The sequence below is a fragment of the Clinocottus analis genome, unplaced genomic scaffold, assembly GCF_023055335.1.
Source record: "Clinocottus analis isolate CAN_PGR_092001 unplaced genomic scaffold, fCliAna1.0.p SCAF_1, whole genome shotgun sequence".
NCBI classification, from domain to species: domain Eukaryota; kingdom Metazoa; phylum Chordata; class Actinopteri; order Perciformes; family Cottidae; genus Clinocottus; species Clinocottus analis.
In genome coordinates, this window is record NW_027175820.1 from 7,369,823 (window position 1) to 7,441,911 (window position 72,089).

Sequence of the window (72,089 nt, forward strand, 5' to 3'; positions counted from 1 at the left end):
CTCGCGGGACCTCGGGAAGGCAGTTTTTGAAATCGGCCATTTTGTTTTTGCTTCTGCGGCTCGTGCAGCTTTCGCGAAAAGTCGGAAGCACTCGAGTTTGCCGCACTCCAACTAATACGGCCGTCACGGTTCCGACGAACCCGTCGCCGTGCTCGCGGGACCTCGGGAAGGCAGTTTTTGAAATCGGCCATTTTGTTTTCGCTTCTTCGGCTCGTGTAGCTTTTACAGATAGTCGGAAGGACTTGAATTTTCTCCCTCCCACTAACACGGCCGTCGCGGTTCCAACGGTCCCGTCCACGAGCTCTTTGGACCTTGGGAAGTCACTTTTCTAAATCCGCCATTTTTTATTTTTTTTGCTTCTTCGGCTAGTGTAGCTTTAAAAGAAGGTCGGAGGCACTCGAGATTGCAACCTCCCGCTAATATGGCCGTTGCAATTCAAACGGTACCATCCGCTAGCTTGTAGGACCAAAAGACACACCTTGATCCGAGGACAAGGGGAGGATGTGGAATTACATGAAATTGTGTTTGTGTGTGCCATTGCTTGTAACACTGGGGGTTATAACTATACAAAATAAAACAATATACTACAACTGTCAGGTATTCATGAAAACATCATACAATTTATAGTTCTGATGTTCTGAGACACTTTCTTGATGGAAAAGTTAAAAAAAAAAGAATTCCTTATGAAAATCTAGTCTTCAACTCGGTTTGGTCTTAAACGTCGTTTAAGAGCATAATAATGAGTAAATGCAGCTTACGGGCAGTATAGTGATGAAAGCTTCAGGTATTCATGAAAACGTCATACAATTAATAGTTCCGATGTTCTAAGACACTTTCTTGATGGAAAAGTTAAAAAAAAAGAATTCCTTATGAAACTCTAGTTTTCAACTCTGTTCAGTCTGAATCTGCGTAATCCCGCGGTAGGCTTCGTTGGTGCGCTCGCGCTGATCGAAGGCTCTTTAGCCAAGACGCGTGACGTCATTTCGTACGTGTCCAGATTGTAAAGCCCTCTGAGGCGTTTACAAAAAAAAGAAAATAATTATAATAATGTGTATTTGTTATTCTGAGCTATTCAAAATAACCTGAATTGATTCAAATTGAAATGAGGTGTCACAAGTTATTATGTGCGAATAAGGACACTATGAAAGGCCCTCTGAGGCGTTTACAAAAAAAAGAAAATAATAATAATAGAAATAAAGAAAATCTAGTTTTCAACTCTGTTCAGTCTGAAACGTCGTTTAAGAGCATAAAAATGAGTTACTGCAAATCACGGGCAGTATAGTGATGAAAGCTTCACTTATTCATGAACATATCATACAATTTGAAGTTCAGATGGTCTGAGACACTTTCTTGATGGAATTTATTTTTTTTAAATAATTATTTTAGAAAATCTTGTTTTCAACTCTGTTCAGTCTGAATCGTCGTTTAAGAGCATAAAAATGAGTAAATGCAGCTTACGGGAAGTATAGTGATGAACGCTTCAGGTATTGATGAACATATCATATAATTTGAATTTCTGATGTTCTCAGAGGCTTTCTTGATGGAAAATATAGAAAAATGAATTCTTTAAGAAAATCAGGTTTTCAACTCTGTTCAGTCTGAAACGTCGTTTAAGAGCATAAAAATGGATAACTGCAGCTTACGGGCAGTCTAGTGATGAAAGCTTCATGTTTCATGAACATATTACACAATTTGATGTTCCGATGTTCTGAGACACTTTCTTGATGGAAAATATAAAATAAAATGAATTCTTTAAGAAAATCTAGTTTTCAACTCTGTTCAGTCTGAAACGTCGTTTAAGAGCATAAAAATGAGTTACTGCACATCACGGGCAGTATAGTGATGAAAGCTTCACTAATTCATGAACATATCATACAATTTGAAGTTCAGATGTTCTGAGACACTTTCTTGATGGAAATTTGTTTTTTTAAAAGAATTCTTTTAGAAAATCTTGTTTTCAACTCTGTTTAGTCTGAATCGTCGTTTAAGAGCATAAAATTGAGTAAATGCAGCTTACGGGAAGTATAGTGATGAAAGCTTCAGGTATTCATGAACATATCATATAATTTGAATTTCTGATGTTCTCAGAGGCTTTCTTGATTAATGTCTTTAAATTTAAATTTAAAAATGAATTCTTTAAGAAAATCAACTTTTCAACTCTGTTCAGTCTGAAACGTCGTTTAAGAGCATAAAAATGGGTAACTGCAGTTTACGGGCAGCATTAAAGCTTCAGGTATTCAGGAAAATATCAACAATTCGTAATTCCGATGTGCTGAGACACTTTCTTGATGGAAAATTAAAATAAAATAGTTCTTTAAGAAAATTCAGTTTTCAACTCTGTTCAGTCTGAAACGTCGTTTAAGAGCATACAAATGGGTAACTGCAGCTTACGGGCAGTATAGTGATGAAAGCTTCAGGTTTCATAAACATATTACACAATTTGATGTTCCGATGTTCTGAAACACTTTCTTGATGGAAAATATTTTTAAAAAATGAATTCTTTTAGAAAATCTCGTTTTCAACTCTGTTCAGTCTGAAACGTCGTTTAAAAGCATAAAAATGAGTTACTGCAGCTCACGGGCAGTATAGTGATGAAAGCTTCAGGTATTCATGAACATATCATACAATTTGAAGTTCCGATGTCCTGAGACACTTTCTTGATGGAAATTTTTTTTTAAAAGAATTCTTTTAGAAAATCTTGTTTTCAACTCTGTTCAGTCTGAATCGTCGTTTAAGAGCATAAAAAATGAGTGAATGCAGCTTACGGAACGTATAGTAATGAAAGCTTCAGGTATTCATGAACATATCATATAATTTGAAGTTCCGATGTTCTAAGAGGCTTTCTTGATGGAAAATATAAAAAAATGAATTCTTTAAGAAAATCAAGTTTTCAACTCTGTTCAGTCTAAAACGTCGGTTTACAGTATAAAAACGAGTAAATGCAACTTACCGACAGTATAGTGACGAAAGCTTCAGGTATTCATGAACATATCATACAATATTTAAGTTCCGATGTTCTAAGATGGAAAACATAAAAAAAAATGAATTCTTTAAGAAAATCTAGTTTTCAACACTGTTCAGTGTGAAACGTCGATTAAGAACATACAAACGAGTAAATGCAGATTACAGGCAGAGGTGTCAAGTAACGAAGTACAAATACTTCGTTACTTTACTTAAGTAGGAATTTTGAGTATCTATACTTTACTGGAGTATTTTTTTTCAGACTACTTTTTACTTCTACTCCTTACTTTTTCAGGCAAATATCTGTACTTTCTACTCCCTACTTTTTAAAAAATAGCCTCGTTACTATTTCATTTTGGTTTGTTTTTCATTCCGGTTAGCCAGATAAATCGCGCCATCCGAATAGAGTGAATTTGATTGTGGTTGGAAGAGAAGTATATACCTTTCCGACACCCTATTGTTGTTTTACGCGCTGCACCTGAACATGACACGAATCAACCGTTACAATCACGTCACTCTCAAGCAAGGACAGCAGAGAAGCCGATTGCAAATATGTCCGTCTCGGAGGACGCGCGATGAGAAATACGCGCCGCCGAATATCTGTTATGCCGGGAGGGACAGTCACGTTCAATGCGTGAGACTTGAGAGCCCCGATACTTCCGTCTCTCTGCTCCTCTCTCTGCCGGCGGTTGAAGTTCCGATGTTCTAAGATGGAAAATATTTAAAAAAATGAATTCTTTAAGAAAATCTAGTTTTCAACACTGTTCAGTGTGAAACGTCGATTAAGAACATACAAATGAGTAAATGCAGATTACGGGCAGAGGTGTCAAGTAACGAAGTACAAATACTTCGTTACTTTACTTAAGTAGGAATTTTGAGTATCTATACTTTACTGGAGTATTTTTTTTCAGACTACTTTTTACTTCTACTCCTTACTTTTTCACGCAAATATCTGTACTTTCTACTCCCTACTTTTTAAAAAATAGCCTCGTTACTATTTCATTTTAGTTTGTTTTTCATTCCGGTTAGCCAGATAAATCGCGCTATCCGAATAGAGTGAATTTGATTGTGGTTGGAAGAGAAGTATATACCTTTCCGACACCCTATTGTTTTTTTACGCGATGCACCTGAACATGACACGAATCAACCGTTACAATCACGTCACTCTCAAGCAAGGACAGCAGAGAAGCCGATTGCAAATATGTCCGTCTCGGAGAACGCGCGATGAGAAATACGCGCCGCCGAATATCTGTTATGCCGGGAGGGACAGTCACGTTCAATGCGTGAGACTTGAGAGCCCCGATACTTCCGTCTCTCTGCTCCTCTCTGCCGGCGGTTCCCCGGTCGCGCGAGTTTCTCCAGCGACTGTCTGTTTGGGTTAAATAGGATGTCTATACAGCTGATAGGTTTACAGATGCGCTCCATAGCGGGGAGTTTAAAAAGGAACCAACGCGCCTATGACTTTTTTTTTTGCCGTGAGATATGGCTGGTATGGACTTTTTTCAACATACATATTACAATACTTATAACTAGTTATTATCATGTCTTCCGCTCCATGAAATGCATGTTAATGCTCAGTAGTACACATATGGTACTTTAATGTATTGCATTGTAATAAAATGTGATCATTTTCAATGGGCATATATATGCAGCTGAAACAGGTAGCCTAGTGCATCCCACATTTTTCAATATACCATTTTAATACAACATTATGGCCTTGAGAAAAATGATTGTTTTGGGGGGAAGTGGGGTAGTGCACTATAGGCCCCTGAGACGCGGCTTAAGAAATCGTACTGAATGGGAAAAAGAAATTCCCCTTACATTACTTTTACTGTTTTACTTTTAAATAGTTTTGAAACCCAGTACTTTTATACTTTTACTTAAGTAAAAAGCTTGAGTTGATACTTCTACTTTTACCAAAGTATTTCTATATCCTAGTATCTATACTTCTACTTAACTCTCCTGTTGCCTTCTGGGTCAAAAAGACCCACGTTCGAGTGTTTATGTATTTGTGTGTATCGCTGTCTAAGGGTCACAAAATGATCCACGACCAGTGTATACGTATGCATGCATGCATGCATGCATGTACGTATGAATCACTCAAGCCCGTCGTCCTCGGGTTAAAACGACTCGCGTCTTTCCACCGAGCCCTCGCCGTCGCCCTGGGGTCTGTTCGACCCTCGAGTTTGAGCGAGCCCTCGGCCTAGTCCCCCGGGTCAAACTGACCCGTGTTTATCGCCGAGCTCCCGGCCCCGTCCCCAGGGTCAGAATGACCCGCATATATTGCCGAGCTCCCGGCCCTCGTCCCCGGGGTCCGAATGACCCGCGTTTATCGCCGAGCTCCCGGCCTCGTCCCCTGGGGTCAGACTGACCCGCGTATATCGCTGAGCTCCCGGCCTCGTCACCGGGGTCAGAATGACCCGCGTTTATCGCCGAACTCCTGGCCCCGTCCCTGGGGTCTAAATGACCCGCGTTTATCGCCGAGCTCCCGGCCTCGTCCCGGCCCGTATGCTAAATGTAAAAAATAAATAAATAAATGATACAAATAAAGACATGACAAGACAGTTGCATTGTATTGTTTTTTTCTTACATTTGTTTAGTCATCACCAGTGTTACAAGCAACGACACAGAACAAACACACACACACACACACACACACACACACACACACACACACACACACACACACACACACACACACACACACACACAAACACAAACACACACGCGCACAAATGTGTCCGCCACAGGATCACGGTTCGAAACGCAGACGACCGGCGTAGCGTTCGAGTTCCCCCGAGAGCTCTTTCGTTCTCCGGTAGCACTGCGAGCACTGCGCACACGTAACACCACGCACCCGGCTCGAGACGCTCGGGGTCACGCTCGGCGGACCGGGTAGCTTCCCCGGGCCCCGTGCGATCCACAGAGCCTGGCTTGCCCGCCAAACAGGCGAACCGACGTTCGGATTCGGTCGCGGCGGCGGCGGCCCACCCCTCGGGCAAACGCGGAATCGTCAAAGGCCCGGTCCCGGTCCCGGTCGCGGTCCCTCTCTCGATCGAGGCTGTCGGACGCGACTCTCCACGCTCTCAACAGCGGCGGCGGCGCTTGGTCCGCCCTCTGCAGAAACATCACCCGTCGCCTGGCTTCTCGAGCGGGAGCGGAATCGTCCCAGGCCGGCACGGTCGCGGCCAGAGCCCATTCGATCGGCCTTGACGGGATCGCGTTCCAGCCGTTCGACCCGCCCCGCGCTTCTCGTTCTATGAAAGGGGTGTACTTATAAGCTGTATTTATACACAATTTATTCACATCTGCGTAATCCCGCGGTCGGCTTCGTTGGTGCGCTCGCCCTGATCGAAGGCTCTTTAGCCAAGACGCGTGACGTCATTTCGTACGTGTCCAGATTGTAAAGCCCTCTGAGGCGTTTACACAAAAAAAAAGAAAATAATAATGTGTATTTGTTATTCTGAGCTATTCAAAATAAACTGAATTGATTCAAATTGAAATGAGGTGTCACAAGTTATTATGTGCGAATAAGGACACTATGAAAGGGGTGTACTTATACGCTGTATTTATACACAATTTATTCACATCTGCGTAATCGCGCGGTCGGCTTCGTTGGTGCGCTCGCGCTGATCGAAGGTTCTTTAGCCAAGACGCCAGACGTCATTTCGTACGTGTCCAGAGTGTAAAGCCCTCTGAGAAGTTTACAAAAAAAGCAAATAATAATGTGTATTTGTTATTCTGAGCTATTCAAAATAAACTGAATTGATTCAAATTGAAATGAGGTGTCACAAGTTGTTATGTGCGAATAAGGACACTATGAAAGGGGTGTACTTATACGCTGTATTTATACACAATTTATTGACATCTGCGTAATCCCGTGGTCAGCCTCGTTGGTGTGCTCGCGCTGATCGAAGGCTCTAGTTTTCAACTTTGTTCGGTCTGAAACGTAGTTTTAGAGAATAAAAATGAGTAAATGCAGCTTACGGGCAATGATGAAAGCTTCAGGTATTCATGAAAACGTCATACAATTTATAGTTCCGATGTTCTGAGACACTTTCTTGATGGAAAAGTTAAAAAAAAGAATTCCTTCTGAAAATCTAGTTTTCAACTCTGATCGGTCTGAAACGTTGTTTTAGAGCATAAAAATGAGTAAATGCAGCTTACGGGCAGTATAGTGATGAAAGCCTCAGGTATTCATGAAAACGTCATACAATTTATTGTTCAAATGTTCTAAGACACTTTCTTGATGGCAAAGTTAAAAAAAAAAGAATTCCTTATGAAAATCTAGTTTTCAACTCTGTCCGGTCTGAAACGTAGTTTTAGAGAATAAAAATGAGTAAATGCACCTTACGGGCAATGATGAAAGCTTCAGGTATTCATGAAAACGTCATACAATTTATAGTTCCGATGTTCTGAGACACTTTCTTGATGGAAAAGTTAAAAAAAAAAGAATTCCTTATGAAAATCTAGTTTTCAACTCTGATCGGTCTGAAACGTTGTTTTAGAGCATAAAAATGAGTAAATGCAGCTTACGGGCAGTATAGTGATGAAAGCTTCCGGTATTCATGAAAACGTCATACAATTTATTGTTCCAATGTTCTAAGACACTTTCTTGATGGCAAAGTTAAAAAAAAAAGAATTCCTTATGAAAATCTAGTTTTCAACTCTGTCCGGTCTGAAACGTCGTTTTAGAGCATAAAAATGAGTAAATGCAGTTTACGGGCAGTATAGTGATGAAAGCCTCAGGTATTCATGAAAACGTCATACAATTTGTAGTTCCGATGTTCTCAGACAATTTCTTGATGGAAAATTAACCCTCGTGTGGCCTCACCGATCCGTACACACCCCGTGTCCTGCGGGTCAAACTGTCCAATTTCCTTTCATCTGGAGCCTTCGATGCGTGGGCGCTCACACCACTTGCAAACAGCAGAGTGTTGATAATGCACTCGGGTCATTTTGACCCAAGGAGAACGGCGGAGTGTTGATGATACACGAGGGTCATTTCGACCCGAGGACAACGGCAGGGGCATGGTGATACTAAAGGGTCATTTTGACCCAAGGACAACGGCAGGGGCATGGTGATACTCAAGGGTCATTTTGACCCAAGGACAACGGCAGGGGCTTGGTGATACTCAAGGGTCTTTTCGACCCCAGGACAACGGCAAAGCGGTTCCAACTGTAGCACCCCCGAGCACGAAGGACCTTGGGAAGGCACTTCTCTGAATCAGTTCGGGGAGACTTGAAAGTTTTCTGCAACCCGACTAATACGGCCCTTTCCAACAGTTCCGATGGTCCTATCCTCGTGCCCGCAGGACGTCGGGAAGGCACTTTTCTAAATCGGCCATTTTGTTTTCGCTTCTTCGGCTCGTGCAGCTTTCGCGAAAAGTCGAAAGCACTCGAGTTTGCCGCGCTCCCACTGATACGGCCGTCGCGGTTCCGACGATCCCGGCGCCGAGCTCGCGGGACCTCAGGAAGGCACTTTTCTAAATCGGCCATTTTTTTCTCACTTCTTTGGTTCCTGCAGCTTTCCCGAAAAGTCAGAAGCACTTGATTTTGCCGCGCTCCCACTAATACGGCGGTCGCGGTTCCGACGATCCCGTCGCCGAGCTCGAGGGACCTCGGGAAGGCACTTTTCTAAATCGGCCATTTTGTTTTCGCTTCTTCTGCTCGTGCAGCTTTCGCGAAAAGTCGGAAGCACTCGAGTTTGCCACCCTCCCACTGATACGGCCATCGGGGTTCCGACAGTCCCGTCGCCGAACTCGGGGGACCTCGGGAAGGCACTTTTCTAAATCGGCCATTTTGTTTTCGCTTCTTCGGCTTGTGTAGCTTTCGCGGAAAGTCGGAAAGACTCGAGTTTTCCGCGCTCCCACTGATACGGCCGTCGCGGTTCCGACGATCCCGTCGCCTAGCTCGAGGGACCTCGGGAAGGCACTTTTATAAATCGGCCATTTTTTTTTCGCTTCTTCAGCTCCTGCAGCTTTCGCGGAAACTCGGAAGCACTCGAGTTTGCCACCCTCCCACTGATACGGCCGTTGCGGTTCCGACGATCCCGTCGCCGAGCTCGCGGGACCTCGGAAAGGCAGTTTTCGAAATCGGCCATTTTGTTTTTTCTTCTTCGGCTCGTGTAGCTTTCACAGAAAGTCGGAAGCACTCGAGTTTGCCGTGCTCCCACTGATACGGCCGTCGCGGTTCCGACGACCCCGTCGCCGATCTCGCGCGACCTCGGGAAGGCAGTTTTTGAAATCGGCCATTTTGTTTTCGCTTCTTCGGCTCGTGTAGCTTTCGCAAAAAGTCGGAAGCACTCGAGTTTGCCGCGCTCCCACTAACACGGCCGTCGCGGTTCCGACGATCCCGTCGCCGTGCTCGCGGGACCTCGGGAAGGCAGTTTTTGAAATCGGCCATTTTGTTTTCGCTTCTTCGGCTCGTGCAGCTTTCGCGAAAAGTCGGGAGCACTCGAGTTTGCCGCACTCCCACTAATACGGCCGTCGTGGTTCCGACGACCCTGTCGCCGATCTCGCGCAACCTCGGGAAGGCACTTTTCTAAATCGGCCATTGTGTTTTCGCTTCTTCGGCTCCTGCAGCTTTCGCGGAAACTCGGAAGCACTCGAGTTTGCCACCCTCCCACTGATACGGCCGTTGCGGTTCCGACGATCCCGTCGCCGAGCTCGCGGGACCTCGGAAAGGCAGTTTTCGAAATCGGCCATTTTGTTTTTTCTTCTTCGGCTCGTGTAGCTTTCACAGAAAGTCGGAAGCACTCGAGTTTGCCGTGCTCCCACTGATACGGCCGTCGCGGTTCCGACGACCCCGTCGCCGATCTCGCGCGACCTCGGGAAGGCAGTTTTTGAAATCGGCCATTTTGTTTTCGCTTCTTCGGCTCGTGTAGCTTTCGCAAAAAGTCGGAAGCACTCGAGTTTGCCGCGCTCCCACTAACACGGCCGTCGCGGTTCCGACGATCCCGTCGCCGTGCTCGCGGGACCTCGGGAAGGCAGTTTTTGAAATCAGCCATTTTGTTTTCGCTTCTTCGGCTCGTGCAGCTTTCGCGAAAAGTCGGGAGCACTCGAGTTTGCCGCACTCCCACTAATACGGCCGTCGTGGTTCCGACGACCCCGTCGCCGATCTCGCGCAACCTCGGGAAGGCACTTTTCTAAATCGGCCATTGTGTTTTCGCTTCTTCGGCTCCTGCAGCTTTCGCGGAAACTCGGAAGCACTCGAGTTTGCCACCCTCCCACTGATACGGCCGTTGCGGTTCCGACGATCCCGTCGCCGAGCTCGCGGGACCTCGGAAAGGCAGTTTTCGAAATCGGCCATTTTGTTTTTTCTTCTTCGGCTCGTGTAGCTTTCACAGAAAGTCGGAAGCACTCGAGTTTGCCGTGCTCCCACTGATACGGCCGTCACGGTTCCGACGACCCCGTCGCCGATCTCGCGCGACCTCGGGAAGGCAGTTTTTGAAATCGGCCATTTTGTTTTCGCTTCTTCGGCTCGTGTAGCTTTCGCAAAAAGTCGGGAGCACTCGAGTTTGGCGCACTCCCACTAATACGGCCGTCGTGGTTCCGACGACCCCGTCGCCGATCTCGCGCAACCTCGGGAAGGCACTTTTCTAAATCGGCCATTTTGTTTTCGCTTCTTCGGCTCGTGCAGCTTTCTCGAAAAGTCGGAAGCACTCGAGTTTGCCGCTCTCCCACTAATACTGCTGTCGCGGTTCCGACGGTCCCGTCGCCGTGCTCGCGGGACCTCGGGAAGGCAGTTTTTGAAATCGGCCATTTTGTTTTTGCTTCTTCGGCTCGTTCAGCTTTCGCGAAAAGTCGGAAGCACTCGAGTTTGCCGCGCTCCCACTAATACGGCCGTCGCGGTTCCGACGGTCCCGTCGCCGAGCTCGTGCGACCTCGGATAGGCAGTTTTCGAAATCGGCCATTTTGTTTTTTCTTCTTCGGCTCGTGTAGCTTTCACAGAAAGTCGGAAGCACTCGAGTTTGCCGTGCTCCCACTGATACCGCCGTCGCGGTTCCGACGACCCCGTCGCCGATCTCGCGCGACCTCGGGAAGGCAGCTTTTGAAATCGGCCATTTTGTTTTCGCTTCTTCGGCTCGTGCAGCTTTTGCGAAAAGTCGGGAGCACTCGAGTTTGCCGCACTCCCACTAATCCGGCCGTCGCGGTTCCGACGACCCCGTCGCCGATCTCGCGCGACCTCGGGAAGGCAGTTTTTGAAATCGGCCATTTTGTTTTTGCTTCTGCGGCTCGTGCAGCTTTCGCGAAAAGTCGGAAGCACTCGAGTTTGCCGCACTCCAACTAATACGGCCGTCGCGGTTCCGACGACCCCGTCGCCGATCTCGCGCAACCTCGGGAAGGCACTTTTCTAAATCGGCCATTTTGTTTTCGCTTCTTCGGCTCGTGCAGCTTTCTCGAAAAGTCGGAAGCACTCGAGTTTGCCGCTCTCCCACTAATACTGCTGTCGCGGTTCCGACGGTCCCGTCGCCGTGCTCGCGGGACCTCGGGAAGGCAGTTTTTGAAATCGGCCATTTTGTTTTTGCTTCTGCGGCTCGTGCAGCTTTCGCGAAAAGTCGGAAGCACTCGAGTTTGCCGCACACCAACTAATACGGCCGTCACGGTTCCGACGAACCCGTCGCCGTGCTCGCGGGACCTCGGGAAGGCAGTTTTTGAAATCGGCCATTTTGTTTTCGCTTCTTCGGCTCGTGTAGCTTTTACAGATAGTCGGAAGGACTTGAATTTTCTCCCTCCCACTAACACGGCCGTCGCGGTTCCAACGGTCCCGTCCACGAGCTCTTTGGACCTTGGGAAGTCACTTTTCTAAATCCGCCATTTTTTATTTTTTTTGCTTCTTCGGCTAGTGTAGCTTTAAAAGAAGGTCGGAGGCACTCGAGATTGCAACCTCCCGCTAATATGGCCGTTGCAATTCAAACGGTACCATCCGCTAGCTTGTAGGACCAAAAGACACACCTTGATCCGAGGACAAGGGGAGGATGTGGAATTACATGAAATTGTGTTTGTGTGTGCCATTGCTTGTAACACTGGGGGTTATAACTATACAAAATAAAACAATATACTACAACTGTCAGGTATTCATGAAAACATCATACAATTTATAGTTCTGATGTTCTGAGACACTTTCTTGATGGAAAAGTTAAAAAAAAAGAATTCCTTATGAAAATCTAGTCTTCAACTCGGTTTGGTCTTAAACGTCGTTTAAGAGCATAATAATGAGTAAATGCAGCTTACGGGCAGTATAGTGATGAAAGCTTCAGGTATTCATGAAAACGTCATACAATTAATAGTTCCGATGTTCTAAGACACTTTCTTGATGGAAAAGTTAAAAAAAAAGAATTCCTTATGAAACTCTAGTTTTCAACTCTGTTCAGTCTGAATCTGCGTAATCCCGCGGTAGGCTTCGTTGGTGCGCTCGCGCTGATCGAAGGCTCTTTAGCCAAGACGCGTGACGTCATTTCGTACGTGTCCAGATTGTAAAGCCCTCTGAGGCGTTTACAAAAAAAAGAAAATAATTATAATAATGTGTATTTGTTATTCTGAGCTGTTCAAAATAAACTGAATTGATTCAAATTGAAATGAGCGGTCACAAGTTATTATGTGCGAAAAAGGACACTATGAAAGGGGTGTACTTATACGCTGTATTTATACACAATTTATTCACATCTGCGTAATCCGGCGGTCGGCTTCCTTGGTGCGCTCGCGCTGATCAAAGGCTCTTTAGCCAAGACCGTGACGTCATTTCGTACGTGTACAGATTGTAAAGCCCTCTGAGGCGTTTACAAAAAAAAAGAAAATAATAATGTGTATTTGTTATTCTGAGCTATTCAAAATAACCTGAATTGATTCAAATTGAAATGAGGTGTCACAAGTTATTATGTGCGAATAAGGACACTATGAAAGGCCCTCTGAGGCGTTTACAAAAAAAAGAAAATAATAATAATAGAAATAAAGAAAATCTAGTTTTCAACTCTGTTCAGTCTGAAACGTCGTTTAAGGGCATAAAAATGAGTTACTGCAAATCACGGTCAGTATAGTGATGAAAGCTTCACTTATTCATGAACATATCATACAATTTGAAGTTCAGATGGTCTGAGACACTTTCTTGATGGAATTTTTTTTTTAAATAATTATTTTAGAAAATCTTGTTTTCAACTCTGTTCAGTCTGAATCGTCGTTTAAGAGCATAAAAATGAGTAAATGCAGCTTACGGGAAGTATAGTGATGAAAGCTTCAGGTATTCATGAACATATCATATAATTTGAATTTCTGATGTTCTCAGAGGCTTTCTTGATGGAAAATATAGAAAAATGAATTCTTTAAGAAAATCAGGTTTTCAACTCTGTTCAGTCTGAAACGTCGTTTAAGAGCATAAAAATGGATAACTGCAGCTTACGGGCAGTATAGTGATGAAAGCTTCATGTTTCATGAACATATTACACAATTTGATGTTCCGATGTTCTGAGACACTTTCTTGATGGAAAATATAAAAAAAATGAATTCTTTAAGAAAATCTAGTTTTCAACTCTGTTCAGTCTGAAACGTCGTTTAAGAGCATAAAAATGAGTTACTGCAAATCACGGGCAGTATAGTGATGAAAGCTTCACTAATTCATGAACATATCATACAATTTGAAGTTCAGATGTTCTGAGACACTTTCTTGATGGAAATTTGTTTTTTTAAAAGAATTCTTTTAGAAAATCTTGTTTTCAACTCTGTTTAGTCTGAATCGTCGTTTAAGAGCATAAAATTGAGTAAATGCAGCTTACGGGAAGTATAGTGATGAAAGCTTCAGGTATTCATGAACATATCATATAATTTGAATTTCTGATGTTCTCAGAGGCTTTCTTGATGGAAAATATAGAAAAATGAATTCTTTAAGAAAATCAGGTTTTCAACTCTGTTCAGTCTGAAACGTCGTTTAAGAGCATAAAAATGGATAACTGCAGCTTACGGGCAGTATAGTGATGAAAGCTTCATGTTTCATGAACATATTACACAATTTGATGTTCCGATGTTCTGAGACACTTTCTTGATGGAAAATATAAAAAAAATGAATTCTTTAAGAAAATCTAGTTTTCAACTCTGTTCAGTCTGAAACGTCGTTTAAGAGCATAAAAATGAGTTACTGCAAATCACGGGCAGTATAGTGATGAAAGCTTCACTAATTCATGAACATATCATACAATTTGAAGTTCAGATGTTCCGAGACACTTTCTTGATGGAAATTTGTTTTTTTAAAAGAATTCTTTTAGAAAATCTTGTTTTCAACTCTGTTTAGTCTGAATCGTCGTTTAAGAGCATAAAATTGAGTAAATGCAGCTTACGGGAAGTATAGTGATGAAAGCTTCAGGTATTCATGAACATATCATATAATTTGAATTTCTGATGTTCTCAGAGGCTTTCTTGATGGAAAATATAGAAAAATGAATTCTTTAAGAAAATCAGGTTTTCAACTCTGTTCAGTCTGAAACGTCGTTTAAGAGCATAAAAATGGATAACTGCAGCTTACGGGCAGTATAGTGATGAAAGCTTCATGTTTCATGAACATATTACACAATTTGATGTTCCGATGTTCTGAGACACTTTCTTGATGGAAAATATAAAAAAAATGAATTCTTTAAGAAAATCTAGTTTTCAACTCTGTTCAGTCTGAAACGTCGTTTAAGAGCATAAAAATGAGTTACTGCAAATCACGGGCAGTATAGTGATGAAAGCTTCACTAATTCATGAACATATCATACAATTTGAAGTTCAGATGTTCTGAGACACTTTCTTGATGGAAATTTGTTTTTTTAAAAGAATTCTTTTAGAAAATCTTGTTTTCAACTCTGTTTAGTCTGAATCGTCGTTTAAGAGCATAAAATTGAGTAAATGCAGCTTACGGGAAGTATAGTGATGAAAGCTTCAGGTATTCATGAACATATCAGACAATATTTAAGTTCCGATGTTCTAAGATGGAAAACATAAAAAAAATGAATTCTTTAAGAAAATCAACTTTTCAACTCTGTTCAGTCTGAAACGTCGTTTAAGAGCATAAAAATGGGTCACTGCAGCTTACGGGAAGTATAGTGATGAAAGCTTCAGGTTTCATAAACATATTACACAATTTGATGTTCCGATGTTCTGAAACACTTTCTTGATGGAAAATATTAAAAAAAAATGAATTGTTTAAGAAAATCTAGTTTTCAACTCTGTTCAGTCTGAAACGTCGTTTAAGAGCATAAAAATGAGTTACTGCAAATCACGGGCAGTATAGTGATGAAAGCTTCACTTATTCATGAACATATCATACAATTTGAAGTTCAGATGTTCTGAGACACTTTCTTGATGGACATTTGTTTTTTTAAAAGAATTCTTTTAGAAAATCTTGTTTTCAACTCTGTTTAGTCTGAATCGTCGTTTAAGAGCATAAAATTGAGTAAATGCAGCTTACGGGAAGTATAGTGATGAAAGCTTCAGGTATTCATGAACATATCATATAATTTGAATTTCTGATGTTCTCAGAGGCTTTCTTGATGGAAAATATAGAAAAATGAATTCTTTAAGAAAATCAAGTTTTCAACTCTGTTCAGTCTGAAACGTCGTTTAAGAGCATAAAAATGGGTAACTGCAGTTTACGGGCAGCATTAAAGCTTCAGGTATTCAGGAAAATATCAACAATTCGTAATTCCGATGTGCTGAGACACTTTCTTGATGGAAAATTAAAATAAAATAGTTCTTTAAGAAAATTCAGTTTTCAACTCTGTTCAGTCTGAAACGTCGTTTAAGAGCATACAAATGGGTAACTGCAGCTTACGGGCAGTATAGTGATGAAAGCTTCAGGTTTCATAAACATATTACACAATTTGATGTTCCGATGTTCTGAAACACTTTCTTGATGGAAAATATTTTTAAAAAATGAATTCTTTTAGAAAATCTCGTTTTCAACTCTGTTCAGTCTGAAACGTCGTTTAAAAGCATAAAAATGAGTTACTGCAGCTCACGGGCAGTATAGTGATGAAAGCTTCAGGTATTCATGAACATATCATACAATTTGAAGTTCCGATGTCCTGAGACACTTTCTTGATGGAAATTTTTTTTTAAAAGAATTCTTTTAGAAAATCTTGTTTTCAACTCTGTTCAGTCTGAATCGTCGTTTAAGAGCATAAAAAATGAGTGAATGCAGCTTACGGAACGTATAGTAATGAAAGCTTCAGGTATTCATGAACATATCATATAATTTGAAGTTCCGATGTTCTAAGAGGCTTTCTTGATGGAAAATATAAAAAAAATGAATTCTTTAAGAAAATCAAGTTTTCAACTCTGTTCAGTCTAAAACGTCGGTTTACAGTATAAAAACGAGTAAATGCAACTTACCGACAGTATAGTGACGAAAGCTTCAGGTATTCATGAACATATCATACAATATTTAAGTTCCGATGTTCTAAGATGGAAAACATAAAAAAAAATGAATTCGTTAAGAAAATCTAGTTTTCAACACTGTTCAGTGTGAAACGTCGATTAAGAACATACAAACGAGTAAATGCAGATTACAGGCAGAGGTGTCAAGTAACGAAGTACAAATACTTCGTTACTTTACTTAAGTAGGAATTTTGAGTATCTATACTTTACTGGAGTATTTTTTTTCAGACTACTTTTTACTTCTACTCCTTACTTTTTCAGGCAAATATCTGTACTTTCTACTCCCTACTTTTTAAAAAATAGCCTCGTTACTATTTCATTTTGGTTTGTTTTTCATTCCGGTTAGCCAGATAAATCGCGCCATCCGAATAGAGTGAATTTGATTGTGGTTGGAAGAGAAGTATATACCTTTCCGACACCCTATTGTTGTTTTACGCGCTGCACCTGAACATGACACGAATCAACCGTTACAATCACATCACTCTCAAGCAAGGACAGCAGAGAAGCCGATTGCAAATATGTCCGTCTCGGAGAACGCGCGATGAGAAATACGCGCCGCCGAATATCTGTTATGCCGGGAGGGACAGTCACGTTCAATGCGTGAGACTTGAGAGCCCCGATACTTCCGTCTCTCTGCTCCTCTCTCTGCCGGCGGTTGAAGTTCCGATGTTCTAAGATGGAAAATATTAAAAAAAATGAATTCTTTAAGAAAATCTAGTTTTCAACACTGTTCAGTGTGAAACGTCAATTAAGAACATACAAATGAGTAAATGCAGATTACGGGCAGAGGTGTCAAGTAACGAAGTACAAATACTTCGTTACTTTACTTAAGTAGGAATTTTGAGTATCTATACTTTACTGGAGTATTTTTTTTCAGACTACTTTTTACTTCTACTCCTTACTTTTTCACGCAAATATCTGTACTTTCTACTCCCTACTTTTAAAAAAATAGCCTCGTTACTATTTCATTTTAGTTTGTTTTTCATTCCGGTTAGCCAGATAAATCGCGCTATCCGAATAGAGTGAATTTGATTGTGGTTGGAAGAGAAGTATATACCTTTCCGACACCCTATTGTTTTTTTACGCGATGCACCTGAACATGACACGAATCAACCGTTACAATCACGTCACTCTCAAGCAAGGACAGCAGAGAAGCCGATTGCAAATATGTCCGTCTCGGAGAACGCGCGACGAGAAATACGCGCCGCCGAATATCTGTTGTGCCGGGAGGGACAGTCACGTTCAATGCGTGAGACTTGAGAGCCCCGATACTTCCGTCTCTCTGCTCCTCTCTGCCGGCGGTTCCCCGGTCGCGCGAGTTTCTCCAGCGACTGTCTGTTTGGGTTAAATAGGATGTCTATACAGCTGATAGGTTTACAGATGCGCTCCATAGCGGGGAGTTTAAAAAGGAACCAACGCGCCCATGACTTTTTTTTTTGCCGTGAGATATGGCTGGTATGGACTTTTTTCAACATACATATTACAATACTTATAACTAGTTATTATCATGTCTTCCGCTCCATGAAATGCATGTTAATGCTCAGTAGTACACATATGGTACTTTAATGTATTGCATTGTAATAAAATGTGATCATTTTCAATGGGCATATATATGCAGCTGAAACAGGTAGCCTAGTGCATCCCACATTTTTCAATATACCATTTTAATACAACATTATGGCCTTGAGAAAAATGATTGTTTTGGGGGGAAGTGGGGTAGTGCACTATAGGCCCCTGAGACGCGGCTTAAGAAATCGTACTGAATGGGAAAAAGAAATTCCCCTTACATTACTTTTACTGTTTTACTTTTAAATAGTTTTGAAACCCAGTACTTTTATACTTTTACTTAAGTAAAAAGCTTGAGTTGATACTTCTACTTTTACCAAAGTATTTCTATATCCTAGTATCTATACTTCTACTTAACTCTCCTGTTGCCTTCTGGGTCAAAAAGACCCACGTTCGAGTGTTTATGTATTTGTGTGTATCGCTGTCTAAGGGTCACAAAATGATCCACGACCAGTGTATACGTATGCATGCATGCATGCATGCATGTACGTATGAATCACTCAAGCCCGTCGTCCTCGGGTTAAAACGACTCGCGTCTTTCCACCGAGCCCTAGCCGTCGCCCTGGGGTCTGTTCGACCCTCGAGTTTGAGCGAGCCCTCGGCCTAGTCCCCCGGGTCAAACTGACCCGTGTTTATCGCCGAGCTCCCGGCCCCGTCCCCAGGGTCAGAATGACCCGCATATATTGCCGAGCTCCCGGCCCTCGTCCCCGGGGTCCGAATGACCCGCGTTTATCGCCGAGCTCCCGGCCTCGTCCCCTGGGGTCAGACTGACCCGCGTATATCGCTGAGCTCCCGGCCTCGTCACCGGGGTCAGAATGACCCGCGTTTATCGCCGAACTCCTGGCCCCGTCCCTGGGGTCTAAATGACCCGCGTTTATCGCCGAGCTCCCGGCCTCGTCCCGGCCCGTATGCTAAATGTAAAAAATAAATAAATAAATGATACAAATAAAGACATGACAAGACAGTTGCATTGTATTGTTTTTTTCTTACATTTGTTTAGTCATCACCAGTGTTACAAGCAACGACACAGAACAAACACACACACACACACACACACACACACACACACACACACACACACACACACACACACACACACACACACACACACACAAACACAAACACACACGCGCACAAATGTGTCCGCCACAGGATCACGGTTCGAAACGCAGACGACCGGCGTAGCGTTCGAGTTCCCCCGAGAGCTCTTTCGTTCTCCGGTAGCACTGCGAGCACTGCGCACACGTAACACCACGCACCCGGCTCGAGACGCTCGGGGTCACGCTCGGCGGACCGGGTAGCTTCCCCGGGCCCCGTGCGATCCACAGAGCCTGGCTTGCCCGCCAAACAGGCGAACCGACGTTCGGATTCGGTCGCGGCGGCGGCGGCCCACCCCTCGGGCAAACGCGGAATCGTCAAAGGCCCGGTCCCGGTCCCGGTCGCGGTCCCTCTCTCGATCGAGGCTGTCGGACGCGACTCTCCACGCTCTCAACAGCGGCGGCGGCGCTTGGTCCGCCCTCTGCAGAAACATCACCCGTCGCCTGGCTTCTCGAGCGGGAGCGGAATCGTCCCAGGCCGGCACGGTCGCGGCCAGAGCCCATTCGATCGGCCTTGACGGGATCGCGTTCCAGCCGTTCGACCCGCCCCGCGCTTCTCGTTCTATGAAAGGGGTGTACTTATACGCTGTATTTATACACAATTTATTCACATCTGCGTAATCCCGCGGTCGGCTTCGTTGGTGCGCTCGCCCTGATCGAAGGCTCTTTAGCCAAGACGCGTGACGTCATTTCGTACGTGTCCAGATTGTAAAGCCCTCTGAGGCGTTTACAAAAAAAAAAAGAAAATAATAATGTGTATTTGTTATTCTGAGCTATTCAAAATAAACTGAATTGATTCAAATTGAAATGAGGTGTCACAAGTTATTATGTGCGAATAAGGACACTATGAAAGGGGTGTACTTATACGCTGTATTTATACACAATTTATTCACATCTGCGTAATCGCGCGGTCGGCTTCGTTGGTGCGCTCGCGCTGATCGAAGGTTCTTTAGCCAAGACGCCAGACGTCATTTCGTACGTGTCCAGAGTGTAAAGCCCTCTGAGAAGTTTACAAAAAAAGCAAATAATAATGTGTATTTGTTATTCTGAGCTATTCAAAATAAACTGAATTGATTCAAATTGAAATGAGGTGTCACAAGTTGTTATGTGCGAATAAGGACACTATGAAAGGGGTGTACTTATACGCTGTATTTATACACAATTTATTGACATCTGCGTAATCCCGTGGTCAGCCTCGTTGGTGTGCTCGCGCTGATCGAAGGCTCTTTAGCAAAGACAGATTGACCCCGTAGGACATGGGGTGTGCGAGGAATGAGTGAGGACAACACGAGGGTTAAAAAAAGAATTACTTATGAAAATCTAGTTTTCAACTTTGTTCGGTCTGAAACGTAGTTTTAGAGAATAAAAATGAGTAAATGCAGCTTACGGGCAATGATGAAAGCTTCAGGTATTCATGAAAACGTCATACAATTTATAGTTCCGATGTTCTGAGACACTTTCTTGATGGAAAAGTTAAAAAAAAGAATTCCTTCTGAAAATCTAGTTTTCAACTCTGATCGGTCTGAAACGTTGTTTTAGAGCATAAAAATGAGTAAATGCAGCTTACGGGCAGTATAGTGATGAAAGCCTCAGGTATTCATGAAAACGTCATACAATTTATTGTTCCAATGTTCTAAGACACTTTCTTGATGGCAAAGTTAAAAAAAAAAAGAATTCCTTATGAAAATCTAGTTTTCAACTCTGTCCGGTCTGAAACGTAGTTTTAGAGAATAAAAATGAGTAAATGCAGCTTACGGGCAATGATGAAAGCTTCAGGTATTCATGAAAACGTCATACAATTTATAGTTCCGATGTTCTGAGACACTTTCTTGATGGAAAAGTTAAAAAAAAAAGAATTCCTTATGAAAATCTAGTTTTCAACTCTGATCGGTCTGAAACGTTGTTTTAGAGCATAAAAATGAGTAAATGCAGCTTACGGGCAGTATAGTGATGAAAGCTTCCGGTATTCATGAAAACGTCATACAATTTATTGTTCCAATGTTCTAAGACACTTTCTTGATGGCAAAGTTAAAAAAAAAAAAGAATTCCTTATGAAAATCTAGTTTTCAACTCTGTCCGGTCTGAAACGTCGTTTTAGAGCATAAAAATGAGTAAATGCAGTTTACGGGCAGTATAGTGATGAAAGCCTCAGGTATTCATGAAAACGTCATACAATTTGTAGTTCCGATGTTCTCAGACAATTTCTTGATGGAAAATTAACCCTCGTGTGGCCTCACCGATCCGTACACACCCCGTGTCCTGCGGGTCAAACTGTCCAATTTCCTTTCATCTGGAGCCTTCGATGCGTGGGCGCTCACACCACTTGCAAACAGCAGAGTGTTGATAATGCACTCGGGTCATTTTGACCCAAGGAGAACGGCGGAGTGTTGATGATACACGAGGGTCATTTCGACCCGAGGACAACGGCAGGGGCATGGTGATACTAAAGGGTCATTTTGACCCAAGGACAACGGCAGGGGCATGGTGATACTCAAGGGTCATTTTGACCCAAGGACAACGGCAGGGGCTTGGTGATACTCAAGGGTCTTTTCGACCCCAGGACAACGGCAAAGCGGTTCCAACTGTAGCACCCCCGAGCACGAAGGACCTTGGGAAGGCACTTCTCTGAATCAGTTCGGGGAGACTTGAAAGTTTTCTGCAACCCGACTAATACGGCCCTTTCCAACAGTTCCGATGGTCCTATCCTCGTGCCCGCAGGACGTCGGGAAGGCACTTTTCTAAATCGGCCATTTTGTTTTCGCTTCTTCGGCTCGTGCAGCTTTCGCGAAAAGTCGAAAGCACTCGAGTTTGCCGCGCTCCCACTGATACGGCCGTCGCGGTTCCGACGATCCCGGCGCCGAGCTCGCGGGACCTCAGGAAGGCACTTTTCTAAATCGGCCATTTTTTTCTCACTTCTTTGGTTCCTGCAGCTTTCCCGAAAAGTCAGAAGCACTTGATTTTGCCGCGCTCCCACTAATACGGCGGTCGCGGTTCCGACGATCCCGTCGCCGAGCTCGAGGGACCTCGGGAAGGCACTTTTCTAAATCGGCCATTTTGTTTTCGCTTCTTCTGCTCGTGCAGCTTTCGCGAAAAGTCGGAAGCACTCGAGTTTGCCACCCTCCCACTGATACGGCCATCGGGGTTCCGACAGTCCCGTCGCCGAACTCGGGGGACCTCGGGAAGGCACTTTTCTAAATCGGCCATTTTGTTTTCGCTTCTTCGGCTTGTGTAGCTTTCGCGGAAAGTCGGAAAGACTCGAGTTTTCCGCGCTCCCACTGATACGGCCGTCGCGGTTCCGACGATCCCGTCGCCTAGCTCGAGGGACCTCGGGAAGGCACTTTTATAAATCGGCCATTTTTTTTTCGCTTCTTCAGCTCCTGCAGCTTTCGCGGAAACTCGGAAGCACTCGAGTTTGCCACCCTCCCACTGATACGGCCGTTGCGGTTCCGACGATCCCGTCGCCGAGCTCGCGGGACCTCGGAAAGGCAGTTTTCGAAATCGGCCATTTTGTTTTTTCTTCTTCGGCTCGTGTAGCTTTCACAGAAAGTCGGAAGCACTCGAGTTTGCCGTGCTCCCACTGATACGGCCGTCGCGGTTCCGACGACCCCGTCGCCGATCTCGCGCGACCTCGGGAAGGCAGTTTTTGAAATCGGCCATTTTGTTTTCGCTTCTTCGGCTCGTGTAGCTTTCGCAAAAAGTCGGAAGCACTCGAGTTTGCCGCGCTCCCACTAACACGGCCGTCGCGGTTCCGACGATCCCGTCGCCGTGCTCGCGGGACCTCGGGAAGGCAGTTTTTGAAATCGGCCATTTTGTTTTCGCTTCTTCGGCTCGTGCAGCTTTCGCGAAAAGTCGGGAGCACTCGAGTTTGCCGCACTCCCACTAATACGGCCGTCGTGGTTCCGACGACCCCGTCGCCGATCTCGCGCAACCTCGGGAAGGCACTTTTCTAAATCGGCCATTGTGTTTTCGCTTCTTCGGCTCCTGCAGCTTTCGCGGAAACTCGGAAGCACTCGAGTTTGCCACCCTCCCACTGATACGGCCGTTGCGGTTCCGACGATCCCGTCGCCGAGCTCGCGGGACCTCGGAAAGGCAGTTTTCGAAATCGGCCATTTTGTTTTTTCTTCTTCGGCTCGTGTAGCTTTCACAGAAAGTCGGAAGCACTCGAGTTTGCCGTGCTCCCACTGATACGGCCGTCGCGGTTCCGACGACCCCGTCGCCGATCTCGCGCGACCTCGGGAAGGCAGTTTTTGAAATCGGCCATTTTGTTTTCGCTTCTTCGGCTCGTGTAGCTTTCGCAAAAAGTCGGGAGCACTCGAGTTTGGCGCACTCCCACTAATACGGCCGTCGTGGTTCCGACGACCCCGTCGCCGATCTCGCGCAACCTCGGGAAGGCACTTTTCTAAATCGGCCATTTTGTTTTCGCTTCTTCGGCTCGTGCAGCTTTCGCGAAAAGTCGAAAGCACTCGAGTTTGCCGCGCTCCCACTGATACGGCCGTCGCGGTTCCGACGATCCTGGCGCCGAGCTCGCGGGACCTCAGGAAGGCACTTTTCTAAATCGGCCATTTTTTTCTCACTTCTTTGGTTCCTGCAGCTTTCCCGAAAAGTCAGAAGCACTTGATTTTGCCGCGCTCCCACTAATACGGCGGTCGCGGTTCCGACGATCCCGTCGCCGAGCTCGAGGGACCTCGGGAAGGCACTTTTCTAAATCGGCCATTTTGTTTTCGCTTCTTCTGCTCGTGCAGCTTTCGCGAAAAGTCGGAAGCACTCGAGTTTGCCACCCTCCCACTGATACGGCCATCGGGGTTCCGACAGTCCCGTCGCCGAACTCGGGGGACCTCGGGAAGGCACTTTTCTAAATCGGCCATTTTGTTTTCGCTTCTTCGGCTTGTGTAGCTTTCGCGGAAAGTCGGAAAGACTCGAGTTTTCCGCGCTCCCACTGATACGGCCGTCGCGGTTCCGACGATCCCGTCGCCTAGCTCGAGGGACCTCGGGAAGGCACTTTTATAAATCGGCCATTTTTTTTTCGCTTCTTCAGCTCCTGCAGCTTTCGCGGAAACTCGGAAGCACTCGAGTTTGCCACCCTCCCACTGATACGGCCGTTGCGGTTCCGACGATCCCGTCGCCGAGCTCGCGGGACCTCGGAAAGGCAGTTTTCGAAATCGGCCATTTTGTTTTTTCTTCTTCGGCTCGTGTAGCTTTCACAGAAAGTCGGAAGCACTCGAGTTTGCCGTGCTCCCACTGATACGGCCGTCGCGGTTCCGACGACCCCGTCGCCGATCTCGCGCGACCTCGGGAAGGCAGTTTTTGAAATCGGCCATTTTGTTTTCGCTTCTTCGGCTCGTGTAGCTTTCGCAAAAAGTCGGAAGCACTCGAGTTTGCCGCGCTCCCACTAACACGGCCGTCGCGGTTCCGACGATCCCGTCGCCGTGCTCGCGGGACCTCGGGAAGGCAGTTTTTGAAATCGGCCATTTTGTTTTCGCTTCTTCGGCTCGTGCAGCTTTCGCGAAAAGTCGGGAGCACTCGAGTTTGCCGCACTCCCACTAATACGGCCGTCGTGGTTCCGACGACCCCGTCGCCGATCTCGCGCAACCTCGGGAAGGCACTTTTCTAAATCGGCCATTGTGTTTTCGCTTCTTCGGCTCCTGCAGCTTTCGCGGAAACTCGGAAGCACTTGAGTTTGCCACCCTCCCACTGATACGGCCGTTGCGGTTCCGACGATCCCGTCGCCGAGCTCGCGGGACCTCGGAAAGGCAGTTTTCGAAATCGGCCATTTTGTTTTTTCTTCTTCGGCTCGTGTAGCTTTCACAGAAAGTCGGAAGCACTCGAGTTTGCCGTGCTCCCACTGATACGGCCGTCGCGGTTCCGACGACCCCGTCGCCGATCTCGCGCGACCTCGGGAAGGCAGTTTTTGAAATCGGCCATTTTGTTTTCGCTTCTTCGGCTCGTGTAGCTTTCGCAAAAAGTCGGGAGCACTCGAGTTTGGCGCACTCCCACTAATACGGCCGTCGTGGTTCCGACGACCCCGTCGCCGATCTCGCGCAACCTCGGGAAGGCACTTTTCTAAATCGGCCATTTTGTTTTCGCTTCTTCGGCTCGTGCAGCTTTCTCGAAAAGTCGGAAGCACTCGAGTTTGCCGCTCTCCCACTAATACTGCTGTCGCGGTTCCGACGGTCCCGTCGCCGTGCTCGCGGGACCTCGGGAAGGCAGTTTTTGAAATCGGCCATTTTGTTTTTGCTTCTTCGGCTCGTTCAGCTTTCGCGAAAAGTCGGAAGCACTCGAGTTTGCCGCGCTCCCACTAATACGGCCGTCGCGGTTCCGACGGTCCCGTCGCCGAGCTCGTGCGACCTCGGATAGGCAGTTTTCGAAATCGGCCATTTTGTTTTTTCTTCTTCGGCTCGTGTAGCTTTCATAGAAAGTCGAAGGGACTCGAGTTTTCTGCCTCCCACTAATACGGCCGTCGCGGTTCCGACGGTCCTGTCCCCGAGCTCGCGCGACCTCGGGAAGTCACTTTTCTAAATCGGCCATTTTGTTTTTTCTTCTTCGGCTAGTGTAGCTTTCACAGAAAGTCGGAAGCACTCGAGTTTGCCGTGCTCCCACTGATACCGCCGTCGCGGTTCCGACGACCCCGTCGCCGATCTCGCGCGACCTCGGGAAGGCAGTTTTTGAAATCGGCCATTTTGTTTTTGCTTCTGCGGCTCGTGCAGCTTTCGCGAAAAGTCGGAAGCACTCGAGTTTGCCGCACTCCAACTAATACGGCCGTCGCGGTTCCGACGACCCCGTCGCCGATCTCGCGCAACCTCGGGAAGGCACTTTTCTAAATCGGCCATTTTGTTTTCGCTTCTTCGGCTCGTGCAGCTTTCTCGAAAAGTCGGAAGCACTCGAGTTTGCCGCTCTCCCACTAATACTGCTGTCGCGGTTCCGACGGTCCCGTCGCCGTGCTCGCGGGACCTCGGGAAGGCAGTTTTTGAAATCGGCCATTTTGTTTTTGCTTCTGCGGCTCGTGCAGCTTTCGCGAAAAGTCGGAAGCACTCGAGTTTGCCGCACTCCAACTAATACGGCCGTCACGGTTCCGACGAACCCGTCGCCGTGCTCGCGGGACCTCGGGAAGGCAGTTTTTGAAATCGGCCATTTTGTTTTCGCTTCTTCGGCTCGTGTAGCTTTTACAGATAGTCGGAAGGACTTGAATTTTCTCCCTCCCACTAACACGGCCGTCGCGGTTCCAACGGTCCCGTCCACGAGCTCTTTGGACCTTGGGAAGTCACTTTTCTAAATCCGCCATTTTTTATTTTTTTTGCTTCTTCGGCTAGTGTAGCTTTAAAAGAAGGTCGGAGGCACTCGAGATTGCAACCTCCCGCTAATATGGCCGTTGCAATTCAAACGGTACCATCCGCTAGCTTGTAGGACCAAAAGACACACCTTGATCCGAGGACAAGGGGAGGATGTGGAATTACATGAAATTGTGTTTGTGTGTGCCATTGCTTGTAACACTGGGGGTTATAACTATACAAAATAAAACAATATACTACAACTGTCAGGTATTCATGAAAACATCATACAATTTATAGTTCTGATGTTCTGAGACACTTTCTTGATGGAAAAGTTAAAAAAAAAAGAATTCCTTATGAAAATCTAGTCTTCAACTCGGTTTGGTCTTAAACGTCGTTTAAGAGCATAATAATGGGTAAATGCAGCTTACGGGCAGTATAGTGATGAAAGCTTCAGGTATTCATGAAAACGTCATACAATTAATAGTTCCGATGTTCTAAGACACTTTCTTGATGGAAAAGTTAAAAAAAAAGAATTCCTTATGAAACTCTAGTTTTCAACTCTGTTCAGTCTGAATCTGCGTAATCCCGCGGTAGGCTTCGTTGGTGCGCTCGCGCTGATCGAAGGCTCTTTAGCCAAGACGCGTGACGTCATTTCGTACGTGTCCAGATTGTAAAGCCCTCTGAGGCGTTTACAAAAAAAAGAAAATAATTATAATAATGTGTATTTGTTATTCTGAGCTATTCAAAATAACCTGAATTGATTCAAATTGAAATGAGGTGTCACAAGTTATTATGTGCGAATAAGGACACTATGAAAGGCCCTCTGAGGCGTTTACAAAAAAAAGAAAATAATAATAATAGAAATAAAGAAAATCTAGTTTTCAACTCTGTTCAGTCTGAAACGTCGTTTAAGAGCATAAAAATGAGTTACTGCAAATCACGGGCAGTATAGTGATGAAAGCTTCACTTATTCATGAACATATCATACAATTTGAAGTTCAGATGGTCTGAGACACTTTCTTGATGGAATTTATTTTTTTTAAATAATTATTTTAGAAAATCTTGTTTTCAACTCTGTTCAGTCTGAATCGTCGTTTAAGAGCATAAAAATGAGTAAATGCAGCTTACGGGAAGTATAGTGATGAACGCTTCAGGTATTGATGAACATATCATATAATTTGAATTTCTGATGTTCTCAGAGGCTTTCTTGATGGAAAATATAGAAAAATGAATTCTTTAAGAAAATCAGGTTTTCAACTCTGTTCAGTCTGAAACGTCGTTTAAGAGCATAAAAATGGATAACTGCAGCTTACGGGCAGTCTAGTGATGAAAGCTTCATGTTTCATGAACATATTACACAATTTGATGTTCCGATGTTCTGAGACACTTTCTTGATGGAAAATATAAAATAAAATGAATTCTTTAAGAAAATCTAGTTTTCAACTCTGTTCAGTCTGAAACGTCGTTTAAGAGCATAAAAATGAGTTACTGCACATCACGGGCAGTATAGTGATGAAAGCTTCACTAATTCATGAACATATCATACAATTTGAAGTTCAGATGTTCTGAGACACTTTCTTGATGGAAATTTGTTTTTTTAAAAGAATTCTTTTAGAAAATCTTGTTTTCAACTCTGTTTAGTCTGAATCGTCGTTTAAGAGCATAAAATTGAGTAAATGCAGCTTACGGGAAGTATAGTGATGAAAGCTTCAGGTATTCATGAACATATCATATAATTTGAATTTCTGATGTTCTCAGAGGCTTTCTTGATTAATGTCTTTAAATTTAAATTTAAAAATGAATTCTTTAAGAAAATCAACTTTTCAACTCTGTTCAGTCTGAAACGTCGTTTAAGAGCATAAAAATGGGTAACTGCAGTTTACGGGCAGCATTAAAGCTTCAGGTATTCAGGAAAATATCAACAATTCGTAATTCCGATGTGCTGAGACACTTTCTTGATGGAAAATTAAAATAAAATAGTTCTTTAAGAAAATTCAGTTTTCAACTCTGTTCAGTCTGAAACGTCGTTTAAGAGCATACAAATGGGTAACTGCAGCTTACGGGCAGTATAGTGATGAAAGCTTCAGGTTTCATAAACATATTACACAATTTGATGTTCCGATGTTCTGAAACACTTTCTTGATGGAAAATATTTTTAAAAAATGAATTCTTTTAGAAAATCTCGTTTTCAACTCTGTTCAGTCTGAAACGTCGTTTAAAAGCATAAAAATGAGTTACTGCAGCTCACGGGCAGTATAGTGATGAAAGCTTCAGGTATTCATGAACATATCATACAATTTGAAGTTCCGATGTCCTGAGACACTTTCTTGATGGAAATTTTTTTTTAAAAGAATTCTTTTAGAAAATCTTGTTTTCAACTCTGTTCAGTCTGAATCGTCGTTTAAGAGCATAAAAAATGAGTGAATGCAGCTTACGGAACGTATAGTAATGAAAGCTTCAGGTATTCATGAACATATCATATAATTTGAAGTTCCGATGTTCTAAGAGGCTTTCTTGATGGAAAATATTAAAAAAATGAATTCTTTAAGAAAATCAAGTTTTCAACTCTGTTCAGTCTAAAACGTCGGTTTACAGTATAAAAACGAGTAAATGCAACTTACCGACAGTATAGTGACGAAAGCTTCAGGTATTCATGAACATATCATACAATATTTAAGTTCCGATGTTCTAAGATGGAAAACATAAAAAAAAATGAATTCTTTAAGAAAATCTAGTTTTCAACACTGTTCAGTGTGAAACGTCGATTAAGAACATACAAACGAGTAAATGCAGATTACAGGCAGAGGTGTCAAGTAACGAAGTACAAATACTTCGTTACTTTACTTAAGTAGGAATTTTGAGTATCTATACTTTACTGGAGTATTTTTTTTCAGACTACTTTTTACTTCTACTCCTTACTTTTTCAGGCAAATATCTGTACTTTCTACTCCCTACTTTTTAAAAAATAGCCTCGTTACTATTTCATTTTGGTTTGTTTTTCATTCCGGTTAGCCAGATAAATCGCGCCATCCGAATAGAGTGAATTTGATTGTGGTTGGAAGAGAAGTATATACCTTTCCGACACCCTATTGTTGTTTTACGCGCTGCACCTGAACATGACACGAATCAACCGTTACAATCACGTCACTCTCAAGCAAGGACAGCAGAGAAGCCGATTGCAAATATGTCCGTCTCGGAGAACGCGCGATGAGAAATACGCGCCGCCGAATATCTGTTATGCCGGGAGGGACAGTCACGTTCAATGCGTGAGACTTGAGAGCCCCGATACTTCCGTCTCTCTGCTCCTCTCTCTGCCGGCGGTTGAAGTTCCGATGTTCTAAGATGGAAAATATTTAAAAAAATGAATTCTTTAAGAAAATCTAGTTTTCAACACTGTTCAGTGTGAAACGTCGATTAAGAACATACAAATGAGTAAATGCAGATTACGGGCAGAGGTGTCAAGTAACGAAGTACAAATACTTCGTTACTTTACTTAAGTAGGAATTTTGAGTATCTATACTTTACTGGAGTATTTTTTTTCAGACTACTTTTTACTTCTACTCCTTACTTTTTCACGCAAATATCTGTACTTTCTACTCCCTACTTTTTAAAAAATAGCCTCGTTACTATTTCATTTTAGTTTGTTTTTCATTCCGGTTAGCCAGATAAATCGCGCTATCCGAATAGAGTGAATTTGATTGTGGTTGGAAGAGAAGTATATACCTTTCCGACACCCTATTGTTTTTTTACGCGATGCACCTGAACATGACACGAATCAACCGTTACAATCACGTCACTCTCAAGCAAGGACAGCGGAGAAGCCGATTGCAAATATGTCCGTCTCGGAGAACGCGCGATGAGAAATACGCGCCGCCGAATATCTGTTATGCCGGGAGGGACAGTCACGTTCAATGCGTGAGACTTGAGAGCCCCGATACTTCCGTCTCTCTGCTCCTCTCTGCCGGCGGTTCCCCGGTCGCGCGAGTTTCTCCAGCGACTGTCTGTTTGGGTTAAATAGGATGTCTATACAGCTGATAGGTTTACAGATGCGCTCCATAGCGGGGAGTTTAAAAAGGAACCAACGCGCCTATGACTTTTTTTTTTGCCGTGAGATATGGCTGGTATGGACTTTTTTCAACATACATATTACAATACTTATAACTAGTTATTATCATGTCTTCCGCTCCATGAAATGCATGTTAATGCTCAGTAGTACACATATGGTACTTTAATGTATTGCATTGTAATAAAATGTGATCATTTTCAATGGGCATATATATGCAGCTGAAACAGGTAGCCTAGTGCATCCCACATTTTTCAATATACCATTTTAATACAACATTATGGCCTTGAGAAAAATGATTGTTTTGGGGGGAAGTGGGGTAGTGCACTATAGGCCCCTGAGACGCGGCTTAAGAAATCGTACTGAATGGGAAAAAGAAATTCCCCTTACATTACTTTTACTGTTTTACTTTTAAATAGTTTTGAAACCCAGTACTTTTATACTTTTACTTAAGTAAAAAGCTTGAGTTGATACTTCTACTTTTACCAAAGTATTTCTATATCCTAGTATCTATACTTCTACTTAACTCTCCTGTTGCCTTCTGGGTCAAAAAGACCCACGTTCGAGTGTTTATGTATTTGTGTGTATCGCTGTCTAAGGGTCACAAAATGATCCACGACCAGTGTATACGTATGCATGCATGCATGCATGCATGTACGTATGAATCACTCAAGCCCGTCGTCCTCGGGTTAAAACGACTCGCGTCTTTCCACCGAGCCCTCGCCGTCGCCCTGGGGTCTGTTCGACCCTCGAGTTTGAGCGAGCCCTCGGCCTAGTCCCCCGGGTCAAACTGACCCGTGTTTATCGCCGAGCTCCCGGCCCCGTCCCCAGGGTCAGAATGACCCGCATATATTGCCGAGCTCCCGGCCCTCGTCCCCGGGGTCCGAATGACCCGCGTTTATCGCCGAGCTCCCGGCCTCGTCCCCTGGGGTCAGACTGACCCGCGTATATCGCTGAGCTCCCGGCCTCGTCACCGGGGTCAGAATGACCCGCGTTTATCGCCGAACTCCTGGCCCCGTCCCTGGGGTCTAAATGACCCGCGTTTATCGCCGAGCTCCCGGCCTCGTCCCGGCCCGTATGCTAAATGTAAAAAATAAATAAATAAATGATACAAATAAAGACATGACAAGACAGTTGCATTGTATTGTTTTTTTCTTACATTTGTTTAGTCATCACCAGTGTTACAAGCAACGACACAGAACAAACACACACACACACACACACACACACACACACACACACACACACACACACACACACACACACACACACACACACAAACACAAACACACACGCGCACAAATGTGTCCGCCACAGGATCACGGTTCGAAACGCAGACGACCGGCGTAGCGTTCGAGTTCCCCCGAGAGCTCTTTCGTTCTCCGGTAGCACTGCGAGCACTGCGCACACGTAACACCACGCACCCGGCTCGAGACGCTCGGGGTCACGCTCGGCGGACCGGGTAGCTTCCCCGGGCCCCGTGCGATCCACAGAGCCTGGCTTGCCCGCCAAACAGGCGAACCGACGTTCGGATTCGGTCGCGGCGGCGGCGGCCCACCCCTCGGGCAAACGCGGAATCGTCAAAGGCCCGGTCCCGGTCCCGGTCGCGGTCCCTCTCTCGATCGAGGCTGTCGGACGCGACTCTCCACGCTCTCAACAGCGGCGGCGGCGCTTGGTCCGCCCTCTGCAGAAACATCACCCGTCGCCTGGCTTCTCGAGCGGGAGCGGAATCGTCCCAGGCCGGCACGGTCGCGGCCAGAGCCCATTCGATCGGCCTTGACGGGATCGCGTTCCAGCCGTTCGACCCGCCCCGCGCTTCTCGTTCTATGAAAGGGGTGTACTTATAAGCTGTATTTATACACAATTTATTCACATCTGCGTAATCCCGCGGTCGGCTTCGTTGGTGCGCTCGCCCTGATCGAAGGCTCTTTAGCCAAGACGCGTGACGTCATTTCGTACGTGTCCAGATTGTAAAGCCCTCTGAGGCGTTTACACAAAAAAAAAGAAAATAATAATGTGTATTTGTTATTCTGAGCTATTCAAAATAAACTGAATTGATTCAAATTGAAATGAGGTGTCACAAGTTATTATGTGCGAATAAGGACACTATGAAAGGGGTGTACTTATACGCTGTATTTATACACAATTTATTCACATCTGCGTAATCGCGCGGTCGGCTTCGTTGGTGCGCTCGCGCTGATCGAAGGTTCTTTAGCCAAGACGCCAGACGTCATTTCGTACGTGTCCAGAGTGTAAAGCCCTCTGAGAAGTTTACAAAAAAAGCAAATAATAATGTGTATTTGTTATTCTGAGCTATTCAAAATAAACTGAATTGATTCAAATTGAAATGAGGTGTCACAAGTTGTTATGTGCGAATAAGGACACTATGAAAGGGGTGTACTTATACGCTGTATTTATACACAATTTATTGACATCTGCGTAATCCCGTGGTCAGCCTCGTTGGTGTGCTCGCGCTGATCGAAGGCTCTTTAGCAAAGACAGATTGACCCCGTAGGACATGGGGTGTGCGAGGAATGAGTGAGGACAACACGAGGGTTAAAAAAAGAATTACTTATGAAAATCTAGTTTTCAACTTTGTTCGGTCTGAAACGTAGTTTTAGAGAATAAAAATGAGTAAATGCAGCTTACGGGCAATGATGAAAGCTTCAGGTATTCATGAAAACGTCATACAATTTATAGTTCCGATGTTCTGAGACACTTTCTTGATGGAAAAGTTAAAAAAAAGAATTCCTTCTGAAAATCTAGTTTTCAACTCTGATCGGTCTGAAACGTTGTTTTAGAGCATAAAAATGAGTAAATGCAGCTTACGGGCAGTATAGTGATGAAAGCCTCAGGTATTCATGAAAACGTCATACAATTTATTGTTCAAATGTTCTAAGACACTTTCTTGATGGCAAAGTTAAAAAAAAAAGAATTCCTTATGAAAATCTAGTTTTCAACTCTGTCCGGTCTGAAACGTAGTTTTAGAGAATAAAAATGAGTAAATGCACCTTACGGGCAATGATGAAAGCTTCAGGTATTCATGAAAACGTCATACAATTTATAGTTCCGATGTTCTGAGACACTTTCTTGATGGAAAAGTTAAAAAAAAAAGAATTCCTTATGAAAATCTAGTTTTCAACTCTGATCGGTCTGAAACGTTGTTTTAGAGCATAAAAATGAGTAAATGCAGCTTACGGGCAGTATAGTGATGAAAGCTTCCGGTATTCATGAAAACGTCATACAATTTATTGTTCCAATGTTCTAAGACACTTTCTTGATGGCAAAGTTAAAAAAAAAGAATTCCTTATGAAAATCTAGTTTTCAACTCTGTCCGGTCTGAAACGTCGTTTTAGAGCATAAAAATGAGTAAATGCAGTTTACGGGCAGTATAGTGATGAAAGCCTCAGGTATTCATGAAAACGTCATACAATTTGTAGTTCCGATGTTCTCAGACAATTTCTTGATGGAAAATTAACCCTCGTGTGGCCTCACCGATCCGTACACACCCCGTGTCCTGCGGGTCAAACTGTCCAATTTCCTTTCATCTGGAGCCTTCGATGCGTGGGCGCTCACACCACTTGCAAACAGCAGAGTGTTGATAATGCACTCGGGTCATTTTGACCCAAGGAGAACGGCGGAGTGTTGATGATACACGAGGGTCATTTCGACCCGAGGACAACGGCAGGGGCATGGTGATACTAAAGGGTCATTTTGACCCAAGGACAACGGCAGGGGCATGGTGATACTCAAGGGTCATTTTGACCCAAGGACAACGGCAGGGGCTTGGTGATACTCAAGGGTCTTTTCGACCCCAGGACAACGGCAAAGCGGTTCCAACTGTAGCACCCCCGAGCACGAAGGACCTTGGGAAGGCACTTCTCTGAATCAGTTCGGGGAGACTTGAAAGTTTTCTGCAACCCGACTAATACGGCCCTTTCCAACAGTTCCGATGGTCCTATCCTCGTGCCCGCAGGACGTCGGGAAGGCACTTTTCTAAATCGGCCATTTTGTTTTCGCTTCTTCGGCTCGTGCAGCTTTCGCGAAAAGTCGAAAGCACTCGAGTTTGCCGCGCTCCCACTGATACGGCCGTCGCGGTTCCGACGATCCCGGCGCCGAGCTCGCGGGACCTCAGGAAGGCACTTTTCTAAATCGGCCATTTTTTTCTCACTTCTTTGGTTCCTGCAGCTTTCCCGAAAAGTCAGAAGCACTTGATTTTGCCGCGCTCCCACTAATACGGCGGTCGCGGTTCCGACGATCCCGTCGCCGAGCTCGAGGGACCTCGGGAAGGCACTTTTCTAAATCGGCCATTTTGTTTTCGCTTCTTCTGCTCGTGCAGCTTTCGCGAAAAGTCGGAAGCACTCGAGTTTGCCACCCTCCCACTGATACGGCCATCGGGGTTCCGACAGTCCCGTCGCCGAACTCGGGGGACCTCGGGAAGGCACTTTTCTAAATCGGCCATTTTGTTTTCGCTTCTTCGGCTTGTGTAGCTTTCGCGGAAAGTCGGAAAGACTCGAGTTTTCCGCGCTCCCACTGATACGGCCGTCGCGGTTCCGACGATCCCGTCGCCTAGCTCGAGGGACCTCGGGAAGGCACTTTTATAAATCGGCCATTTTTTTTTCGCTTCTTCAGCTCCTGCAGCTTTCGCGGAAACTCGGAAGCACTCGAGTTTGCCACCCTCCCACTGATACGGCCGTTGCGGTTCCGACGATCCCGTCGCCGAGCTCGCGGGACCTCGGAAAGGCAGTTTTCGAAATCGGCCATTTTGTTTTTTCTTCTTCGGCTCGTGTAGCTTTCACAGAAAGTCGGAAGCACTCGAGTTTGCCGCGCTCCCACTAACACGGCCGTCGCGGTTCCGACGATCCCGTCGCCGTGCTCGCGGGACCTCGGGAAGGCAGTTTTTGAAATCGGCCATTTTGTTTTCGCTTCTTCGGCTCGTGCAGCTTTCGCGAAAAGTCGGGAGCACTCGAGTTTGCCGCACTCCCACTAATACGGCCGTCGTGGTTCCGACGACCCCGTCGCCGATCTCGCGCAACCTCGGGAAGGCACTTTTCTAAATCGGCCATTGTGTTTTCGCTTCTTCGGCTCCTGCAGCTTTCGCGGAAACTCGGAAGCACTCGAGTTTGCCACCCTCCCACTGATACGGCCGTTGCGGTTCCGACGATCCCGTCGCCGAGCTCGCGGGACCTCGGAAAGGCAGTTTTCGAAATCGGCCATTTTGTTTTTTCTTCTTCGGCTCGTGTAGCTTTCACAGAAAGTCGGAAGCACTCGAGTTTGCCGTGCTCCCACTGATACGGCCGTCGCGGTTCCGACGACCCCGTCGCCGATCTCGCGCGACCTCGGGAAGGCAGTTTTTGAAATCGGCCATTTTGTTTTCGCTTCTTCGGCTCGTGTAGCTTTCGCAAAAAGTCGGAAGCACTCGAGTTTGCCGCGCTCCCACTAACACGGCCGTCGCGGTTCCGACGATCCCGTCGCCGTGCTCGCGGGACCTCGGGAAGGCAGTTTTTGAAATCGGCCATTTTGTTTTCGCTTCTTCGGCTCGTGCAGCTTTCGCGGAAACTCGGAAGCACTCGAGTTTGCCACCCTCCCACTGATACGGCCGTTGCGGTTCCGACGATCCCGTCGCCGAGCTCGCGGGACCTCGGAAAGGCAGTTTTCGAAATCGGCCATTTTGTTTTTTCTTCTTCGGCTCGTGTAGCTTTCACAGAAAGTCGGAAGCACTCGAGTTTGCCGTGCTCCCACTGATACGGCCGTCACGGTTCCGACGACCCCGTCGCCGATCTCGCGCGACCTCGGGAAGGCAGTTTTTGAAATCGGCCATTTTGTTTTCGCTTCTTCGGCTCGTGTAGCTTTCGCAAAAAGTCGGGAGCACTCGAGTTTGGCGCACTCCCACTAATACGGCCGTCGTGGTTCCGACGACCCCGTCGCCGATCTCGCGCAACCTCGGGAAGGCACTTTTCTAAATCGGCCATTTTGTTTTCGCTTCTTCGGCTCGTGCAGCTTTCTCGAAAAGTCGGAAGCACTCGAGTTTGCCGCTCTCCCACTAATACTGCTGTCGCGGTTCCGACGGTCCCGTCGCCGTGCTCGCGGGACCTCGGGAAGGCAGTTTTTGAAATCGGCCATTTTGTTTTTGCTTCTTCGGCTCGTTCAGCTTTCGCGAAAAGTCGGAAGCACTCGAGTTTGCCGCGCTCCCACTAATACGGCCGTCGCGGTTCCGACGGTCCCGTCGCCGAGCTCGTGCGACCTCGGATAGGCAGTTTTCGAAATCGGCCATTTTGTTTTTTCTTCTTCGGCTCGTGTAGCTTTCACAGAAAGTCGGAAGCACTCGAGTTTGCCGTGCTCCCACTGATACCGCCGTCGCGGTTCCGACGACCCCGTCGCCGATCTCGCGCGACCTCGGGAAGGCAGCTTTTGAAATCGGCCATTTTGTTTTCGCTTCTTCGGCTCGTGCAGCTTTTGCGAAAAGTCGGGAGCACTCGAGTTTGCCGCACTCCCACTAATCCGGCCGTCGCGGTTCCGACGACCCCGTCGCCGATCTCGCGCGACCTCGGGAAGGCAGTTTTTGAAATCGGCCATTTTGTTTTTGCTTCTGCGGCTCGTGCAGCTTTCGCGAAAAGTCGGAAGCACTCGAGTTTGCCGCACTCCAACTAATACGGCCGTCGCGGTTCCGACGACCCCGTCGCCGATCTCGCGCAACCTCGGGAAGGCACTTTTCTAAATCGGCCATTTTGTTTTCGCTTCTTCGGCTCGTGCAGCTTTCTCGAAAAGTCGGAAGCACTCGAGTTTGCCGCTCTCCCACTAATACTGCTGTCGCGGTTCCGACGGTCCCGTCGCCGTGCTCGCGGGACCTCGGGAAGGCAGTTTTTGAAATCGGCCATTTTGTTTTTGCTTCTGCGGCTCGTGCAGCTTTCGCGAAAAGTCGGAAGCACTCGAGTTTGCCGCACTCCAACTAATACGGCCGTCACGGTTCCGACGAACCCGTCGCCGTGCTCGCGGGACCTCGGGAAGGCAGTTTTTGAAATCGGCCATTTTGTTTTCGCTTCTTCGGCTCGTGTAGCTTTTACAGATAGTCGGAAGGACTTGAATTTTCTCCCTCCCACTAACACGGCCGTCGCGGTTCCAACGGTCCCGTCCACGAGCTCTTTGGACCTTGGGAAGTCACTTTTCTAAATCCGCCATTTTTTATTTTTTTTGCTTCTTCGGCTAGTGTAGCTTTAAAAGAAGGTCGGAGGCACTCGAGATTGCAACCTCCCGCTAATATGGCCGTTGCAATTCAAACGGTACCATCCGCTAGCTTGTAGGACCAAAAGACACACCTTGATCCGAGGACAAGGGGAGGATGTGGAATTACATGAAATTGTGTTTGTGTGTGCCATTGCTTGTAACACTGGGGGTTATAACTATACAAAATAAAACAATATACTACAACTGTCAGGTATTCATGAAAACATCATACAATTTATAGTTCTGATGTTCTGAGACACTTTCTTGATGGAAAAGTTAAAAAAAAAGAATTCCTTATGAAAATCTAGTCTTCAACTCGGTTTGGTCTTAAACCTCGTTTAAGAGCATAATAATGAGTAAATGCAGCTTACGGGCAGTATAGTGATGAAAGCTTCAGGTATTCATGAAAACGTCATACAATTAATAGTTCCGATGTTCTAAGACACTTTCTTGATGGAAAAGTTAAAAAAAAAGAATTCCTTATGAAACTCTAGTTTTCAACTCTGTTCAGTCTGAATCTGCGTAATCCCGCGGTAGGCTTCGTTGGTGCGCTCGCGCTGATCGAAGGCTCTTTAGCCAAGACGCGTGACGTCATTTCGTACGTGTCCAGATTGTAAAGCCCTCTGAGGCGTTTACAAAAAAAAGAAAATAATTATAATAATGTGTATTTGTTATTCTGAGCTGTTCAAAATAAACTGAATTGATTCAAATTGAAATGAGCGGTCACAAGTTATTATGTGCGAAAAAGGACACTATGAAAGGGGTGTACTTATACGCTGTATTTATACACAATTTATTCACATCTGCGTAATCCGGCGGTCGGCTTCCTTGGTGCGCTCGCGCTGATCAAAGGCTCTTTAGCCAAGACCGTGACGTCATTTCGTACGTGTCCAGATTGTAAAGCCCTCTGAGGCGTTTACAAAAAAAAAGAAAATAATAATGTGTATTTGTTATTCTGAGCTATTCAAAATAACCTGAATTGATTCAAATTGAAATGAGGTGTCACAAGTTATTATGTGCGAATAAGGACACTATGAAAGGCCCTCTGAGGCGTTTACAAAAAAAAGAAAATAATAATAATAGAAATAAAGAAAATCTAGTTTTCAACTCTGTTCAGTCTGAAACGTCGTTTAAGGGCATAAAAATGAGTTACTGCAAATCACGGTCAGTATAGTGATGAAAGCTTCACTTATTCATGAACATATCATACAATTTGAAGTTCAGATGGTCTGAGACACTTTCTTGATGGAATTTTTTTTTTAAATAATTATTTTAGAAAATCTTGTTTTCAACTCTGTTCAGTCTGAATCGTCGTTTAAGAGCATAAAAATGAGTAAATGCAGCTTACGGGAAGTATAGTGATGAAAGCTTCAGGTATTCATGAACATATCATATAATTTGAATTTCTGATGTTCTCAGAGGCTTTCTTGATGGAAAATATAGAAAAATGAATTCTTTAAGAAAATCAGGTTTTCAACTCTGTTCAGTCTGAAACGTCGTTTAAGAGCATAAAAATGGATAACTGCAGCTTACGGGCAGTATAGTGATGAAAGCTTCATGTTTCATGAACATATTACACAATTTGATGTTCCGATGTTCTGAGACACTTTCTTGATGGAAAATATAAAAAAAATGAATTCTTTAAGAAAATCTAGTTTTCAACTCTGTTCAGTCTGAAACGTCGTTTAAGAGCATAAAAATGAGTTACTGCAAATCACGGGCAGTATAGTGATGAAAGCTTCACTAATTCATGAACATATCATACAATTTGAAGTTCAGATGTTCTGAGACACTTTCTTGATGGAATTTATTTTTTTTAAATAATTATTTTAGAAAATCTTGTTTTCAACTCTGTTCAGTCTGAATCGTCGTTTAAGAGCATAAAAATGAGTAAATGCAGCTTACGGGAAGTATAGTGATGAAAGCTTCAGGTATTCATGAACATATCATATAATTTGAATTTCTGATGTTCTCAGAGGCTTTCTTGATGGAAAATATAGAAAAATGAATTCTTTAAGAAAATCAGGTTTTCAACTCTGTTCAGTCTGAAACGTCGTTTAAGAGCATAAAAATGGATAACTGCAGCTTACGGGCAGTATAGTGATGAAAGCTTCATGTTTCATGAACATATTACACAATTTGATGTTCCGATGTTCTGAGACACTTTCTTGATGGAAAATATAAAAAAAATGAATTCTTTAAGAAAATCTAGTTTTCAACTCTGTTCAGTCTGAAACGTCGTTTAAGAGCATAAAAATGAGTTACTGCAAATCACGGGCAGTATAGTGATGAAAGCTTCACTAATTCATGAACATATCATACAATTTGAAGTTCAGATGTTCCGAGACACTTTCTTGATGGAAATTTGTTTTTTTAAAAGAATTCTTTTAGAAAATCTTGTTTTCAACTCTGTTTAGTCTGAATCGTCGTTTAAGAGCATAAAATTGAGTAAATGCAGCTTACGGGAAGTATAGTGATGAAAGCTTCAGGTATTCATGAACATATCATATAATTTGAATTTCTGATGTTCTCAGAGGCTTTCTTGATGGAAAATATAGAAAAATGAATTCTTTAAGAAAATCAGGTTTTCAACTCTGTTCAGTCTGAAACGTCGTTTAAGAGCATAAAAATGGATAACTGCAGCTTACGGGCAGTATAGTGATGAAAGCTTCATGTTTCATGAACATATTACCCAATTTGATGTTCCGATGTTCTGAGACACTTTCTTGATGGAAAATATAAAAAAAATGAATTCTTTAAGAAAATCTAGTTTTCAACTCTGTTCAGTCTGAAACGTCGTTTAAGAGCATAAAAATGAGTTACTGCAAATCACGGGCAGTATAGTGATGAAAGCTTCACTAATTCATGAACATATCATACAATTTGAAGTTCAGATGTTCTGAGACACTTTCTTGATGGAAATTTGTTTTTTTAAAAGAATTCTTTTAGAAAATCTTGTTTTCAACTCTGTTTAGTCTGAATCGTCGTTTAAGAGCATAAAATTGAGTAAATGCAGCTTACGGGAAGTATAGTGATGAAAGCTTCAGGTATTCATGAACATATCAGACAATATTTAAGTTCCGATGTTCTAAGATGGAAAACATAAAAAAAATGAATTCTTTAAGAAAATCAACTTTTCAACTCTGTTCAGTCTGAAACGTCGTTTAAGAGCATAAAAATGGGTCACTGCAGCTTACGGGAAGTATAGTGATGAAAGCTTCAGGTTTCATAAACATATTACACAATTTGATGTTCCGATGTTCTGAAACACTTTCTTGATGGAAAATATTAAAAAAAAATGAATTGTTTAAGAAAATCTAGTTTTCAACTCTGTTCAGTCTGAAACGTCGTTTAAGAGCATAAAAATGAGTTACTGCAAATCACGGGCAGTATAGTGATGAAAGCTTCACTTATTCATGAACATATCATACAATTTGAAGTTCAGATGTTCTGAGACACTTTCTTGATGGACATTTGTTTTTTTAAAAGAATTCTTTTAGAAAATCTTGTTTTCAACTCTGTTTAGTCTGAATCGTCGTTTAAGAGCATAAAATTGAGTAAATGCAGCTTACGGGAAGTATAGTGATGAAAGCTTCAGGTATTCATGAACATATCATATAATTTGAATTTCTGATGTTCTCAGAGGCTTTCTTGATGGAAAATATAGAAAAATGAATTCTTTAAGAAAATCAAGTTTTCAACTCTGTTCAGTCTGAAACGTCGTTTAAGAGCATAAAAATGGGTAACTGCAGTTTACGGGCAGCATTAAAGCTTCAGGTATTCAGGAAAATATCAACAATTCGTAATTCCGATGTGCTGAGACACTTTCTTGATGGAAAATTAAAATAAAATAGTTCTTTAAGAAAATTCAGTTTTCAACTCTGTTCAGTCTGAAACGTCGTTTAAGAGCATACAAATGGGTAACTGCAGCTTACGGGCAGTATAGTGATGAAAGCTTCAGGTTTCATAAACATATTACACAATTTGATGTTCCGATGTTCTGAAACACTTTCTTGATGGAAAATATTTTTAAAAAATGAATTCTTTTAGAAAATCTCGTTTTCAACTCTGTTCAGTCTGAAACGTCGTTTAAAAGCATAAAAATGAGTTACTGCAGCTCACGGGCAGTATAGTGATGAAAGCTTCAGGTATTCATGAACATATCATACAATTTGAAGTTCCGATGTCCTGAGACACTTTCTTGATGGAAATTTTTTTTTAAAAGAATTCTTTTAGAAAATCTTGTTTTCAACTCTGTTCAGTCTGAATCGTCGTTTAAGAGCATAAAAAATGAGTGAATGCAGCTTACGGAACGTATAGTAATGAAAGCTTCAGGTATTCATGAACATATCATATAATTTGAAGTTCCGATGTTCTAAGAGGCTTTCTTGATGGAAAATATTAAAAAAATGAATTCTTTAAGAAAATCAAGTTTTCAACTCTGTTCAGTCTGAAACGTCGTTTAAGAGCATAAAAATGAGTTACTGCAAATCACGGGCAGTATAGTGATGAAAGCTTCACTTATTCATGAACATATCATACAATTTGAAGTTCAGATGTTCTGAGACACTTTCTTGATGGACATTTGTTTTTTTAAAAGAATTCTTTTAGAAAATCTTGTTTTCAACTCTGTTTAGTCTGAATCGTCGTTTAAGAGCATAAAATTGAGTAAATGCAGCTTACGGGAAGTATAGTGATGAAAGCTTCAGGTATTCATGAACATATCATATAATTTGAATTTCTGATGTTCTCAGAGGCTTTCTTGATGGAAAATATAGAAAAATGAATTCTTTAAGAAAATCAAGTTTTCAACTCTGTTCAGTCTGAAACGTCGTTTAAGAGCATAAAAATGGGTAACTGCAGTTTACGGGCAGCATTAAAGCTTCAGGTATTCAGGAAAATATCAACAATTCGTAATTCCGATGTGCTGAGACACTTTCTTGATGGAAAATTAAAATAAAATAGTTCTTTAAGAAAATTCAGTTTTCAACTCTGTTCAGTCTGAAACGTCGTTTAAGAGCATACAAATGGGTAACTGCAGCTTACGGGCAGTATAGTGATGAAAGCTTCAGGTTTCATAAACATATTACACAATTTGATGTTCCGATGTTCTGAAACACTTTCTTGATGGAAAATATTTTTAAAAAATGAATTCTTTTAGAAAATCTCGTTTTCAACTCTGTTCAGTCTGAAACGTCGTTTAAAAGCATAAAAATGAGTTACTGCAGCTCACGGGCAGTATAGTGATGAAAGCTTCAGGTATTCATGAACATATCATACAATTTGAAGTTCCGATGTCCTGAGACACTTTCTTGATGGAAATTTTTTTTTAAAAGAATTCTTTTAGAAAATCTTGTTTTCAACTCTGTTCAGTCTGAATCGTCGTTTAAGAGCATAAAAAATGAGTGAATGCAGCTTACGGAACGTATAGTAATGAAAGCTTCAGGTATTCATGAACATATCATATAATTTGAAGTTCCGATGTTCTAAGAGGCTTTCTTGATGGAAAATATTAAAAAAATGAATTCTTTAAGAAAATCAAGTTTTCAACTCTGTTCAGTCTAAAACGTCGGTTTACAGTATAAAAACGAGTAAATGCAACTTACCGACAGTATAGTGACGAAAGCTTCAGGTATTCATGAACATATCATACAATATTTAAGTTCCGATGTTCTAAGATGGAAAACATAAAAAAAAATGAATTCGTTAAGAAAATCTAGTTTTCAACACTGTTCAGTGTGAAACGTCGATTAAGAACATACAAACGAGTAAATGCAGATTACAGGCAGAGGTGTCAAGTAACGAAGTACAAATACTTCGTTACTTTACTTAAGTAGGAATTTTGAGTATCTATACTTTACTGGAGTATTTTTTTTCAGACTACTTTTTACTTCTACTCCTTACTTTTTCAGGCAAATATCTGTACTTTCTACTCCCTACTTTTTAAAAAATAGCCTCGTTACTATTTCATTTTGGTTTGTTTTTCATTCCGGTTAGCCAGATAAATCGCGCCATCCGAATAGAGTGAATTTGATTGTGGTTGGAAGAGAAGTATATACCTTTCCGACACCCTATTGTTGTTTTACGCGCTGCACCTGAACATGACACGAATCAACCGTTACAATCACATCACTCTCAAGCAAGGACAGCAGAGAAGCCGATTGCAAATATGTCCGTCTCGGAGAACGCGCGATGAGAAATACGCGCCGCCGAATATCTGTTATGCCGGGAGGGACAGTCACGTTCAATGCGTGAGACTTGAGAGCCCCGATACTTCCGTCTCTCTGCTCCTCTCTCTGCCGGCGGTTGAAGTTCCGATGTTCTAAGATGGAAAATATTAAAAAAAATGAATTCTTTAAGAAAATCTAGTTTTCAACACTGTTCAGTGTGAAACGTCAATTAAGAACATACAAATGAGTAAATGCAGATTACGGGCAGAGGTGTCAAGTAACGAAGTACAAATACTTCGTTACTTTACTTAAGTAGGAATTTTGAGTATCTATACTTTACTGGAGTATTTTTTTTCAGACTACTTTTTACTTCTACTCCTTACTTTTTCACGCAAATATCTGTACTTTCTACTCCCTACTTTTAAAAAAATAGCCTCGTTACTATTTCATTTTAGTTTGTTTTTCATTCCGGTTAGCCAGATAAATCGCGCTATCCGAATAGAGTGAATTTGATTGTGGTTGGAAGAGAAGTATATACCTTTCCGACACCCTATTGTTTTTTTACGCGATGCACCTGAACATGACACGAATCAACCGTTACAATCACGTCACTCTCAAGCAAGGACAGCAGAGAAGCCGATTGCAAATATGTCCGTCTCGGAGAACGCGCGACGAGAAATACGCGCCGCCGAATATCTGTTGTGCCGGGAGGGACAGTCACGTTCAATGCGTGAGACTTGAGAGCCCCGATACTTCCGTCTCTCTGCTCCTCTCTGCCGGCGGTTCCCCGGTCGCGCGAGTTTCTCCAGCGACTGTCTGTTTGGGTTAAATAGGATGTCTATACAGCTGATAGGTTTACAGATGCGCTCCATAGCGGGGAGTTTAAAAAGGAACCAACGCGCCCATGACTTTTTTTTTTGCCGTGAGATATGGCTGGTATGGACTTTTTTCAACATACATATTACAATACTTATAACTAGTTATTATCATGTCTTCCGCTCCATGAAATGCATGTTAATGCTCAGTAGTACACATATGGTACTTTAATGTATTGCATTGTAATAAAATGTGATCATTTTCAATGGGCATATATATGCAGCTGAAACAGGTAGCCTAGTGCATCCCACATTTTTCAATATACCATTTTAATACAACATTATGGCCTTGAGAAAAATGATTGTTTTGGGGGGAAGTGGGGTAGTGCACTATAGGCCCCTGAGACGCGGCTTAAGAAATCGTACTGAATGGGAAAAAGAAATTCCCCTTACATTACTTTTACTGTTTTACTTTTAAATAGTTTTGAAACCCAGTACTTTTATACTTTTACTTAAGTAAAAAGCTTGAGTTGATACTTCTACTTTTACCAAAGTATTTCTATATCCTAGTATCTATACTTCTACTTAACTCTCCTGTTGCCTTCTGGGTCAAAAAGACCCACGTTCGAGTGTTTATGTATTTGTGTGTATCGCTGTCTAAGGGTCACAAAATGATCCACGACCAGTGTATACGTATGCATGCATGCATGCATGCATGTACGTATGAATCACTCAAGCCCGTCGTCCTCGGGTTAAAACGACTCGCGTCTTTCCACCGAGCCCTCGCCGTCGCCCTGGGGTCTGTTCGACCCTCGAGTTTGAGCGAGCCCTCGGCCTAGTCCCCCGGGTCAAACTGACCCGTGTTTATCGCCGAGCTCCCGGCCCCGTCCCCAGGGTCAGAATGACCCGCATATATTGCCGAGCTCCCGGCCCTCGTCCCCGGGGTCCGAATGACCCGCGTTTATCGCCGAGCTCCCGGCCTCGTCCCCTGGGGTCAGACTGACCCGCGTATATCGCTGAGCTCCCGGCCTCGTCACCGGGGTCAGAATGACCCGCGTTTATCGCCGAACTCCTGGCCCCGTCCCTGGGGTCTAAATGACCCGCGTTTATCGCCGAGCTCCCGGCCTCGTCCCGGCCCGTATGCTAAATGTAAAAAATAAATAAATAAATGATACAAATAAAGACATGACAAGACAGTTGCATTGTATTGTTTTTTTCTTACATTTGTTTAGTCATCACCAGTGTTACAAGCAACGACACAGAACAAACACACACACACACACACACACACACACACACACACACACACACACACACACACACACACACACACACACACACACAAACACAAACACACACGCGCACAAATGTGTCCGCCACAGGATCACGGTTCGAAACGCAGACGACCGGCGTAGCGTTCGAGTTCCCCCGAGAGCTCTTTCGTTCTCCGGTAGCACTGCGAGCTGTGGTTCTGGCGCGCGCGCCCGCACACGTAACACCACGCACCCGGCTCGAGACGCTCGGGGTCACGCTCGGCGGACCGGGTAGCTTCCCCGGGCCCCGTGCGATCCACAGAGCCTGGCTTGCCCGCCAAACAGGCGAACCGACGTTCGGATTCGGTCGCGGCGGCGGCGGCCCACCCCTCGGGCAAACGCGGAATCGTCAAAGGCCCGGTCCCGGTCCCGGTCGCGGTCCCTCTCTCGATCGAGGCTGTCGGACGCGACTCTCCACGCTCTCAACAGCGGCGGCGGCGCTTGGTCCGCCCTCTGCAGAAACATCACCCGTCGCCTGGCTTCTCGAGCGGGAGCGGAATCGTCCCAGGCCGGCACGGTCGCGGCCAGAGCCCATTCGATCGGCCTTGACGGGATCGCGTTCCAGCCGTTCGACCCGCCCCGCGCTTCTCGTTCTATGAAAGGGGTGTACTTATACGCTGTATTTATACACAATTTATTCACATCTGCGTAATCCCGCGGTCGGCTTCGTTGGTGCGCTCGCCCTGATCGAAGGCTCTTTAGCCAAGACGCGTGACGTCATTTCGTACGTGTCCAGATTGTAAAGCCCTCTGAGGCGTTTACAAAAAAAAAAAGAAAATAATAATGTGTATTTGTTATTCTGAGCTATTCAAAATAAACTGAATTGATTCAAATTGAAATGAGGTGTCACAAGTTATTATGTGCGAATAAGGACACTATGAAAGGGGTGTACTTATACGCTGTATTTATACACAATTTATTCACATCTGCGTAATCGCGCGGTCGGCTTCGTTGGTGCGCTCGCGCTGATCGAAGGTTCTTTAGCCAAGACGCCAGACGTCATTTCGTACGTGTCCAGAGTGTAAAGCCCTCTGAGAAGTTTACAAAAAAAGCAAATAATAATGTGTATTTGTTATTCTGAGCTATTCAAAATAAACTGAATTGATTCAAATTGAAATGAGGTGTCACAAGTTGTTATGTGCGAATAAGGACACTATGAAAGGGGTGTACTTATACGCTGTATTTATACACAATTTATTGACATCTGCGTAATCCCGTGGTCAGCCTCGTTGGTGTGCTCGCGCTGATCGAAGGCTCTTTAGCAAAGACAGATTGACCCCGTAGGACATGGGGTGTGCGAGGAATGAGTGAGGACAACACGAGGGTTAAAAAAAGAATTACTTATGAAAATCTAGTTTTCAACTTTGTTCGGTCTGAAACGTAGTTTTAGAGAATAAAAATGAGTAAATGCAGCTTACGGGCAATGATGAAAGCTTCAGGTATTCATGAAAACGTCATACAATTTATAGTTCCGATGTTCTGAGACACTTTCTTGATGGAAAAGTTAAAAAAAAGAATTCCTTCTGAAAATCTAGTTTTCAACTCTGATCGGTCTGAAACGTTGTTTTAGAGCATAAAAATGAGTAAATGCAGCTTACGGGCAGTATAGTGATGAAAGCCTCAGGTATTCATGAAAACGTCATACAATTTATTGTTCCGATGTTCTCAGACAATTTCTTGATGGAAAATTAACCCTCGTGTGGCCTCACCGTTCCGTACACACCCCGTGTCCTGCGGGTCAAACTGTCCAATTTCCTTTCATCTGGAGCCTTCGATGCGTGGGCGCTCACACCACTTGCAAACAGCAGAGTGTTGATAATGCACTCGGGTCATTTTGACCCAAGGAGAACGGCGGAGTGTTGATGATACACGAGGGTCATTTCGACCCGAGGACAACGGCAGGGGCATGGTGATACTAAAGGGTCATTTTGACCCAAGGACAACGGCAGGGGCATGGTGATACTCAAGGGTCATTTTGACCCAAGGACAACGGCAGGGGCTTGGTGATACTCAAGGGTCTTTTCGACCCCAGGACAACGGCAAAGCGGTTCCAACTGTAGCACCCCCGAGCACGAAGGACCTTGGGAAGGCACTTCTCTGAATCAGTTCGGGGAGACTTGAAAGTTTGCTGCAACCCGACTAATACGGCCCTTTCCAACAGTTCCGATGGTCCTATCCTCGTGCCCGCAGGACGTCGGGAAGGCACTTTTCTAAATCGGCCATTTTGTTTTCGCTTCTTCGGCTCGTGCAGCTTTCGCGAAAAGTCGAAAGCACTCGAGTTTGCCGCGCTCCCACTGATACGGCCGTCGCGGTTCCGACGATCCCGGCGCCGAGCTCGCGGGACCTCAGGAAGGCACTTTTCTAAATCGGCCATTTTTTTCTCACTTCTTTGGTTCCTGCAGCTTTCCCGAAAAGTCAGAAGCACTTGATTTTGCCGCGCTCCCACTAATACGGCGGTCGCGGTTCCGACGATCCCGTCGCCGAGCTCGAGGGACCTCGGGAAGGCACTTTTCTAAATCGGCCATTTTGTTTTCGCTTCTTCTGCTCGTGCAGCTTTCGCGAAAAGTCGGAAGCACTCGAGTTTGCCACCCTCTCACTGATACGGCCATCGGGGTTCCGACAGTCCCGTCGCCGAACTCGGGGGACCTCGGGAAGGCACTTTTCTAAATCGGCCATTTTGTTTTCGCTTCTTCGGCTTGTGTAGCTTTCGCGGAAAGTCGGAAAGACTCGAGTTTTCCGCGCTCCCACTGATACGGCCGTCGCGGTTCCGACGATCCCGTCGCCTAGCTCGAGGGACCTCGGGAAGGCACTTTTATAAATCGGCCATTTTTTTTTCGCTTCTTCAGCTCCTGCAGCTTTCGCGGAAACTCGGAAGCACTCGAGTTTGCCACCCTCCCACTGATACGGCCGTTGCGGTTCCGACGATCCCGTCGCCGAGCTCGCGGGACCTCGGAAAGGCAGTTTTCGAAATCGGCCATTTTGTTTTTTCTTCTTCGGCTCGTGTAGCTTTCACAGAAAGTCGGAAGCACTCGAGTTTGCCGTGCTCCCACTGATACGGCCGTCGCGGTTCCGACGACCCCGTCGCCGATCTCGCGCGACCTCGGGAAGGCAGTTTTTGAAATCGGCCATTTTGTTTTCGCTTCTTCGGCTCGTGTAGCTTTCGCAAAAAGTCGGAAGCACTCGAGTTTGCCGCGCTCCCACTAACACGGCCGTCGCGGTTCCGACGATCCCGTCGCCGTGCTCGCGGGACCTCGGGAAGGCAGTTTTTGAAATCGGCCATTTTGTTTTCGCTTCTTCGGCTCGTGCAGCTTTCGCGAAAAGTCGGGAGCACTCGAGTTTGCCGCACTCCCACTAATACGGCCGTCGTGGTTCCGACGACCCCGTCGCCGATCTCGCGCAACCTCGGGAAGGCACTTTTCTAAATCGGCCATTGTGTTTTCGCTTCTTCGGCTCCTGCAGCTTTCGCGGAAACTCGGAAGCACTCGAGTTTGCCACCCTCCCACTGATACGGCCGTTGCGGTTCCGACGATCCCGTCGCCGAGCTCGCGGGACCTCGGAAAGGCAGTTTTCGAAATCGGCCATTTTGTTTTTTCTTCTTCGGCTCGTGTAGCTTTCACAGAAAGTCGGAAGCACTCGAGTTTGCCGTGCTCCCACTGATACGGCCGTCGCGGTTCCGACGACCCCGTCGCCGATCTCGCGCGACCTCGGGAAGGCAGTTTTTGAAATCGGCCATTTTGTTTTCGCTTCTTCGGCTCGTGTAGCTTTCGCAAAAAGTCGGGAGCACTCGAGTTTGGCGCACTCCCACTAATACGGCCGTCGTGGTTCCGACGACCCCGTCGCCGATCTCGCGCAACCTCGGGAAGGCACTTTTCTAAATCGGCCATTTTGTTTTCGCTTCTTCGGCTCGTGCAGCTTTCGCGAAAAGTCGAAAGCACTCGAGTTTGCCGCGCTCCCACTGATACGGCCGTCGCGGTTCCGACGATCCTGGCGCCGAGCTCGCGGGACCTCAGGAAGGCACTTTTCTAAATCGGCCATTTTTTTCTCACTTCTTTGGTTCCTGCAGCTTTCCCGAAAAGTCAGAAGCACTTGATTTTGCCGCGCTCCCACTAATACGGCGGTCGCGGTTCCGACGATCCCGTCGCCGAGCTCGAGGGACCTCGGGAAGGCACTTTTCTAAATCGGCCATTTTGTTTTCGCTTCTTCTGCTCGTGCAGCTTTCGCGAAAAGTCGGAAGCACTCGAGTTTGCCACCCTCCCACTGATACGGCCATCGGGGTTCCGACAGTCCCGTCGCCGAACTCGGGGGACCTCGGGAAGGCACTTTTCTAAATCGGCCATTTTGTTTTCGCTTCTTCGGCTTGTGTAGCTTTCGCGGAAAGTCGGAAAGACTCGAGTTTTCCGCGCTCCCACTGATACGGCCGTCGCGGTTCCGACGATCCCGTCGCCTAGCTCGAGGGACCTCGGGAAGGCACTTTTATAAATCGGCCATTTTTTTTTCGCTTCTTCAGCTCCTGCAGCTTTCGCGGAAACTCGGAAGCACTCGAGTTTGCCACCCTCCCACTGATACGGCCGTTGCGGTTCCGACGATCCCGTCGCCGAGCTCGCGGGACCTCGGAAAGGCAGTTTTCGAAATCGGCCATTTTGTTTTTTCTTCTTCGGCTCGTGTAGCTTTCACAGAAAGTCGGAAGCACTCGAGTTTGCCGTGCTCCCACTGATACGGCCGTCGCGGTTCCGACGACCCCGTCGCCGATCTCGCGCGACCTCGGGAAGGCAGTTTTTGAAATCGGCCATTTTGTTTTCGCTTCTTCGGCTCGTGTAGCTTTCGCAAAAAGTCGGAAGCACTCGAGTTTGCCGCGCTCCCACTAACACGGCCGTCGCGGTTCCGACGATCCCGTCGCCGTGCTCGCGGGACCTCGGGAAGGCAGTTTTTGAAATCGGCCATTTTGTTTTCGCTTCTTCGGCTCGTGCAGCTTTCGCGAAAAGTCGGGAGCACTCGAGTTTGCCGCACTCCCACTAATACGGCCGTCGTGGTTCCGACGACCCCGTCGCCGATCTCGCGCAACCTCGGGAAGGCACTTTTCTAAATCGGCCATTGTGTTTTCGCTTCTTCGGCTCCTGCAGCTTTCGCGGAAACTCGGAAGCACTCGAGTTTGCCACCCTCCCACTGATACGGCCGTTGCGGTTCCGACGATCCCGTCGCCGAGCTCGCGGGACCTCGGAAAGGCAGTTTTCGAAATCGGCCATTTTGTTTTTTCTTCTTCGGCTCGTGTAGCTTTCACAGAAAGTCGGAAGCACTCGAGTTTGCCGTGCTCCCACTGATACGGCCGTCGCGGTTCCGACGACCCCGTCGCCGATCTCGCGCGACCTCGGGAAGGCAGTTTTTGAAATCGGCCATTTTGTTTTCGCTTCTTCGGCTCGTGTAGCTTTCGCAAAAAGTCGGGAGCACTCGAGTTTGGCGCACTCCCACTAATACGGCCGTCGTGGTTCCGACGACCCCGTCGCCGATCTCGCGCAACCTCGGGAAGGCACTTTTCTAAATCGGCCATTTTGTTTTCGCTTCTTCGGCTCGTGCAGCTTTCTCGAAAAGTCGGAAGCACTCGAGTTTGCCGCTCTCCCACTAATACTGCTGTCGCGGTTCCGACGGTCCCGTCGCCGTGCTCGCGGGACCTCGGGAAGGCAGTTTTTGAAATCGGCCATTTTGTTTTTGCTTCTTCGGCTCGTTCAGCTTTCGCGAAAAGTCGGAAGCACTCGAGTTTGCCGCGCTCCCACTAATACGGCCGTCGCGGTTCCGACGGTCCCGTCGCCGAGCTCGTGCGACCTCGGATAGGCAGTTTTCGAAATCGGCCATTTTGTTTTTTCTTCTTCGGCTCGTGTAGCTTTCACAGAAAGTCGAAGGGACTCGAGTTTTCTGCCTCCCACTAATACGGCCGTCGCGGTTCCGACGGTCCTGTCCCCGAGCTCGCGGGACCTCGGGAAGTCACTTTTCTAAATCGGCCATTTTGTTTTTTCTTCTTCGGCTAGTGTAGCTTTCACAGAAAGTCGGAAGCACTCGTGTTTGCCGTGCTCCCACTGATACCGCCGTCGCGGTTCCGACGACCCCGTCGCCGATCTCGCGCGACCTCGGGAAGGCAGCTTTTGAAATCGGCCATTTTGTTTTCGCTTCTTCGGCTCGTGCAGCTTTTGCGAAAAGTCGGGAGCACTCGAGTTTGCCGCACTCCCACTAATACGGCCGTCGCGGTTCCGACGACCCCGTCGCCGATCTCACGCGACCTCGGGAAGGCAGTTTTTGAAATCGGCCATTTTGTTTTTGCTTCTGCGGCTCGTGCAGCTTTCGCGAAAAGTCGGAAGCACTCGAGTTTGCCGCACTCCAACTAATACGGCCGTCGCGGTTCCGACGACCCCGTCGCCGATCTCGCGCAACCTCGGGAAGGCACTTTTCTAAATCGGCCATTTTGTTTTCGCTTCTTCGGCTCGTGCAGCTTTCTCGAAAAGTCGGAAGCACTCGAGTTTGCCGCTCTCCCACTAATACTGCTGTCGCGGTTCCGACGGTCCCGTCGCCGTGCTCGCGGGACCTCGGGAAGGCAGTTTTTGAAATCGGCCATTTTGTTTTTGCTTCTGCGGCTCGTGCAGCTTTCGCGAAAAGTCGGAAGCACTCGAGTTTGCCGCACTCCAACTAATACGGCCGTCACGGTTCCGACGAACCCGTCGCCGTGCTCGCGGGACCTCGGGAAGGCAGTTTTTGAAATCGGCCATTTTGTTTTCGCTTCTTCGGCTCGTGTAGCTTTTACAGATAGTCGGAAGGACTTGAATTTTCTCCCTCCCACTAACACGGCCGTCGCGGTTCCAACGGTCCCGTCCACGAGCTCTTTGGACCTTGGGAAGTCACTTTTCTAAATCCGCCATTTTTTATTTTTTTTGCTTCTTCGGCTAGTGTAGCTTTAAAAGAAGGTCGGAGGCACTCGAGATTGCAACCTCCCGCTAATATGGCCGTTGCAATTCAAACGGTACCATCCGCTAGCTTGTAGGACCAAAAGACACACCTTGATCCGAGGACAAGGGGAGGATGTGGAATTACATGAAATTGTGTTTGTGTGTGCCATTGCTTGTAACACTGGGGGTTATAACTATACAAAATAAAACAATATACTACAACTGTCAGGTATTCATGAAAACATCATACAATTTATAGTTCTGATGTTCTGAGACACTTTCTTGATGGAAAAGTTAAAAAAAAAGAATTCCTTATGAAAATCTAGTCTTCAACTCGGTTTGGTCTTAAACCTCGTTTAAGAGCATAATAATGAGTAAATGCAGCTTACGGGCAGTATAGTGATGAAAGCTTCAGGTATTCATGAAAACGTCATACAATTAATAGTTCCGATGTTCTAAGACACTTTCTTGATGGAAAAGTTAAAAAAAAGAATTCCTTATGAAACTCTAGTTTTCAACTCTGTTCAGTCTGAATCTGCGTAATCCCGCGGTAGGCTTCGTTGGTGCGCTCGCGCTGATCGAAGGCTCTTTAGCCAAGACGCGTGACGTCATTTCGTACGTGTCCAGATTGTAAAGCCCTCTGAGGCGTTTACAAAAAAAAGAAAATAATTATAATAATGTGTATTTGTTATTCTGAGCTGTTCAAAATAAACTGAATTGATTCAAATTGAAATGAGCGGTCACAAGTTATTATCTGCGAAAAAGGACACTATGAAAGGGGTGTACTTATACGCTGTATTTATACACAATTTATTCACATCTGCGTAATCCGGCGGTCGGCTTCCTTGGTGCGCTCGCGCTGATCGAAGGCTCTTTAGCCAAGACCGTGACGTCATTTCGTACGTGTCCAGATTGTAAAGCCCTCTGAGGCGTTTACAAAAAAAAAGAAAATAATAATGTGTATTTGTTATTCTGAGCTATTCAAAATAACCTGAATTGATTCAAATTGAAATGAGGTGTCACAAGTTATTATGTGCGAATAAGGACACTATGAAAGGCCCTCTGAGGCGTTTACAAAAAAAAGAAAATAATAATAATAGAAATAAAGAAAATCTAGTTTTCAACTCTGTTCAGTCTGAAACGTCGTTTAAGGGCATAAAAATGAGTTACTGCAAATCACGGTCAGTATAGTGATGAAAGCTTCACTTATTCATGAACATATCATACAATTTGAAGTTCAGATGGTCTGAGACACTTTCTTGATGGAATTTTTTTTTTAAATAATTATTTTAGAAAATCTTGTTTTCAACTCTGTTCAGTCTGAATCGTCGTTTAAGAGCATAAAAATGAGTAAATGCAGCTTACGGGAAGTATAGTGATGAAAGCTTCAGGTATTGATGAACATATCATATAATTTGAATTTCTGATGTTCTCAGAGGCTTTCTTGATGGAAAATATAGAAAAATGAATTCTTTAAGAAAATCAGGTTTTCAACTCTGTTCAGTCTGAAACGTCGTTTAAGAGCATAAAAATGGATAACTGCAGCTTACGGGCAGTATAGTGATGAAAGCTTCATGTTTCATGAACATATTACACAATTTGATGTTCCGATGTTCTGAGACACTTTCTTGATGGAAAATATAAAAAAAATGAATTCTTTAAGAAAATCTAGTTTTCAACTCTGTTCAGTCTGAAACGTCGTTTAAGAGCATAAAAATGAGTTACTGCAAATCACGGGCAGTATAGTGATGAAAGCTTCACTAATTCATGAACATATCATACAATTTGAAGTTCAGATGTTCTGAGACACTTTCTTGATGGAAATTTGTTTTTTTAAAAGAATTCTTTTAGAAAATCTTGTTTTCAACTCTGTTTAGTCTGAATCGTCGTTTAAGAGCATAAAATTGAGTAAATGCAGCTTACGGGAAGTATAGTGATGAAAGCTTCAGGTATTCATGAACATATCATATAATTTGAATTTCTGATGTTCTCAGAGGCTTTCTTGATGGAAAATATAGAAAAATGAATTCTTTAAGAAAATCAGGTTTTCAACTCTGTTCAGTCTGAAACGTCGTTTAAGAGCATAAAAATGGATAACTGCAGCTTACGGGCAGTATAGTGATGAAAGCTTCATGTTTCATGAACATATTACACAATTTGATGTTCCGATGTTCTGAGACACTTTCTTGATGGAAAATATAAAAAAAATGAATTCTTTAAGAAAATCTAGTTTTCAACTCTGTTCAGTCTGAAACGTCGTTTAAGAGCATAAAAATGAGTTACTGCAAATCACGGGCAGTATAGTGATGAAAGCTTCACTAATTCATGAACATATCATACAATTTGAAGTTCAGATGTTCCGAGACACTTTCTTGATGGAAATTTGTTTTTTTAAAAGAATTCTTTTAGAAAATCTTGTTTTCAACTCTGTTTAGTCTGAATCGTCGTTTAAGAGCATAAAATTGAGTAAATGCAGCTTACGGGAAGTATAGTGATGAAAGCTTCAGGTATTCATGAACATATCATATAATTTGAATTTCTGATGTTCTCAGAGGCTTTCTTGATGGAAAATATAGAAAAATGAATTCTTTAAGAAAATCAGGTTTTCAACTCTGTTCAGTCTGAAACGTCGTTTAAGAGCATAAAAATGGATAACTGCAGCTTACGGGCAGTATAGTGATGAAAGCTTCATGTTTCATGAACATATTACACAATTTGATGTTCCGATGTTCTGAGACACTTTCTTGATGGAAAATATAAAAAAAATGAATTCTTTAAGAAAATCTAGTTTTCAACTCTGTTCAGTCTGAAACGTCGTTTAAGAGCATAAAAATGAGTTACTGCAAATCACGGGCAGTATAGTGATGAAAGCTTCACTAATTCATGAACATATCATACAATTTGAAGTTCAGATGTTCTGAGACACTTTCTTGATGGAAATTTGTTTTTTTAAAAGAATTCTTTTAGAAAATCTTGTTTTCAACTCTGTTTAGTCTGAATCGTCGTTTAAGAGCATAAAATTGAGTAAATGCAGCTTACGGGAAGTATAGTGATGAAAGCTTCAGGTATTCATGAACATATCAGACAATATTTAAGTTCCGATGTTCTAAGATGGAAAACATAAAAAAAATGAATTCTTTAAGAAAATCAACTTTTCAACTCTGTTCAGTCTGAAACGTCGTTTAAGAGCATAAAAATGGGTCACTGCAGCTTACGGGAAGTATAGTGATGAAAGCTTCAGGTTTCATAAACATATTACACAATTTGATGTTCCGATGTTCTGAAACACTTTCTTGATGGAAAATATTAAAAAAAAATGAATTGTTTAAGAAAATCTAGTTTTCAACTCTGTTCAGTCTGAAACGTCGTTTAAGAGCATAAAAATGAGTTACTGCAAATCACGGGCAGTATAGTGATGAAAGCTTCACTTATTCATGAACATATCATACAATTTGAAGTTCAGATGTTCTGAGACACTTTCTTGATGGACATTTGTTTTTTTAAAAGAATTCTTTTAGAAAATCTTGTTTTCAACTCTGTTTAGTCTGAATCGTCGTTTAAGAGCATAAAATTGAGTAAATGCAGCTTACGGGAAGTATAGTGATGAAAGCTTCAGGTATTCATGAACATATCATATAATTTGAATTTCTGATGTTCTCAGAGGCTTTCTTGATGGAAAATATAGAAAAATGAATTCTTTAAGAAAATCAAGTTTTCAACTCTGTTCAGTCTGAAACGTCGTTTAAGAGCATAAAAATGGGTAACTGCAGTTTACGGGCAGCATTAAAGCTTCAGGTATTCAGGAAAATATCAACAATTCGTAATTCCGATGTGCTGAGACACTTTCTTGATGGAAAATTAAAATAAAATAGTTCTTTAAGAAAATTCAGTTTTCAACTCTGTTCAGTCTGAAACGTCGTTTAAGAGCATACAAATGGGTAACTGCAGCTTACGGGCAGTATAGTGATGAAAGCTTCAGGTTTCATAAACATATTACACAATTTGATGTTCCGATGTTCTGAAACACTTTCTTGATGGAAAATATTTTTAAAAAATGAATTCTTTTAGAAAATCTCGTTTTCAACTCTGTTCAGTCTGAAACGTCGTTTAAAAGCATAAAAATGAGTTACTGCAGCTCACGGGCAGTATAGTGATGAAAGCTTCAGGTATTCATGAACATATCATACAATTTGAAGTTCCGATGTCCTGAGACACTTTCTTGATGGAAATTTTTTTTTAAAAGAATTCTTTTAGAAAATCTTGTTTTCAACTCTGTTCAGTCTGAATCGTCGTTTAAGAGCATAAAAAATGAGTGAATGCAGCTTACGGAACGTATAGTAATGAAAGCTTCAGGTATTCATGAACATATCATATAATTTGAAGTTCCGATGTTCTAAGAGGCTTTCTTGATGGAAAATATAAAAAAAATGAATTCTTTAAGAAAATCAAGTTTTCAACTCTGTTCAGTCTAAAACGTCGGTTTACAGTATAAAAACGAGTAAATGCAACTTACCGACAGTATAGTGACGAAAGCTTCAGGTATTCATGAACATATCATACAATATTTAAGTTCCGATGTTCTAAGATGGAAAACATAAAAAAAAATGAATTCGTTAAGAAAATCTAGTTTTCAACACTGTTCAGTGTGAAACGTCGATTAAGAACATACAAACGAGTAAATGCAGATTACAGGCAGAGGTGTCAAGTAACGAAGTACAAATACTTCGTTACTTTACTTAAGTAGGAATTTTGAGTATCTATACTTTACTGGAGTATTTTTTTTCAGACTACTTTTTACTTCTACTCCTTACTTTTTCAGGCAAATATCTGTACTTTCTACTCCCTACTTTTTAAAAAATAGCCTCGTTACTATTTCATTTTGGTTTGTTTTTCATTCCGGTTAGCCAGATAAATCGCGCCATCCGAATAGAGTGAATTTGATTGTGGTTGGAAGAGAAGTATATACCTTTCCGACACCCTATTGTTGTTTTACGCGCTGCACCTGAACATGACACGAATCAACCGTTACAATCACATCACTCTCAAGCAAGGACAGCAGAGAAGCCGATTGCAAATATGTCCGTCTCGGAGAACGCGCGATGAGAAATACGCGCCGCCGAATATCTGTTATGCCGGGAGGGACAGTCACGTTCAATGCGTGAGACTTGAGAGCCCCGATACTTCCGTCTCTCTGCTCCTCTCTCTGCCGGCGGTTGAAGTTCCGATGTTCTAAGATGGAAAATATTTAAAAAAATGAATTCTTTAAGAAAATCTAGTTTTCAACACTGTTCAGTGTGAAACGTCAATTAAGAACATACAAATGAGTAAATGCAGATTACGGGCAGAGGTGTCAAGTAACGAAGTACAAATACTTCGTTACTTTACTTAAGTAGGAATTTTGAGTATCTATACTTTACTGGAGTATTTTTTTTCAGACTACTTTTTACTTCTACTCCTTACTTTTTCACGCAAATATCTGTACTTTCTACTCCCTACTTTTAAAAAAATAGCCTCGTTACTATTTCATTTTAGTTTGTTTTTCATTCCGGTTAGCCAGATAAATCGCGCTATCCGAATAGAGTGAATTTGATTGTGGTTGGAAGAGAAGTATATACCTTTCCGACACCCTATTGTTTTTTTACGCGATGCACCTGAACATGACACGAATCAACCGTTACAATCACGTCACTCTCAAGCAAGGACAGCAGAGAAGCCGATTGCAAATATGTCCGTCTCGGAGAACGCGCGACGAGAAATACGCGCCGCCGAATATCTGTTGTGCCGGGAGGGACAGTCACGTTCAATGCGTGAGACTTGAGAGCCCCGATACTTCCGTCTCTCTGCTCCTCTCTGCCGGCGGTTCCCCGGTCGCGCGAGTTTCTCCAGCGACTGTCTGTTTGGGTTAAATAGGATGTCTATACAGCTGATAGGTTTACAGATGCGCTCCATAGCGGGGAGTTTAAAAAGGAACCAACGCGCCCATGACTTTTTTTTTTGCCGTGAGATATGGCTGGTATGGACTTTTTTCAACATACATATTACAATACTTATAACTAGTTATTATCATGTCTTCCGCTCCATGAAATGCATGTTAATGCTCAGTAGTACACATATGGTACTTTAATGTATTGCATTGTAATAAAATGTGATCATTTTCAATGGGCATATATATGCAGCTGAAACAGGTAGCCTAGTGCATCCCACATTTTTCAATATACCATTTTAATACAACATTATGGCCTTGAGAAAAATGATTGTTTTGGGGGGAAGTGGGGTAGTGCACTATAGGCCCCTGAGACGCGGCTTAAGAAATCGTACTGAATGGGAAAAAGAAATTCCCCTTACATTACTTTTACTGTTTTACTTTTAAATAGTTTTGAAACCCAGTACTTTTATACTTTTACTTAAGTAAAAAGCTTGAGTTGATACTTCTACTTTTACCAAAGTATTTCTATATCCTAGTATCTATACTTCTACTTAACTCTCCTGTTGCCTTCTGGGTCAAAAAGACCCACGTTCGAGTGTTTATGTATTTGTGTGTATCGCTGTCTAAGGGTCACAAAATGATCCACGACCAGTGTATACGTATGCATGCATGCATGCATGCATGTACGTATGAATCACTCAAGCCCGTCGTCCTCGGGTTAAAACGACTCGCGTCTTTCCACCGAGCCCTCGCCGTCGCCCTGGGGTCTGTTCGACCCTCGAGTTTGAGCGAGCCCTCGGCCTAGTCCCCCGGGTCAAACTGACCCGTGTTTATCGCCGAGCTCCCGGCCCCGTCCCCAGGGTCAGAATGACCCGCATATATTGCCGAGCTCCCGGCCCTCGTCCCCGGGGTCCGAATGACCCGCGTTTATCGCCGAGCTCCCGGCCTCGTCCCCTGGGGTCAGACTGACCCGCGTATATCGCTGAGCTCCCGGCCTCGTCACCGGGGTCAGAATGACCCGCGTTTATCGCCGAACTCCTGGCCCCGTCCCTGGGGTCTAAATGACCCGCGTTTATCGCCGAGCTCCCGGCCTCGTCCCGGCCCGTATGCTAAATGTAAAAAATAAATAAATAAATGATACAAATAAAGACATGACAAGACAGTTGCATTGTATTGTTTTTTTCTTACATTTGTTTAGTCATCACCAGTGTTACAAGCAACGACACAGAACAAACACACACACACACACACACACACACACACACACACACACACACACACACACACACACACACACACACACAAACACAAACACACACGCGCACAAATGTGTCCGCCACAGGATCACGGTTCGAAACGCAGACGACCGGCGTAGCGTTCGAGTTCCCCCGAGAGCTCTTTCGTTCTCCGGTAGCACTGCGAGCTGTGGTTCTGGCGCGCGCGCCCGCACACGTAACACCACGCACCCGGCTCGAGACGCTCGGGGTCACGCTCGGCGGACCGGGTAGCTTCCCCGGGCCCCGTGCGATCCACAGAGCCTGGCTTGCCCGCCAAACAGGCGAACCGACGTTCGGATTCGGTCGCGGCGGCGGCGGCCCACCCCTCGGGCAAACGCGGAATCGTCAAAGGCCCGGTCCCGGTCCCGGTCGCGGTCCCTCTCTCGATCGAGGCTGTCGGACGCGACTCTCCACGCTCTCAACAGCGGCGGCGGCGCTTGGTCCGCCCTCTGCAGAAACATCACCCGTCGCCTGGCTTCTCGAGCGGGAGCGGAATCGTCCCAGGCCGGCACGGTCGCGGCCAGAGCCCATTCGATCGGCCTTGACGGGATCGCGTTCCAGCCGTTCGACCCGCCCCGCGCTTCTCGTTCTATGAAAGGGGTGTACTTATACGCTGTATTTATACACAATTTATTCACATCTGCGTAATCCCGCGGTCGGCTTCGTTGGTGCGCTCGCCCTGATCGAAGGCTCTTTAGCCAAGACGCGTGACGTCATTTCGTACGTGTCCAGATTGTAAAGCCCTCTGAGGCGTTTACAAAAAAAAAAAGAAAATAATAATGTGTATTTGTTATTCTGAGCTATTCAAAATAAACTGAATTGATTCAAATTGAAATGAGGTGTCACAAGTTATTATGTGCGAATAAGGACACTATGAAAGGGGTGTACTTATACGCTGTATTTATACACAATTTATTCACATCTGCGTAATCGCGCGGTCGGCTTCGTTGGTGCGCTCGCGCTGATCGAAGGTTCTTTAGCCAAGACGCCAGACGTCATTTCGTACGTGTCCAGAGTGTAAAGCCCTCTGAGAAGTTTACAAAAAAAGCAAATAATAATGTGTATTTGTTATTCTGAGCTATTCAAAATAAACTGAATTGATTCAAATTGAAATGAGGTGTCACAAGTTGTTATGTGCGAATAAGGACACTATGAAAGGGGTGTACTTATACGCTGTATTTATACACAATTTATTGACATCTGCGTAATCCCGTGGTCAGCCTCGTTGGTGTGCTCGCGCTGATCGAAGGCTCTTTAGCAAAGACAGATTGACCCCGTAGGACATGGGGTGTGCGAGGAATGAGTGAGGACAACACGAGGGTTAAAAAAAGAATTACTTATGAAAATCTAGTTTTCAACTTTGTTCGGTCTGAAACGTAGTTTTAGAGAATAAAAATGAGTAAATGCAGCTTACGGGCAATTATGAAAGCTTCAGGTATTCATGAAAACGTCATACAATTTATAGTTCCGATGTTCTGAGACACTTTCTTGATGGAAAAGTTAAAAAAAAGAATTCCTTCTGAAAATCTAGTTTTCAACTCTGATCGGTCTGAAACGTTGTTTTAGAGCATAAAAATGAGTAAATGCAGCTTACGGGCAGTATAGTGATGAAAGCCTCAGGTATTCATGAAAACGTCATACAATTTATTGTTCCAATGTTCTAAGACACTTTCTTGATGGCAAAGTTAAAAAAAAAAAGAATTCCTTATGAAAATCTAGTTTTCAACTCTGTCCGGTCTGAAACGTAGTTTTAGAGAATAAAAATGAGTAAATGCAGCTTACGGGCAATGATGAAAGCTTCAGGTATTCATGAAAACGTCATACAATTTATAGTTCCGATGTTCTGAGACACTTTCTTGATGGAAAAGTTAAAAAAAAAAGAATTCCTTATGAAAATCTAGTTTTCAACTCTGATCGGTCTGAAACGTTGTTTTAGAGCATAAAAATGAGTAAATGCAGCTTACGGGCAGTATAGTGATGAAAGCTTCCGGTATTCATGAAAACGTCATACAATTTATTGTTCCAATGTTCTAAGACACTTTCTTGATGGCAAAGTTAAAAAAAAAAGAATTCCTTATGAAAATCTAGTTTTCAACTCTGTCCGGTCTGAAACGTCGTTTTAGAGCATAAAAATGAGTAAATGCAGTTTACGGGCAGTATAGTGATGAAAGCCTCAGGTATTCATGAAAACGTCATACAATTTGTAGTTCCGATGTTCTCAGACAATTTCTTGATGGAAAATTAACCCTCGTGTGGCCTCACCGATCCGTACACACCCCGTGTCCTGCGGGTCAAACTGTCCAATTTCCTTTCATCTGGAGCCTTCGATGCGTGGGCGCTCACACCACTTGCAAACAGCAGAGTGTTGATAATGCACTCGGGTCATTTTGACCCAAGGAGAACGGCGGAGTGTTGATGATACACGAGGGTCATTTCGACCCGAGGACAACGGCAGGGGCATGGTGATACTAAAGGGTCATTTTGACCCAAGGACAACGGCAGGGGCATGGTGATACTCAAGGGTCATTTTGACCCAAGGACAACGGCAGGGGCTTGGTGATACTCAAGGGTCTTTTCGACCCCAGGACAACGGCAAAGCGGTTCCAACTGTAGCACCCCCGAGCACGAAGGACCTTGGGAAGGCACTTCTCTGAATCAGTTCGGGGAGACTTGAAAGTTTGCTGCAACCCGACTAATACGGCCCTTTCCAACAGTTCCGATGGTCCTATCCTCGTGCCCGCAGGACGTCGGGAAGGCACTTTTCTAAATCGGCCATTTTGTTTTCGCTTCTTCGGCTCGTGCAGCTTTCGCGAAAAGTCGAAAGCACTCGAGTTTGCCGCGCTCCCACTGATACGGCCGTCGCGGTTCCGACGATCCCGGCGCCGAGCTCGCGGGACCTCAGGAAGGCACTTTTCTAAATCGGCCATTTTTTTCTCACTTCTTTGGTTCCTGCAGCTTTCCCGAAAAGTCAGAAGCACTTGATTTTGCCGCGCTCCCACTAATACGGCGGTCGCGGTTCCGACGATCCCGTCGCCGAGCTCGAGGGACCTCGGGAAGGCACTTTTCTAAATCGGCCATTTTGTTTTCGCTTCTTCTGCTCGTGCAGCTTTCGCGAAAAGTCGGAAGCACTCGAGTTTGCCACCCTCTCACTGATACGGCCATCGGGGTTCCGACAGTCCCGTCGCCGAACTCGGGGGACCTCGGGAAGGCACTTTTCTAAATCGGCCATTTTGTTTTCGCTTCTTCGGCTTGTGTAGCTTTCGCGGAAAGTCGGAAAGACTCGAGTTTTCCGCGCTCCCACTGATACGGCCGTCGCGGTTCCGACGATCCCGTCGCCTAGCTCGAGGGACCTCGGGAAGGCACTTTTATAAATCGGCCATTTTTTTTTCGCTTCTTCAGCTCCTGCAGCTTTCGCGGAAACTCGGAAGCACTCGAGTTTGCCACCCTCCCACTGATACGGCCGTTGCGGTTCCGACGATCCCGTCGCCGAGCTCGCGGGACCTCGGAAAGGCAGTTTTCGAAATCGGCCATTTTGTTTTTTCTTCTTCGGCTCGTGTAGCTTTCACAGAAAGTCGGAAGCACTCGAGTTTGCCGTGCTCCCACTGATACGGCCGTCGCGGTTCCGACGACCCCGTCGCCGATCTCGCGCGACCTCGGGAAGGCAGTTTTTGAAATCGGCCATTTTGTTTTCGCTTCTTCGGCTCGTGTAGCTTTCGCAAAAAGTCGGAAGCACTCGAGTTTGCCGCGCTCCCACTAACACGGCCGTCGCGGTTCCGACGATCCCGTCGCCGTGCTCGCGGGACCTCGGGAAGGCAGTTTTTGAAATCGGCCATTTTGTTTTCGCTTCTTCGGCTCGTGCAGCTTTCGCGAAAAGTCGGGAGCACTCGAGTTTGCCGCACTCCCACTAATACGGCCGTCGTGGTTCCGACGACCCCGTCGCCGATCTCGCGCAACCTCGGGAAGGCACTTTTCTAAATCGGCCATTGTGTTTTCGCTTCTTCGGCTCCTGCAGCTTTCGCGGAAACTCGGAAGCACTCGAGTTTGCCACCCTCCCACTGATACGGCCGTTGCGGTTCCGACGATCCCGTCGCCGAGCTCGCGGGACCTCGGAAAGGCAGTTTTCGAAATCGGCCATTTTGTTTTTTCTTCTTCGGCTCGTGTAGCTTTCACAGAAAGTCGGAAGCACTCGAGTTTGCCGTGCTCCCACTGATACGGCCGTCGCGGTTCCGACGACCCCGTCGCCGATCTCGCGCGACCTCGGGAAGGCAGTTTTTGAAATCGGCCATTTTGTTTTTGCTTCTTCGGCTCGTGTAGCTTTCGCAAAAAGTCGGGAGCACTCGAGTTTGGCGCACTCCCACTAATACGGCCGTCGTGGTTCCGACGACCCCGTCGCCGATCTCGCGCAACCTCGGGAAGGCACTTTTCTAAATCGGCCATTTTGTTTTCGCTTCTTCGGCTCGTGCAGCTTTCGCGAAAAGTCGAAAGCACTCGAGTTTGCCGCGCTCCCACTGATACGGCCGTCGCGGTTCCGACGATCCTGGCGCCGAGCTCGCGGGACCTCAGGAAGGCACTTTTCTAAATCGGCCATTTTTTTCTCACTTCTTTGGTTCCTGCAGCTTTCCCGAAAAGTCAGAAGCACTTGATTTTGCCGCGCTCCCACTAATACGGCGGTCGCGGTTCCGACGATCCCGTCGCCGAGCTCGAGGGACCTCGGGAAGGCACTTTTCTAAATCGGCCATTTTGTTTTCGCTTCTTCTGCTCGTGCAGCTTTCGCGAAAAGTCGGAAGCACTCGAGTTTGCCACCCTCCCACTGATACGGCCATCGGGGTTCCGACAGTCCCGTCGCCGAACTCGGGGGACCTCGGGAAGGCACTTTTCTAAATCGGCCATTTTGTTTTCGCTTCTTCGGCTTGTGTAGCTTTCGCGGAAAGTCGGAAAGACTCGAGTTTTCCGCGCTCCCACTGATACGGCCGTCGCGGTTCCGACGATCCCGTCGCCTAGCTCGAGGGACCTCGGGAAGGCACTTTTATAAATCGGCCATTTTTTTTTCGCTTCTTCAGCTCCTGCAGCTTTCGCGGAAACTCGGAAGCACTCGAGTTTGCCACCCTCCCACTGATACGGCCGTTGCGGTTCCGACGATCCCGTCGCCGAGCTCGCGGGACCTCGGAAAGGCAGTTTTCGAAATCGGCCATTTTGTTTTTTCTTCTTCGGCTCGTGTAGCTTTCACAGAAAGTCGGAAGCACTCGAGTTTGCCGTGCTCCCACTGATACGGCCGTCGCGGTTCCGACGACCCCGTCGCCGATCTCGCGCGACCTCGGGAAGGCAGTTTTTGAAATCGGCCATTTTGTTTTCGCTTCTTCGGCTCGTGTAGCTTTCGCAAAAAGTCGGAAGCACTCGAGTTTGCCGCGCTCCCACTAACACGGCCGTCGCGGTTCCGACGATCCCGTCGCCGTGCTCGCGGGACCTCGGGAAGGCAGTTTTTGAAATCGGCCATTTTGTTTTCGCTTCTTCGGCTCGTGCAGCTTTCGCGAAAAGTCGGGAGCACTCGAGTTTGCCGCACTCCCACTAATACGGCCGTCGTGGTTCCGACGACCCCGTCGCCGATCTCGCGCAACCTCGGGAAGGCACTTTTCTAAATCGGCCATTGTGTTTTCGCTTCTTCGGCTCCTGCAGCTTTCGCGGAAACTCGGAAGCACTCGAGTTTGCCACCCTCCCACTGATACGGCCGTTGCGGTTCCGACGATCCCGTCGCCGAGCTCGCGGGACCTCGGAAAGGCAGTTTTCGAAATCGGCCATTTTGTTTTTTCTTCTTCGGCTCGTGTAGCTTTCACAGAAAGTCGGAAGCACTCGAGTTTGCCGTGCTCCCACTGATACGGCCGTCGCGGTTCCGACGACCCCGTCGCCGATCTCGCGCGACCTCGGGAAGGCAGTTTTTGAAATCGGCCATTTTGTTTTCGCTTCTTCGGCTCGTGTAGCTTTCGCAAAAAGTCGGGAGCACTCGAGTTTGGCGCACTCCCACTAATACGGCCGTCGTGGTTCCGACGACCCCGTCGCCGATCTCGCGCAACCTCGGGAAGGCACTTTTCTAAATCGGCCATTTTGTTTTCGCTTCTTCGGCTCGTGCAGCTTTCTCGAAAAGTCGGAAGCACTCGAGTTTGCCGCTCTCCCACTAATACTGCTGTCGCGGTTCCGACGGTCCCGTCGCCGTGCTCGCGGGACCTCGGGAAGGCAGTTTTTGAAATCGGCCATTTTGTTTTTGCTTCTTCGGCTCGTTCAGCTTTCGCGAAAAGTCGGAAGCACTCGAGTTTGCCGCGCTCCCACTAATACGGCCGTCGCGGTTCCGACGGTCCCGTCGCCGAGCTCGTGCGACCTCGGATAGGCAGTTTTCGAAATCGGCCATTTTGTTTTTTCTTCTTCGGCTCGTGTAGCTTTCACAGAAAGTCGAAGGGACTCGAGTTTTCTGCCTCCCACTAATACGGCCGTCGCGGTTCCGACGGTCCTGTCCCCGAGCTCGCGGGACCTCGGGAAGTCACTTTTCTAAATCGGCCATTTTGTTTTTTCTTCTTCGGCTAGTGTAGCTTTCACAGAAAGTCGGAAGCACTCGTGTTTGCCGTGCTCCCACTGATACCGCCGTCGCGGTTCCGACGACCCCGTCGCCGATCTCGCGCGACCTCGGGAAGGCAGCTTTTGAAATCGGCCATTTTGTTTTCGCTTCTTCGGCTCGTGCAGCTTTTGCGAAAAGTCGGGAGCACTCGAGTTTGCCGCACTCCCACTAATACGGCCGTCGCGGTTCCGACGACCCCGTCGCCGATCTCACGCGACCTCGGGAAGGCAGTTTTTGAAATCGGCCATTTTGTTTTTGCTTCTGCGGCTCGTGCAGCTTTCGCGAAAAGTCGGAAGCACTCGAGTTTGCCGCACTCCAACTAATACGGCCGTCGCGGTTCCGACGACCCCGTCGCCGATCTCGCGCAACCTCGGGAAGGCACTTTTCTAAATCGGCCATTTTGTTTTCGCTTCTTCGGCTCGTGCAGCTTTCTCGAAAAGTCGGAAGCACTCGAGTTTGCCGCTCTCCCACTAATACTGCTGTCGCGGTTCCGACGGTCCCGTCGCCGTGCTCGCGGGACCTCGGGAAGGCAGTTTTTGAAATCGGCCATTTTGTTTTTGCTTCTGCGGCTCGTGCAGCTTTCGCGAAAAGTCGGAAGCACTCGAGTTTGCCGCACTCCAACTAATACGGCCGTCACGGTTCCGACGAACCCGTCGCCGTGCTCGCGGGACCTCGGGAAGGCAGTTTTTGAAATCGGCCATTTTGTTTTCGCTTCTTCGGCTCGTGTAGCTTTTACAGATAGTCGGAAGGACTTGAATTTTCTCCCTCCCACTAACACGGCCGTCGCGGTTCCAACGGTCCCGTCCACGAGCTCTTTGGACCTTGGGAAGTCACTTTTCTAAATCCGCCATTTTTTATTTTTTTTGCTTCTTCGGCTAGTGTAGCTTTAAAAGAAGGTCGGAGGCACTCGAGATTGCAACCTCCCGCTAATATGGCCGTTGCAATTCAAACGGTACCATCCGCTAGCTTGTAGGACCAAAAGACACACCTTGATCCGAGGACAAGGGGAGGATGTGGAATTACATGAAATTGTGTTTGTGTGTGCCATTGCTTGTAACACTGGGGGTTATAACTATACAAAATAAAACAATATACTACAACTGTCAGGTATTCATGAAAACATCATACAATTTATAGTTCTGATGTTCTGAGACACTTTCTTGATGGAAAAGTTAAAAAAAAAGAATTCCTTATGAAAATCTAGTCTTCAACTCGGTTTGGTCTTAAACGTCGTTTAAGAGCATAATAATGAGTAAATGCAGCTTACGGGCAGTATAGTGATGAAAGCTTCAGGTATTCATGAAAACGTCATACAATTAATAGTTCCGATGTTCTAAGACACTTTCTTGATGGAAAAGTTAAAAAAAAGAATTCCTTATGAAACTCTAGTTTTCAACTCTGTTCAGTCTGAATCTGCGTAATCCCGCGGTAGGCTTCGTTGGTGCGCTCGCGCTGATCGAAGGCTCTTTAGCCAAGACGCGTGACGTCATTTCGTACGTGTCCAGATTGTAAAGCCCTCTGAGGCGTTTACAAAAAAAAGAAAATAATTATAATAATGTGTATTTGTTATTCTGAGCTGTTCAAAATAAACTGAATTGATTCAAATTGAAATGAGCGGTCACAAGTTATTATCTGCGAAAAAGGACACTATGAAAGGGGTGTACTTATACGCTGTATTTATACACAATTTATTCACATCTGCGTAATCCGGCGGTCGGCTTCCTTGGTGCGCTCGCGCTGATCGAAGGCTCTTTAGCCAAGACCGTGACGTCATTTCGTACGTGTCCAGATTGTAAAGCCCTCTGAGGCGTTTACAAAAAAAAAGAAAATAATAATGTGTATTTGTTATTCTGAGCTATTCAAAATAACCTGAATTGATTCAAATTGAAATGAGGTGTCACAAGTTATTATGTGCGAATAAGGACACTATGAAAGGCCCTCTGAGGCGTTTACAAAAAAAAGAAAATAATAATAATAGAAATAAAGAAAATCTAGTTTTCAACTCTGTTCAGTCTGAAACGTCGTTTAAGGGCATAAAAATGAGTTACTGCAAATCACGGTCAGTATAGTGATGAAAGCTTCACTTATTCATGAACATATCATACAATTTGAAGTTCAGATGGTCTGAGACACTTTCTTGATGGAATTTTTTTTTTAAATAATTATTTTAGAAAATCTTGTTTTCAACTCTGTTCAGTCTGAATCGTCGTTTAAGAGCATAAAAATGAGTAAATGCAGCTTACGGGAAGTATAGTGATGAAAGCTTCAGGTATTGATGAACATATCATATAATTTGAATTTCTGATGTTCTCAGAGGCTTTCTTGATGGAAAATATAGAAAAATGAATTCTTTAAGAAAATCAGGTTTTCAACTCTGTTCAGTCTGAAACGTCGTTTAAGAGCATAAAAATGGATAACTGCAGCTTACGGGCAGTATAGTGATGAAAGCTTCATGTTTCATGAACATATTACACAATTTGATGTTCCGATGTTCTGAGACACTTTCTTGATGGAAAATATAAAAAAAATGAATTCTTTAAGAAAATCTAGTTTTCAACTCTGTTCAGTCTGAAACGTCGTTTAAGAGCATAAAAATGAGTTACTGCAAATCACGGGCAGTATAGTGATGAAAGCTTCACTAATTCATGAACATATCATACAATTTGAAGTTCAGATGTTCTGAGACACTTTCTTGATGGAAATTTGTTTTTTTAAAAGAATTCTTTTAGAAAATCTTGTTTTCAACTCTGTTTAGTCTGAATCGTCGTTTAAGAGCATAAAATTGAGTAAATGCAGCTTACGGGAAGTATAGTGATGAAAGCTTCAGGTATTCATGAACATATCATATAATTTGAATTTCTGATGTTCTCAGAGGCTTTCTTGATTAATGTCTTTAAATTTAAATTTAAAAATGAATTCTTTAAGAAAATCAACTTTTCAACTCTGTTCAGTCTGAAACGTCGTTTAAGAGCATAAAAATGGGTAACTGCAGTTTACGGGCAGCATTAAAGCTTCAGGTATTCAGGAAAATATCAACAATTCGTAATTCCGATGTGCTGAGACACTTTCTTGATGGAAAATTAAAATAAAATAGTTCTTTAAGAAAATTCAGTTTTCAACTCTGTTCAGTCTGAAACGTCGTTTAAGAGCATAAAAATGAGTTACTGCAAATCACGGGCAGTATAGTGATGAAAGCTTCACTTATTCATGAACATATCATATAATTTGAAGTTCAGATGTTCTGAGACACTTTCTTGATGGAAATTTGTTTTTTTAAAAGAATTCTTTTAGAAAATCTTGTTTTCAACTCTGTTTAGTCTGAATCGTCGTTTAAGAGCATAAAATTGAGTAAATGCAGCTTACGGGAAGTATAGTGATGAAAGCTTCAGGTATTCATGAACATATCATATAATTTGAATTTCTGATGTTCTCAGAGGCTTTCTTGATTAATGTCTTTAAATTTAAAAATGAATTCTTTAAGAAAATGAACTTTTCAACTCTGTTCAGTCTGAAACGTCGTTTAAGAGCATAAAAATGGGTAACTGCAGTTTACGGGCAGCATTAAAGCTTCAGGTATTCAGGAAAATATCAACAATTCGTAATTCCGATGTGCTGAGACACTTTCTTGATGGAAAATTAAAATAAAATAGTTCTTTAAGAAAATTCAGTTTTCAACTCTGTTCAGTCTGAAACGTCGTTTAAGAGCATACAAATGGGTAACTGCAGCTTACGGGCAGTATAGTGATGAAAGCTTCAGGTTTCATAAACATATTACACAATTTGATGTTCCGATGTTCTGAAACACTTTCTTGATGGAAAATATTTTTAAAAAATGAATTCTTTTAGAAAATCTCGTTTTCAACTCTGTTCAGTCTGAAACGTCGTTTAAAAGCATAAAAATGAGTTACTGCAGCTCACGGGCAGTATAGTGATGAAAGCTTCAGGTATTCATGAACATATCATACAATTTGAAGTTCCGATGTCCTGAGACACTTTCTTGATGGAAATTTTTTTTTAAAAGAATTCTTTTAGAAAATCTTGTTTTCAACTCTGTTCAGTCTGAATCGTCGTTTAAGAGCATAAAAAATGAGTGAATGCAGCTTACGGAACGTATAGTAATGAAAGCTTCAGGTATTCATGAACATATCATATAATTTGAAGTTCCGATGTTCTAAGAGGCTTTCTTGATGGAAAATATAAAAAAAATGAATTCTTTAAGAAAATCAAGTTTTCAACTCTGTTCAGTCTAAAACGTCGGTTTACAGTATAAAAACGAGTAAATGCAACTTACCGACAGTATAGTGACGAAAGCTTCAGGTATTCATGAACATATCATACAATATTTAAGTTCCGATGTTCTAAGATGGAAAACATAAAAAAAAATGAATTCGTTAAGAAAATCTAGTTTTCAACACTGTTCAGTGTGAAACGTCGATTAAGAACATACAAACGAGTAAATGCAGATTACAGGCAGAGGTGTCAAGTAACGAAGTACAAATACTTCGTTACTTTACTTAAGTAGGAATTTTGAGTATCTATACTTTACTGGAGTATTTTTTTTCAGACTACTTTTTACTTCTACTCCTTACTTTTTCAGGCAAATATCTGTACTTTCTACTCCCTACTTTTTAAAAAATAGCCTCGTTACTATTTCATTTTGGTTTGTTTTTCATTCCGGTTAGCCAGATAAATCGCGCCATCCGAATAGAGTGAATTTGATTGTGGTTGGAAGAGAAGTATATACCTTTCCGACACCCTATTGTTGTTTTACGCGCTGCACCTGAACATGACACGAATCAACCGTTACAATCACATCACTCTCAAGCAAGGACAGCAGAGAAGCCGATTGCAAATATGTCCGTCTCGGAGAACGCGCGATGAGAAATACGCGCCGCCGAATATCTGTTATGCCGGGAGGGACAGTCACGTTCAATGCGTGAGACTTGAGAGCCCCGATACTTCCGTCTCTCTGCTCCTCTCTCTGCCGGCGGTTGAAGTTCCGATGTTCTAAGATGGAAAATATTTAAAAAAATGAATTCTTTAAGAAAATCTAGTTTTCAACACTGTTCAGTGTGAAACGTCAATTAAGAACATACAAATGAGTAAATGCAGATTACGGGCAGAGGTGTCAAGTAACGAAGTACAAATACTTCGTTACTTTACTTAAGTAGGAATTTTGAGTATCTATACTTTACTGGAGTATTTTTTTTCAGACTACTTTTTACTTCTACTCCTTACTTTTTCACGCAAATATCTGTACTTTCTACTCCCTACTTTTAAAAAAATAGCCTCGTTACTATTTCATTTTAGTTTGTTTTTCATTCCGGTTAGCCAGATAAATCGCGCTATCCGAATAGAGTGAATTTGATTGTGGTTGGAAGAGAAGTATATACCTTTCCGACACCCTATTGTTTTTTTACGCGATGCACCTGAACATGACACGAATCAACCGTTACAATCACGTCACTCT